General features: G+C 35.1%; 2 protein-coding genes across 4 annotated transcripts; one reads left to right on the top strand and one right to left on the bottom strand.

Annotated features, from left to right (window-relative positions):
* Positions 1-2,626: 2,626 nt before the first annotated feature.
* On the bottom strand, positions 2,627-26,750 carry LOC136026579 (uncharacterized). 3 transcript variants are annotated; one of them, XM_065703286.1, is made up of 4 exons: positions 26,630-26,749; positions 16,147-16,409; positions 12,290-13,236; positions 2,627-2,865 (listed from the first exon to the last, which is right to left on the bottom strand). In XM_065703286.1, the coding sequence occupies exons 3-4, from the start codon at positions 13,221-13,223 to the stop codon at positions 2,654-2,656; spliced, it is 1,146 nt and encodes a 381-aa protein (XP_065559358.1). In that variant the 5' UTR covers positions 13,224-13,236; positions 16,147-16,409; positions 26,630-26,749; the 3' UTR covers positions 2,627-2,653. The 3 variants fall into 3 exon arrangements, with proteins under 3 accessions (XP_065559358.1, XP_065559356.1, XP_065559355.1); XM_065703284.1 differs by having other exon boundaries at positions 16,161-16,409; XM_065703283.1 differs by lacking the exon at positions 16,147-16,409 and having other exon boundaries at positions 26,630-26,750.
* A 5,887-nt stretch (positions 26,751-32,637) lies between these two features.
* LOC136026578 (large ribosomal subunit protein eL37A-like) lies at positions 32,638-54,132 on the top strand. The gene is made up of 4 exons (XM_065703282.1): positions 32,638-32,712; positions 39,112-39,247; positions 45,746-45,830; positions 53,979-54,132. The coding sequence occupies exons 1-4, from the start codon at positions 32,710-32,712 to the stop codon at positions 54,091-54,093; spliced, it is 339 nt and encodes a 112-aa protein (XP_065559354.1). The 5' UTR covers positions 32,638-32,709; the 3' UTR covers positions 54,094-54,132.
* The last annotated feature ends 8,062 nt before the right edge of the window (positions 54,133-62,194 follow it).

Raw genomic sequence — 62,194 nt, 5'->3', positions numbered from 1 at the left:
ACTATTTGCAAGAAGACGAGTCAATATATATATATATATATATATATATATATATATATATATATATATATATATATATATATATATATATATATATATATATATATATATATATATATATATATATATATATATACATGTATATATATATATGTATATATATATATATATATATATATATATATATATATATATATATATATTACACACATGCATACATATACATATATATATATATATATATATATATATATATATATATATATATATATATATATATATATATATATATAATTATATATGTATATGTATATATATGTATATATATATATATGATTTTATCCAAAAAAAAATAAAATTTTCGGGTACTTTTCTGGTTTGAATTAAAAGATTAAAATTGTTGCTCAGGAACTGTATATTTATTTATGTGTTTGTGTTGTTACATTGGTGATTTCTTTTTTCATTATAATAGCTTTAGCGATTCCGAACTGAAGTAAAAAAAAAAATTGTACTTTTTTTCATGTCTTAAAAAGACACTGCTTTTACTTAAAAGAAAAGAAATTCGGCAATGATGTTTTTCTAACAACGATTTCTACTAAGCTTCAAACTTTTGGTTTTCTTTGTCAAGGTTTTTGATTTGTTGTAATCCCTTGTTAAAATATATAAAACTATTTTTGTAATTACCATTTTTTTTTTTTTGCCTTTATACAATTTAATGTATTTTCATACTCCAGTCCATTCAAAGATAAAATGATTATTAAAGCAAGTCAGATTTCTGACAACAATTGCCCCTAGCTTTTTTTTATGTTTGGCAGTTTTGTAATCCCTTGTCAAAATTTATTCAAATATTTTTGCAATTACCAGTTTTTGCTCGTTAAACTATTTAATATAAACTTCTTCATCTATAAAAATCTTCAATTTTTCAAAACAAGTATGACAAGTGTGACAACGTGACAAAAAACTAGACAGCGAAAAAAACTAACCGTTTTAAGTGACCTTATAAGGGCTGGAAACAGGCCAGTGAATTGGAGTTAAACTGTGGAATTAAGCTTTTTAACAAAACAATCGATTTGATACGGATCACAGGCTCTGTTATGATAGCAGTAATGTCTACTAGCAAAAGCAACTAGAGTGTACTAATCTATTATTGGAGATCTAAGTTTTTGAGCATTGGAAAATTGGGGGTGAAATAGACGACAGCAACTGTTGGTTCTTAATTGAAAAATAAGATCATTAGCATTAATTAAGAACAGGACTGGGCTTATAACTGAGCCTTGCGGGGCACCAAACTCAACCTGAAATGGTGAGGTGAAGAGAGGATCCATGAAGATATTTCTACAAGACGAAACTACTGGTTTTGATTCGTAATCGCGAAATAAGATTATTAGCATAAGTTAAGAACATAGCTGGCCTTAGAACTATGTATTGTGAGGCATCAAACTCAACTTGAAATGGCGAGTAGAAAAGAGAATCCGTGAAGACATCCCTACAAGACAAATAGGAGCCACACAAAGGAGTAATATTCCCTCATATACAGTGACAAAATAATTTAGAGAGTAGAAATTTGGTGAACAAGTGAGTCGAAAGGTTTTCTGTTCAATACACTGCCGCAGCAGGAATCAGACTGAAATCAAGAGCCGAACGCCGAAAATTTAAAAGAGTAGCACACAAGTGCTTCGTTGTGTGTTTAGCTCGGAAGCCGCACTGAAATTCATAAAAAAAAATTACTTTTAAAAGTCAAGTAGACAAGTAAACAAAGCCGTTGCTAGACATAGACAGTAAATATATTGATCGGTAATTAGATCCCACCAAGGCCCACCTTTATGTAAAAAATTATTCAAGCTGGCTGCAGTGAATCGAGGTAAATTCCACTGCCGAAATACAGGTTTATCAGTACAGTAAAAGGAAATATAATAGAAAGAAAAATAAACGTGACTACCTTGATGGGTATACAATAAGGAACAGAAGACATTGAACCTTTTAACCTATTAAAAAGTCGGGTTATCTCAACCTCAGAGACTAGATCTAAGACCATAAGCTTCATACAACTCTGAAAAAGATACAATTTCAAATCAGGTTTAGAAGGAGACAAACCTGCTAAAAACACCAGAGAAATGTTAGCTTTTACATTCTTAATTAAAACTAGACATACGAATATAATTACAACTAAAAATGTAAATAATATATGAACAATGTAGTACCCATTCAAGAGAATATTCAATTACTGCTACTAACAAGTCACCACAGCACCAAGCCGCCAGAGCAACACAACTACGCATGCTCCTCCTCCGTCCCAATCCGTCCCAATCTATTCGCTCCGCTCCTCCGTCCCAATCTATTCAAAGGCTCTCTCCTTATATTGTCCAGGAAGTTCCCATTTCCTTTAAATCTTTCTTTATGACAACCTCCAATCGCAACCGCGGCCGACCACATTTTTGTTTAGCCATAAAGGAATTAATGAAACGTAAAATATAAAATAAAAGATCAAAATTGAAATTAAAAAAAATAAATGACACCAAAAAAACAGTAGGAGCCTATTGGGGATAGTGGTAAGCTATTTAATATTTGTAACATGGATTCTATGATATAGAGTGAGATTCTAGAGTATAAAAATCCACTAAAAATAGACTTAAGCTCTAACAGCAAAAGGAAATTATATAAACCGACCTGCAACTTCGTAAACTTTGGCCAATCCTTTTTTAAATTTCAGCTCTTCAGAAATGTCCATTTCTTGTATCCTTTTCAACTTAAGTATGGAGCTCCCTTGTTCTATCTGCCTAACTGAATCTTGACCAAAGTTCCCTTCAATTTTCGTAGCTTCTAGAAACAATCCAAGTCGACTCAACATTCTTGATTTATTGCTTCCTATGGGGAAAAACTAATATATCTAGAACTGAGAAGGGCTTACACTAAACCAATTTACAGAAAGGATGACTGACAGGGGGGAAATATCCTGCTGAAATTGGTCCAAAGAACCTTCTGGAAAATAATAAAACAGTGGCCTAAGAATACACTTTTTTATGTTTTCAACCCCCCTCCTTCCAAAGAAAAATCGTCAATTCCACCCTACACACCAAGGTAAATCGACCTGTGTTACCTATGCAACTGCAAGAAAGAACAAAATTATCTCCTGGGATGGCTCCAATGAACAATAAGATTATAAATTTGTAGCCAAAGATTATACCATTAGAATATTTTTCACCCATAACCTTCCCCTGAAAATATTACCTGTGTGCATAAATACTTGTGTGGACTCTTTACTCTCCAAATCCACTGACTTCATAAAACACACAATGATAAATTCCCAATTTTAAACTGAGGATTATCTCTGGTATTCAGTGCTGGTGCTGGCGGCTAGGAGCTAAAGTGAGTTTTCATTAGTAGAAGTATTGTCCGTGATGTAGCGATACTATGCTTGCCCCCTCAGGGGCAACCTAGTAAATAACAAACTCTAACCCGCATAAACCGAAAATTTAAACATATTTTAAAAATTTCATGTGGGCAAGAATCACCATTTGAAGCTGATTCAGGAATAGTAACTATTACTTAGATTTGTCTTAGTGATAAAGTTCGTTGCAAAACCAAATTTGTAGAATTTCAAAAAACACCGCGAATCCTACAAACCGGTGTTGGATCAAAACAAAATTACGCCATTGGGATGACCATAGTCAAAAACCTAATTTAAATAATTACAGTACTCCAACTTGAACAACAAGGAAAACCATGTTTTCACATGGAACGCAGTATCTCCCCTTTTTCCCTTTTTTTGGTAACTGGTAGTGAGGCGCTGAAACATCCTAAAAGTATGCCTAAGGGCTCGTTTGAAAAAAAAATTGCTACATACAGTGTCTTCTGTAATTTGCAAAATATAATGATAAAATAGAATGCAATTTTCGACAAAAACTGTATCTTTATATACAGGATGATTTAACACACATATCTTTCGAAAAGTTGCCCCTTCAGGGTATTTGAGATAACAATATTGATGCGGTTAAGGTAGGAAATAAGGTTAGTAACTGATTTAGAATTGAGTTGAGTTAATTGGGGTTGTGTTCTATCCCTACATATGTGGATCATTTTGATGGACTGTGTCGTAAGGACACAGGCAAAGGCTATGGGAGAGTATAGAATGGGGAGATAAAACCTCCTGGACTCAATCAAGATGATTTGAGTATTCTAGATGCAAATGTAAGCAAAATGAATGAGTTTTTGAGATTTGAGAGTTCAGGGTGCAAGGACAATCTTAAAAATAATGTTATTAAGAATGTCACTTCAACTAGGAAGAAATGAGGGTGGTGAGTAATTTTGGACAAGAAGAAGATCGAACAGGTGGGTAACTTCCCTTACCTGGGTAGCATAAATAGTAAAGACGGTGGATGAAGTGAACATGTAAAAAGTACAGCCCCGGGCGTAAAACACCTCAGTAAAATACATCGGGGTGTTTTTTCACAGATAAAAAAGTTTAGGAGAATATGAAGATGAGTCTGCGAATCAAGACTAGAATATTGGAAGCAACAATGATGACAGTATCAAGTATGGTTAAGAAACGTGGGAATTTCAGAATACACAGGAGGAATTGTTAGATTTTCCTCAGAGCAATTGTCCATGAGTAGTTTTCGGTACCCTTTTGACTTACGATATATTAAACAAAAAGTTTTACAAACTGTGATGCAGATTGCCAGAGATCGTACTTTTTGACGGGACGTCCCCGAATGAAGTGAGAAAAGTTCATAAAGTATAATTTAAAGGATAATAGAACTTCTTGAGAGAGGGTAAAGAGTGAATCCAAGAATAGATTTGGACAGAGGAGGAGCGTGTACAGCTGACTTAGCCTTGACCGTCTTGGTGCTGCAGTGAGTTGTTAGTAGCAGTAGCAGTGAGTAAATCACTGGATTTTTACAAATAGCTGTTTGCAGCCCCGTGCTTGAAATAACGAATCTTACCCTTAGGCTTCCTTGTTTTAAGAGGGTCGAATAAAACTTGTTTAAGCAGTGGAATAAAAAGATTTAATTTACCAAATTAAGTGAATCTAAAGTTGGTTTTCTTTGAGAGAGCCAAATAGTTTTCTATTTTGACGGATAACAAACCTAGGCTTGTGATTTTCCTAGTTATACAACTGACGAAAACAAACTGCCTGACAGAAAAAAATTAAGTATTTATTCTTGTATTAGTTTTTGAGCCTGAGATTTAGAAATAGCAAATTATTGATGGTCAAATTTTTCACCAGAAACTCGTCTAACACATATATGATCAAACAGTTCGCGGTAACGAACTGTAGTAAGGAGCGACCCGGCTCAATAGTAACCAGAACTCCAAAAAACGGAATTTTGATACTAATAGATACATAAAAAGAATCGGAGTTTTATACTGATTTTAAATAAATAAGTTTAACCAAATTTAGTCTTAGCCAAATTTAGCCTGAGAAAATTTGCCTTATTTTGGAAAATAGGGGGAAACACTCCATAAAAGTCATAGAATCTTAACGAAAATCACACCATCACATTCAGCGTGTTATAAAAAAAACTACTGTAGAAATTTCAAGCTCCTATCTATAAAAATGTGGAATTTTGTATTTTTTGCCAGAAGACCAATTACGGGTGCGTGTTTGTTCGTTTGTTTTTTTTTCCAGGTGTGATCATACCAACCCAGTGGTCCTAGAATGTCGCGAAAGGGCTCATTTTAACGAAAATTAAAAGTTCTATCCCCTTTTTAAGTGACTGAAAAATTGGAGGGCACCTAGGCCCCCTCCCACGCTCATTTTTTCCAACAGTCACCGGATCAAATTTTGAGATATCCGTTTTGTTCAGCATAGTTAAAAACCTAATAACTATGTCTTTGGGGATGACTTACGCCCCCGAAGTCCCCAGGGAAGGGGCTGCAAATTACAAACGTTGATCATTGTTTACATGTAGTATTGATTATTGGGAAGTGTTGAGACGTTTTCAGGGGATTTTTCTGATTGGAGGTCGAGGGGAGGGGGTTACGTGGGATGATCTTTCGATGGAGAATTTATCATAGGGGAAGAGAATTCCATCAAGAGGGTGAAGGATTTTCTAGCATTATTTAAAAAAAAAGTGAAAAAATAAATATGAAAAAGGTTTTTTCAACTGAAAGTAAGAAGCAGCATTCAATCTTAAAACGAACAGAAATTATGCATATGAGGGGGTTCATCTCCTCCTAAATACCTCACTCTTTATGCTATAGTATTTCTAGTAATTTCGACTATTTATTCTACGGCCTTTGTGATTTAGGGGTCATTCTTAAAGAATTGGGATAAAATTTAAGCTGTAGTGTAAAGAGCGAAGTATTGACGAAGGGACGAGCCACTCATATACGTAATAAAAATATACGAATATAGAAGTTCGTTACGTAAGTTATTTCGTAAGTTACGTCATTACTAATAAAAACATTCGTAAAAAAATGAAAAGCTCTAGTTAACTTTTTAAGTAAACAAAAAATTGGAGGGCAACTAGGCCTCCTCCCCCACCCTTTTTTCTAAAAATCGTCCAATCAAAACTTTGAGAAAGCCATTTAGAAAAAAAAAATATGCAAATTTCGTTTAATTATTCATGTGCAGAGAGCCAAAATCGAAACATGCAATAATTCAAAACGTTCAGAAATTAAATTAAAAAAAAGGTTTTTCAACTGAAAGTAAGGAGCAACATTAAAACTTAAAACGAACAGAAATTACTACGTATACGAAAGAGGCTGTTCCCTCCTCAATGCTCTGCTATTCACGCTAAAGTTTTACTTTATTGTTTTAAAAAGTAGAGTTGTGAGAAAGGGTCAAACTTTAACGTAAAGAGCGGGGCGTTAATGAGGGGACAGCCCCTTTCAAATACGAAATAATTTTTGTTTGTTTTAAGCTTTAATGTTGCTCCTTACTTTCAGTTGAAAAAACCTTCTTTTTTTATTTAATTAGATAATGGGACCGCCCAAAGTCTTTTAATTGTTATAGCGACATTAAAGGTTATTCATAAAATAAAAAGGACTTTTATTCCTGGATTCAGAATCAAGCCTTAAACTGGAGCCAAAAATATTGAGGCGGAATCGAGATTAAAATCAAAATCAGGAGTAAATGAATCAATTAGATCTTTTTCAAGAAAAATTAGACAAAAAATAAATAAAAAAAAACTTTTTCCCAATAATAATCTTCAATTCAGTCTCATTACTCCATAACTTTAAATCGGATTCGGGCACCTAATTTATCTGTTTTTATAAGACCCATTGTCCTTGAAAATATTCTGATTCCTCAAAAGGCTCCAGATCTGTGTGATCTACAAAGTTGTCTTCTCTGACAGACCAGCAGTCTTCTCCTTAGACCTGTGTGATCTACAAACCTTCTCTGATCTACCTCTTTGAAGATGAAGGCAATGGAAGCTGAAGTCTATGTAGTCTGAAGGCTATGGAGGTTCTTTCTGAAGGCTATGGAATCAGAAGGTCTCCAAATACAGACCAGACGCCTTGTCCTCTGTGGGGAAACTGATAGGTTGTCCCAATCAGAATAAAGCGAAGAGCAGGGGAGGAGGTGTACGAACAAACTAATCTCAACTGCTGAAACATGGTTTTTAGGCTACGATTCAATGCAGCCTGACTAATCAAAAACAAAAGTAAAAGATCCCCAGAATGCAATAAATTAGCTTGCATAATTGGAAACCTTACTATCTTGGCAATTAGAGATCATTTACTAATAAAGCTTAGAAATCAGTCCAGAACCGAATTTTAATTTGAAATTCTTTTCTTCAATTTTGCAGCTGGTTCAATTCACAAACATTTAAGGAAGGGGAAAATGTATTTTTTTCAATATCTAGGGTGGCAAATTCGTCGTTCTTTCAATCTTTTCAATGAAAATACAAAAAAATGGACTTTCCAAATTACCACAAAAAGAACATTTTTAAGAATTTAGAGGGGGAATCTAGGAGGACAACCCCCTAGTTTCAATTGACATCACTCCTTTTTGACTGAAGATGATCAACTTCAACTCCTGGGACCACAAAATTACTTTTTCGTCTTTAGATCAAAGAGAAAAAAGAGACTTATAACTACAAACTACTTATAACTTATAACCTACTTATAAGAGGAACTGAAGTGTTTCTGATATAGGTTTAACACGGATTAAAAGCAACAAGCGACCAGCAAATCACTGCCTAGTATAACTTGTGCAACAAGCTATGTAAAGCTTACTTCACTTGGTATTAATAAATACATAAAATTAAAAATAACTATAAACATTTAAGAAAACTTGTGTTTTAATTCATCAAGAATTGATGTAAATTAAATACATTAGGCTCTTGTAAACAAAAAAAAAAAAATAAAATAAAAAAAAAACAGCGGAGCATTGCCTTCCATAAATAGAAACCCACAAGACAAAATGTAAGCCAACTTGCAAAATTTTAATTCAAACTAATTTTTTTTTTTTTTTTAGTTAAATCAGAGTTCTGATTAAAATTAAGATCTTTTGAATCTTGAAAAGGAAATTTTTGTTTGAATTTTTTTTCTCAAGTAATTAGTTTCCTCAAGATTGTTTTGTCTTTCTACTTCTCATGGTTGGGGAAAGTAGTTGGGGATATCTTATCATGCAGCACATAAAAAAAACTTTCTCACATTTAGCGCTATAATCCACGTAGCGAAGGTACCGATCTCTTAATCCTTTGCGGCTGGGAGTGCTCTGCGTAGTTGGGGGCAAATCATCTGACACTTCCCATGTTTTTCTCCCAAATTTCCCTATTCCCCATTTGAAGACGGATTGTCTCTGGTTGAGCTTACAGTGTCGCGCCACTGACCACATTTCTAACCAAATAATTGTCAACACCAGGAATCGGTCAATTGCCCTGAAGGACACAGGATTGCAAGTCCAATACGCCAGCACCTCGGTATATAGGTCAGTAGAAAAGTTGAACATATGCAAATGTACATGCTGCGCCTCTCTTTCTCTCTCCCCCCATCTCTCTCCGTCCCTTCCTCCATCTCTCTTTCTCTATCTATTTTTGCAGCTCATACTCTTCGTACCTTCCTCATCCATTTCTCATACTCTTTGCACATCGTAGTCTTTGCACCTTCCTGGTCAGGTTTTCCACACTCTTTGCACCTTCCTCACTAGTTCCCCACGCTCTTTGTACTTTTCTTGTCAGTTCCCCATGCTCTTTACACTTCACACTCTTTGCATCTTTCTTATTAGTTTCTCGTACTTTTAACATCACTCATCTCTGTACCTTCCTCATTTGTTTCCAATGCTCTTTGTACCTCACAAACTTCGCACCTTCCTTATCAGTTTTTCAAACTCTTTTGCACCGTTTAGTCTTTGCATCTTCCTGGTCAGCTTTCCCATACTCTACACCAGACTTTGCACCCCATACTCTTTACACCTTTCTCATCTGTTTCCATTCTTTTTGCAGTAGCTTAGCAAACAACGGCACATAAAGTATTTTCTAGCCATATAGACTTCTTGCGTCGAGAGAGTACAAGTGAAGAAATACTCATCCTTAAAAAAGGGCTATTAATAACAAGGACTGGGCCCCTGAAATAAGTTTATTTTCCCTTGCCCATCCCCTACCTTTACTTTTTGATCACTGTGGAACCAATGCGAATGAATGTGGCAAGTAGTAGCAACAGTTCCAAACTGTTGCAAAACAATAAACCGCATGCAAGATTCCCTTGGCCCTCTTCTACAGTTATGTTATATTTTAATTTTTGTTTGACAGCACATATCACCTGTGACATTCAATTTCCTATCAAATGCAAGAAGAAGCAATAAAAAATGGTAAAAGAAATGTTTGATAACAGACTAATACAAATGAACTCAAGACTTTTAACTTTGGTTTCTGTATTGAACCAAATTTTGCAGTAGGCTCCTTTAGAGCTCAGGTGGGAGGGAATCACCCCCCCCCCCAACTAAAGACCTTTTCTCTAAAGTTCAATATATATAAAAAATATAGGCCAAAATAAGGTATAGGTCAACAAAATGGGGGTGGAAGGAAATAGCGTTCTTCTTTTTTATTGCCTCCCTCCGACCTTCCATGGAAAAGTGCTTGACCCCGCTCGACAAAGAAAAATTTCAATTTGGGCTTTTATTTTATAATTAAAAACAAAAATGATAATTACAAGTATTTTAATGAGACAGTCGGAAATAACAATTTTTTTTTTAACTTATTACTATGAAGGTCCAAATATTTCGGTTTCAGATCCAGAAGTCGTTATAGACAGAAACCAAAAGGAAGAAGCAAAGAAAAACAGAACAAGATAATACTAAGTTAAACAAACACATACAAAGAAAAGGAAAAGTAAAAACAAAACACAAACGATGAAACTCAAAAAACAAAAGGAACTCTCAAAACTAAGTTAAACCAAGACATGTAATGAAAAGGAAAAGGAGAAAACAAAATACAAACGATGAAACTCGCATTTTCATAATGTTCAATATTATAATTATTACCAATGTATGAAGGTAGTAAAACGACAATGATGAATAATTTATATAATCTTTCTGATGAAAAAAAATATAACAAAACAAACAAGGTAAGAAGACAACAAAACATGCCATAGCTGTTTGTTTGACTGATATAAATATGCCAAAACAAAAGTCTTGTTTATTTCAAAAATTTTACATTTACCCTACGTTAGTTATAAATCAATACTAATACTAGTAACTCAATGTGGCTCCCAGACACCTGAGGCAAACACAGCTAAGCACGTTCCTCCTCCATCACAATTCGTTCACAGCCTCCCTTTTAACACCCTCCCAAAAAGTTTCAATTTCCATTAAGGCCTTCCTTATGAACTCATCCTACCCCATTGGTTAAGACCTGCTTTTCGTTTGGCCCTAGATGGTTGGCCGAAAAGGATGATCTTTGACAATCTGTCTTCATCTGCTGATACAAGTTTCTGAAACACCTAACAAGTCCAGTTGAAAACATCTCAATTTGTCAGACAAAATGTCAGTACTAGGCCATAGTTGTTTTTAACGTTGTAACATTCGAAGTTGTGATTTTCATATTATTTAAAACATTGAAATTATTATGGCCCCAGGAAAAGCAATGGTCAGAGAACTGGTGGAGGACAGGGACTAAAAGATTTTCTCAAACTTCGATACAGATTAAGAGAACATTATTGTATCTGATAAATAGCACATTGACTCTTTCTAATGTCCTGCTTTGTCGCTTTGGAGCCTTACCGAAATGGTGATAATTATCATATTGAACACTATTAATACAAATCTTTTATTGTTAGGGATTTGCTTCGTTATTTTTCCCTTTTCGTTATTTGCTTCTTCTTAATTTAGTATTGTGTGTTCTTTTTTTCTTTTTCTTCCTTTTTTTCATAGAAAAAGGCTTTTGGGTGTGAAACAGAAATATTCAGACCCTTATTATTAGTGCCAGCGTACTGAACTTCGCTCGGTGAAGTAAATTTTAGAGATAAAAACAGCATCAGTTGTATTCTACCGCAAAAGAATTCCCCTTCTCCAGAAATGCAATTACCCAGCACCCTGATTCACAGAAGACAAAACCTTCAGTAATTTACCTAGATTTAGTTGTATTGAGATCCATTTTTTTTTCAATTCGTGAATTGGTCCCCTTGAACTATGCAAAGAAAAAAAAAACAAAGTGAAAACTTTGTCCAAATGATATATTAGCTTTGAACATCTTGATAACGTTCATTTAACCTGTCCATTTTTAAGATTCAATTGACCTGCAAGATGGCTAATTAATGAAATAATCACTGCATAAGAATTTGATACAAATATATCATTTGATACATCAAACACAACACGAAATTAACCCAGTTGAAAACTTTTAAGAGGTAATGACGTGATTGGTATTCAATCACCCTTGCCCAACTTCATTTTTGGGTTTTTTTGGTCGTTTTGCTGTAATTTCAATTAGCAGACGATTTGAGCGAAATATATTAATCGCGCTAGGTGAAAAGAATTTTTCCAAAACTGTGATCTATCTTGATAGCTTCTTCATACCGAAAAATGTTTCATAAAAAAAAAGCCAACTTTCATATAAAATTTTTTGCTGTTTTTGAGAAAAATAAATATATATAAAAACAACAATTACTCAATTAAAGATAGAAAATATTTTTTTACTGTTCCACTGTCTTATCAAAATATTATGTTTTTTTTTTCTTTTTATACAATTTGAATCTTATTTTAATTATACATAGAAGAGCAGTGTAGTCTGTAGAAATATTTATTTGATCTTTATGTTAAATACTATGGAAGTTTAAGATATGTAGGGTTCTCTGATAAAAACTTCCCAAAAGCCTATAAATACAAAGTAGTTGACCTTACCTAAATTGTTAATTTCACGAAAACGTCCTTCATTACATAGAATGGTCAAGAGTTTATGATTGTAGAACTTAAGAATTGCTAAAGATAGCAGCATATTACCCAGCAGTAACACACCTAAATCTTCCTTTCTCACTTCATTGCAAATCCTCAATGACAGTTTCTCCATAATATTTCTGGGGACATTATCATGAAAGCTCAAAATCCACAACAGCCTATCAACATCTTTAATTCTTAAACTTTCTATTTCAGAAAGTTTGTCCAGTTTTTCAGTAATTAATCCAATGGCTTCATCACTTAATGGATTAATATAATATTCCGAGTCAACAAGCCATGCAACAAAATGGCACAAATCAGTTAAGCTCATATACAAACAGTTTTCATTCACTTTCATATGTATTAGATCCAGACAGTCCCTGTCATAGTATTTAGACAACCGTAAAAACTTCACTACTGGGATATACTCCATCTTCAAATTATTTTTTTCAATGCCAAGTCTCAATTTCTCTGAAATTTTTTCAAAAAGAATATAATTGTTTACTTTCAAACTAGAAGTAAATGCAGTATTGCACATAATACTGACATCCTTTAAAGATAAATTAGATATATCCTCCAACATTTCTAATCGTTGTTTATAAGCCTCCAATAATTTTTTATCATATGCTTTGTAGACTAAGTATGATAGATAAGGCAATTCATCAGCAGAAGAATTTTTTATTAAAAAACTAAGTTCTTGATCTTTTTTTAGTACTACAAGACGATTTTCAAACATTAACTCTTTCACCCTTTGCTGAACGGATTGATGCCTACTTTTTGACTGAAGATACTGTCTATACTTCCTCAATACAGTATTCGATTCAGGAACTGTGGATAGATTTTTCCAAAGCCAATCCTGGATAATTATTTTTGAGGCTCTCTTTCTAAATATTGAATTCATTCTTCTAAAAAACCTGAAAAGAATAAACTTTCAATAGCATCAAGAACACGTGTAATTTTGTTATTCAGTTGGAAAGCATAGAGTGTCTCAGTGCTTACTATAGTTTGATTAGTAGACAGTGGTGTCAATTCAGGAATTTAGGGAGAGCATACTTCAAAATCTAGGGAGGGGATTAGCGTTTTTCATTTTTCCCATGAAATACAAAAAAAGTATTTTTCAATACAAATATCCCAACAAAGGGCGCAAATACCCCCTCCTCCACGTCACCGTTAGTAGGCAAGGTAAAAAAAAATCTGGCAGAACTAAGCTATAATAACCACAATTTTCCAATGAGCGTTGGGGGGGGAGATTTAAATACGACAAGTGGAGTAGGGTTTGGATGCTCTCCAATCACTGTTGAGCATCCCCTGAACATGTCCTGGAAGTTTCAGCTTGATCCGGTCAACCATCCCTGAGATACTGCCTTTTAACAGCCATAATGCATATAGTGTGTTTTGATTTTGTCTAATATCTCCCCCAAATTTGCCAAAAGTAGTTGCAAGCAGTTGCAGTCACATTGCGAGTAGTCACAGGTGCAGTCATAGTCGCGACAGTTGCAGTCGCATGTTGTTGTAGCTGAAGCCACAAGTAGTCTCAATTTTACATAGTTGCGATTGCAAGTAATCTTAGTCGAAGTCACAGCAACAGTCACAAGTAGTCTTAGTTATAGCTACAGTGCATGTTATGTGAATAGTTTTAAATATGTATAGTCAAAGAAAAAAAGAACTTGAACTTGAAGTGGCCTAAAAGCTTTAAGTTAATACCCATATCTGTTGCTAAGCATATATGCCTAGCATATTGCATATATGCCTTTTTCATACCCTGGATGTACACAAGGTCTTTTGATTTAGTCCGACATACCCCTCCACATTCCCTGAAATTTCACCTCAATTATCTTAGTTTTGTAAGACAAACCCAGGATCAAACATCTCTCATTATAAATGATAAATCCAGCATGTAAAAATGGCAAATTGAAGAATTTACGTTACTTGCCCTGGAGGCTGTTGGGGGTATAGCACACCTGGAAGCATAATTGTTAGATCTTTTGACTGTTTTAACGAAATGGTTTTTAGTTTCTATCAGTGTTGAGAGGAGCATCTAACTGGAAAAAGGGGAGGGCTGACTGCGCTCTGGCCACTCTTCATTATCCCCTGTAACATATCTTGAAGGTTTCAACTTAATATCCTCAGCCATTCATTGGATTTTGCTGATGCTTAGATTTTCTGCTTTGTAACCAGCCTGTATATAGTGTGTTTTGATCTTGTTTGAAACCCTCCCAACGTTTCCTGAAAGTTTCATTTCAATACCTTAAACCTCTTTTGGAGACCCAGGGTCAAACATGCTACATTTTCCAATAACCAACCATAAATATAAACAATGGGCAGTTTGCACAACTCAAAACCTTTGCCCCACAGGCTATGCGGGAATATGTCATTTCTGGGGGCACAGTTATTTAACCTTTAGACTATTTTGAAGAGCACGGCTATCTTCAAATTTTTTATTGGATGTCTTTGGGGGGACTGCAGCCAAAAACGGCATGGAAGGAAGTGGGATGCCCCCTGGCCACTTTTCAACATTCCCCTCAATTTGCCCGGAAAAATTAACTATGCACATCCTCAGCTGTTCTCAATATATCGTATATACACTTTTTGATAAAATGGATTCTCACAGTCCCTTTGGATTAGTTGTAAATGCCCCTCAACATTCCCCAAAGTTTTGCATTAATGCCCTTAGCTTTTCTTGGACACAACCAGAATCAAACATCCCCCTTTTTCCTAATGATAAACCCGTCATGTAAACAATAGCCAGGGCTGTTATGGGCATAGCATTACTTGTGGACTATTTTTAACAAAGTGTGTTTTTTTTACCATTGTTGAGGAGAGAGCCATCTAAAAAGAGTGACAGGAGTTACCATTAAGTAACTCTTTAATATCCTCCCAAACATACCCTGAATGTTTCAACTTAATTCTTTCAACTGTTCCTTAGCTATTGTTGAGACGCTCATTTGACAACCAGCATGCACATAGTGCGTTTTGATTGTATTCAACATCCCTCTCAACGTTTCCTTAAAGTTTAACCTAAACACCCTAAGCCTTTTTGTGGATCCAAGATCAAACATTCCCTTTTTCCTGATAAAAACTTTATATGTCAACAATGGGCCCCTTACATAACTTACAACCTTTACTCTGGAGGTTTTGGGATGAAGCACCAACCCCAGAGGCATAATCATTTGACCTTTGGAGTATTTTGAACAAAATCGCTATCTCAAAGTTTTAATCGGATGTTTTTGAGGGAAAGAGGGCATGGGAGAGGGTGGTTGCCCTCTGATCACTTTGACTCTAAAAAAACACAAGAACTTTCAATATCCAATGAAATAGGCCCCTTCTGAAGTTTATACAACCACTTCTTACATATGAATTGGCTTTGGGGGGGGGGGGGAGAATAACAACACATTGGAGCCTTATGGCTTTTTATTATTATTTTTACTATGAGCATTGGTAGGGCATTACCTCTGACAGTCAACACCTGAGCGTTGGCTCTGATTCAATTTTATCACTTCATGGAAACAGCCAGCTGGAGGCAGTTGGAGAGGAGAATGACCTGGGGGTCATTGTTGACCAAAAGTTGAAGTTTTAGTGTCCTATACAAGCTAAAGTTCCAAAAGCAAACCGAACCCATGGCCTCATAAAACGAACACTCTCCATCAGAAAGCCATGCATGATAATGAGGCTTAACACCATGGATCTCCCTTAACTGGAATTTGGCATGGCCCTAGCTATAAGATAATGTGATAAGCTTCCAGCTATAAGATAATGTGAATGTTCAGGAAAGTGTTCAAAGAAAAGGAACAAAGCTTATTCCAACGCTACAAGACAAAACTTACAAATAACGTCTCACCTCACTCAACTGCCTTTTTTAGCACACTGAAGGAAAAAAAGAGACATAATAACGACTCGTAAGCTGCTGGAAAGTGACCTATGAAGTCATGTCTTCTCTCCTGCCTATTAACTACCACAAGAGGACAAACTAGAAAGCTCCAGGTCCCCATTGCACCAGGTGACAGCACCAACACTTCTTCTCTGTCCATTCTGTCCTGCTCTGGAACAGCTTGTCCACAGCCACCGTCCAGTTTCAAATCCTAGAAGCCTTTAAGAAAGGATTTGATCAAGACAAGGTCAATGCTGAATGGAGGTTGTCAGGCTAAGAGGCTAAACTGGGTTGTCAAGTCACAGCCAGAAAACGCCCCCAGCAAGATTTTTCTACAACATCTTCAACATCACTTTATCTTGCTGGATATGTGATTTAAGGTAACTTAAGCTGAGGTAAAGGAATTTGTAACTTGGCTGGTTTCACATCAATTTTATTGAACAAACATCAATTTCTAATTTGTCTCTCATTCACAATGGAAAAAAAAACATGCAATATTGGCAGCATTCAAAGCAGTGGAGTTAACAGATTTTTAAAGTGAAAGTAACTGATGATTGCCAGTTATGAAATCAGTATAAAACAGTTCACGGTAACAAACTGTAAGTAAGGAGCAACTCAGCTCAATAGTAACCGAAACTTTACAAAACAGAAAAACAAAAGAACTGAATTATTCTGCTGATTCCAAATATATAAGATTCCTCAAGTTTAGTGTTACCCATCAAAAGTTGCAAACCCGAGAAAATTTGCCTGATTTTTAAAAAAGGGGAAAAAAACCCTAAAAGTCAAGGAATCTTGATGATAACCATACCATCAGATTCAGCATATCTGAGAACCATACTGTAGAAGTTTTAATCTCCTACACAGAAATGTGGAATTTTTTATTTTTGCCAGAAGAAAGATAATGGATGTGTTATTTGTTTTTCCCAGGGGTAATTGTATCAAAGTAACTGTCTAAGAAGATTGGAAGAGGGTGCATTTGAATGGAAATTGGAAGTTCTAGTGCCCTTTTAAATGACTGAAAAGATTGGTGGACAACTAACCCCTCCCATGCCCCTTTTTCCCCAAAATCAGACTGATGAAAATTTGGAGATACTCATTTTGTTCAGCATAGCTGAAAAAAACCAATAACTATGCCTATAGGGGTAACATGACCCCCACAGCCCATTGGAAAAGGTCTGTAAGCTATGAAATTTGCCCATTGCTTGTGGATAGTGTTTTGTTATTTGGAAGTATACAGATATTTTTCGGGGGGGGGGGGGGGGTGTGTGCTTGGGGCAGGTTTCCATAGGGAGAATTTTCCTTGGGCAGGGAAATTTTCAAGGGTGAGCTTTCCAGGAGAAATTTTACACTGGAAGGATTTGACAGAGTTCAAATACAATATTCTTTTCATTTGTTGTATTTTGCCTTTGCCAACTCAATTTTGCATGTGGAGATGTTCCAGGGGATATTTTCAACAGGTTAGGATTTCAGGGGAAAAAATTTCCAAGAAAACAGGGATTTCTGGAGTGATCAGAAAAATGATTAGAGAAAGTATTTTTCAAATCAAAGCATGCTGAGGTAATTTTTTCAGGCTAAATTGTCCACAAGAAATATTACACAGGGGATTTTCAGTGAGGATGAAATTTTACAGGGAGGGGTGTATTTTACTTAGGAGGAACTTCCCACAGAGGAGTTTACAATGAGGGGAGATAATTTTTATTAAGGCAAGCCATATTTACTGGCATTGTTTGAAAAATGATCAAAAGTTAAATTAAAAAACAGGTTTTTTCAACTGAGAGTAAGGAGCAAAAATAAAACACAAAACGAACAGAAATTATTCTGTATATGAAGAGGTTGTCCCCCTCCTCAATACCTTGCTCTTTAAACTGAAGTTTGAATGATTGTCTCAAATTTTAAGAGCAACTCCTCAAACACTAAGGCCATTTAATTAGAGTAGGAAGCTTTTTTAAAAGTGCTCAAAACTTTAACACAAAGAGCAAGATATTGAGGAGGGGGCAACACCTTCATATATGGAATAATTCCAGTTTATTTTGAGTTTTAATATTACTCCTTTCTTTCAGTTGAAAAAACTTGTTTTTTTAATTTTAATTATATTCTGAATCAAAGTCTGTGTTTTAATTTTAGCTCTACAGGCAAAACAACAAGGAACAAGATGTCAATTAAAAGGTTAAAAATGGATTTTGCAAGGATATTGATTAGTATATTTGGAAAGAGTGTCAAAAGGTGCATTAAGTGGTTTGTTCATCTTTTAGCAACCAAATTAATCAAGATTGGTAACAGTATAGGAGAGCAGTTATACTGAAAGAAACAATATAAAAATATAATAACATAAATAACATAAGAACATGATAAAATAAATAGAACAAAAATATAATAGCAAAAGAGTAATACCACTCAATTCACTAATTGGTGTACTTTCTAAAGAACTAGAACATTTGTTACTCAGATAATGCAACCTTTCTCCCCCCCTCCTAGTGGTTCTAGATACAGCCTTAGGCTATATACAAAACTAAAAGAAAACAGTGGAAATCTTACTTTACAATATGCATCATGTTTCTATTAATCATATTTTCATGTTTCCTTCCAGTATTATACACATTTCTAAATACCATGTTCATCCAACTGTTCTCCTGGTCTATATTAACCACTAATTTAGGAAAACAGTTTTTCCCTTTCTCCTTCTATCTCCTTTCTTTTTTTTTCTTTTTTTTTTTGTGTTTGTGCTGTTACATTGATGATTTCTGTTTTCATTACAATACAACCTCATACTCGATATTCACACAGATCTCTCCAGACCTGGTCCAGATGTTGTTTACCATGTAAATAACACAATACAACATCATACTTGACATTCACACTGATCACTTCAAGATCTCAAATCCAGATGGTCAACAACAATCATCCATAGTGTTGTCATCTTCTGGAACAACTAGGGCAATATCAAGATGATCTGACTGCTTGGCTTTCCACAAGGATCTTCTTGGGTTTCTTTTCTTCCTTTTTTTGCAACCGTTAACGTGCCAAAAACCGGAAAAACACACAAGTAACTACTTCTGTTAATGACCAGAAAATCATCATAAGTCCATGAAGTTTCAAAATCACTTGTTTTTTTTTCGGTTTTGGCTTTGCTTCTGGTAGGCTTCTTCAAAAGTTCATTTAACTGCATTTGGTTATTCTTCTGCATAAGTACCATAGTGCTTCCAACAGCTGCCAATTCCCTTTTCAGTTTGGTATGTAGCAAAAGTGACCTATTCAACATGGTTCACACAAGCCAAATTTCAATAAGGTTTTTCTTCTCAATGCCTATTTTCCATCAATTTCTGGCTTCTTCCAACATCTTGTCAGTAGCTTGGTCATTTTACCCACTAGCTCCCTTTTTTCTTGTAATGACTTTTCAATTGCATCTATATTTTGCTGGCTAGAAGAAAGTTTAGAAGGCATTTGCTTTTCTTTTTCTGCGAGCTTCTTTTGTTCTTCACTCTCTTTTCTGCCTCTTTCTGGTTCTCAAGATAAATTTCGAAACTCTTTTGTGTAGATTGTACAAGCTTCATCATGGCTTCAGTTAAATGGATGCTTTGGGCTCTCCCACCAAATATCTACAGAACACCCATTGCAAGCAGACCATCGACTGATCACTCATTGATGCCCTCTGTTCACTGAAGATCTTTCTGGACAATGAAAAACCTCTCTCAGCACTGGCTGAACTGTGCAAAACAACCAGTAAGTTTTTGATCAGCATCACCTAATTTGAGTATTTTCCATCCACAATTACTCTGTTCCATTTTTCATCAACCTTATTTGGCTTTTAGGGAAACTCACCTTTTTGCAATAGTTTAAACTCATCTAAGAGTAGATGCGTTTTCAAAAGGATAGGAAGGTTTTGAGCAACAGACAGTAAATCGTGGACAGTATTTGGCTTAAATATCTGTGCAGGGTGTAGGAAACACAAACTTTCCAAAAATAACACAGATTCACTGTTTACAGCTTGATTCAAAACATATGTGGCAGCTGAAGTGAATGTTTCTCGATATGCTACAGGAAATATCACTTTGGCAATTTGTTGGCTACTACAAGACTGTTCTCCATCACTTATCAGAGTGTCAACTAGAGGCAAGAGCTTCTTCCATCTTCAAATGGTGTCATATCCAAGACAACCATTAGTTCTGACAGAGGCAAGAACTTCTTCCATCTTCAAATGGTTTCATATCCAAGTCAACCATCAGTTCTCAAGCTCCTTTAGGTCTTAAAATGTGCCCAGCAAGCATCAAAACAAGATCCTTCAAATCTATATACACTTAATGGATCAGTCGTTCTTCATGCTGGAACTTCTGAATAAAATATGTGAAAAGTTCAGAGTTGTCTATCAGGAACTGACATCTGCTTTCAACGTCAACTGTTTGAGCAGTTTTGCTATATCTTTGTACATACAGCATTTCATCAGGGAGACATTCTAATTAGGAACAAAGAAGGTAAAATATTCAACTAGGGCTGGCCATTGCTCTATTGTTCTAGTGACAGCAGAAGCAATTGATAACAAACAGATTGGTAAACATTTCATAAAATTCAACTTAGGAATACCAGTTTTCTCTTGTATCCAACAGCTCCATCTGCTCCAGATATGGCACCCTTGTGTCATATAGCATACAATCCAATGATCCACTAAGGTCATAGGCATAAAAAGGGATACACATCAATGTTATTGATTTGGAAGGGGGGGGGGATTTTAACCTCTAATGAAGCATTTTCAGGCATGTCAATTCTAGTAATGTACTTTTTGAGCTGATGCCATTTTTGAGGGGTTTAAAACATTTTTTTTTGTCAAAATTCCAAAAGAAAAATTTTGAGACTATAAATTACTGTTGAATCAAAAACAAATAAGAGCTACCACCCCTGGATTTCTTTAAGTTGAGTATTTCTAGCAGTGATTTTTTCAACATTTTTACTTTTGGTTATTGGCTATCTCTACTAGGTTGTAGTAGCTGCAATAATTATATAAGTATTAGGTATGTATGGGTATAAATCAATACCTACTTTGATGAAGTTATTAGTTCATTAATATATATATATATATATATTATATATATATATATATATATATATATATATATATATATATATATACATATATATATATATACATACATATATATATATATATATATATATATATATATATATATATATATATATATATATATATATATATATATATATATATATATATCAAAAGCAACAAAAATGAAAAAGCTTGGCAGCTTAAGTGACTTGAGAGGCAAAGGGCATCAAACCTTTTCATCCATCCTTATATAAAAAAAAATGTGATTCTGGAGTCTTAACATAATTCTACAGTCTTCAGAACAATAAGGTTACTAAAGAAACAAAAATACTTCTTTCCAGAAGTGTTCAATTGGCTAAATCCTACAAAAAGGGACTTTTAGAGACTTGAGAGCTGTTTTAGGGACTTTTGGGGACCTTCTCCAGTACCAGGGACTTTTATTGACCTCATGGCAGCACTGTATAATTAAATTTCTAATTTTATACTATTTCAATAATTTCTTAGACCACACTGCTTTTCTATTTACAAAAAAAAAAAAAAAAAAAAACAGGTTTAAGTTAAATAAAGCAGTGATAGAGAATAAAAAACAAATGACACATCAATTGAAAAAAAAATCTAAATATTTCAACTCCACATCCAGGAGCCCCTATCAAGGGAAAAAAAGAAAAGAAAAAGAATATGTAAAGTCATCTTCAGAAAAAGACAAAAAAACAGGCACTACATCAGAAAAAAGACAAAACAAATATTGCAGCACTGTAACACAGAAATAACACCAAAAATGCCTACAGATATTATGAGCATGTATTATTCTGCTGTAGATTCAGATCAGCAAATGAGATCTATTAAAAATACAATACTATAATTATTTAAAGAATTCACAAAAGAAAGCAAGATTACCATCCCTGATTAAATTTACAGGTCAAAAACATTTGAAATATTTAGGTGGTGACATGTCAACAAAACTTACCTTTTGCCAAATATAGTTTCAGATTTTACCCCACCCCACCCAACCACAAAAAAGGTCCTCCTGAATAAAATTCCCTCTTAATTCACAATATGCAGAATGATCCTATCTCTGCTTCTTTCCTTGTATTTTCAGTTTTTCTATCACATTTCTAAACATTTGTGTTTATTCTCTAAGTCTTGAAAAGAATTTATAAACAAATGCCAAAATGACACCTAACCTAACTTATCATTGTTTGTCTATTAAAATCTTTTTGTGGGAAATAATTAGATGACACTGATGGTGTTTAATTATATATATAGAGCATTCAAAAGTAGAAAAATATGATCAAACCCATGCTTATTTTTCAGCAATTTGTAAAACAAAAATTGTACAACAGTGAAAGAAGTAAAGATAAAGGTCACTGTAATATGTGTTAATATTCTGCATATTATCATATCAAGCATATCAAGCATATTATCAGATTATTCTGCATATTATCAAGTAAGAATTGTTTTCATAACATGTTTCCTTATTTATGGCTAGGGTCCTAGGTTTATACTGAAATTGTTTTGAAAATTGTATAATAATAAAAGTGACTGGAAGCAGGCCAACATCAAACCCATCTTCAAGAAAGGGAGAAAGGACCAAGCTTGTAATTATTGCCCTTTAAGTCTTACTTCTGTTGTATGTATGGCCCTTGAGAGCATCATAAATAGCACACTGGTCTCTCACCTTGAAGAAATCAGTCACTTTTAAAAAGTCAGCATGGTTTCCATAAAGGTTGCTCAATCAATACAAACTTCATTGAATCATATGACTTTGTCACCAGACTCTTAGGTGATTGTCTTCTGGTGGATTTCATGTTGCATGATCAAGCAAAAGGCTTTGATAAAGTACAGCATCAATTTCTTCTCCTGGTGCATGAGAATTTAGTTGCCTGGATTGAATCCTTTCTTACTTTCCAGTAATTGGATACATTTGGGGGAAATCTCCATTACAAAATCAACCAATATGCTAGCAACTGCCCAATCAAACATACAGGGGCTAGAAACATCTATGAACAGTCTGTGCAGGAAGGATTAGTTGACCTTGGATTATTTTGAACTTTACAGCCCCCCCCCCCACCCTATGGAAAGTATCCCCAGCGAAAAGTACCCCATCTTGGAAAATACCCTTCCACCCCTGTTGAAAATGCCCTGCGGTAATATTATTTTTATTTTAGACTAGGGCACATTTTATAGAAGGAATCATCATAGAAAATTTAAAAATGATTCATTTGATTCTAAATTGAGAGGGCTAGTGCTCTTTTTAATAGTCGAAAGTGATCAGAGGGCAAGTGTTCATTTGGTCATTTGATTCTAAATTGAGAGGGCTAATGCTCTTTTAATAGTCAAAAGTGATCAGAGGGCAAGTAGCTCCCCACTCCCATCTTTTCCCAGAAATCATAGAGTAGTAGTTTATGATGCCACTGTAAGACTATTTATTCTGATGAAAGTCTTGTCATTAGTGAAGTTCAACAAGACACAATCCTGGGGCCCACATTGCTCAAAATATATATTAACAACTGTACAACCCACCTGAAAAATCCACTGACACTATATGCTGACAATTGCAAGCTCTTAGGACAGGCCCAAATTAGCCCCAATCCCTTGATGATGCAAGGATATTTAGATCAACTATCTAGATGGTCATCTGAGTAGGGTTTACAGTTCAACATGTCAAAATGCGAAAAGACCTGCATCTTGGACACAACAAACCTAGACAACCTTACTATACAGGAGATGATCTACTTGAGGCTGTAAGTGAAGAGAAGGACCTGGGGGTGATGACAAACTCAAGTTTCACAGCCACACACAAGTTCAAGTTGCCAAAGCAAACCAAGCTCTAGGGCTCATAAAAGAATGTTAACCACCAGGAGGCCCTGTGTGGTTACATAACTGTACAAAGCTATTGTAAATCCACACCTGGAATTTGGAATGATCCTAGCATCTCCCCATTACAAAATGGACATTAAAGCACTTGAGAGCATCCAAAGGTGAGTAACAAAGCTCATACCAGCTTTGGAAGACAAGCTATATGAGGAATGCCTTGTATACCTCAAACTCCCCAACCTAGTCTATAGAAGGAACAGAGGAGATGCAATTACCACTCACAAACTAATAGAAAACAACATCTCAAGTCAAGTATTCTGATCATCCCTTGCAAGTACAACAAGAGGTCACACAAAGAAGCTGCAAGTTCCCCATTGCCATCAATGTGAGCACTAGCAATTTTTCTCTGTGTGTGCTGTCCCTTACTGTAATAGACTCTCCAATGCCACTATCCAGTCCCAAACCAAAAATGTGTTCAAGAAAGTAGTCAATCAAGACTGGGTCAATGCAGAATGTAGACTAACCTGGGATGCCAGACCATAGTCATGTCACACCACCAGCAAGATGTTTCACAGGAGGCTCATCATCACCTTATCTTGCTAGACATGCAATTTAAGGAATAATGGAAGGAAACATGTTAATATGATAGGTAAAATTCTAGTTTAGTAACTTTTCAATATCTTAGAAAGGAATTAGGTTAGGAAAGTATAACTTTCAGGGATAGGAAAGTATTTTGGAGTACCAAACTCTACTCTTTTTCCCTCTAGAGAACAGTGACCTTTGATAACTTTAAAAATCTATATGTGTTGAAGTAAAAGCTTATAAAACAGGATCTTCTGCCTAAATGAAGTACTGTTTCAGCTTCACAACTTTGCTCAGTCCTGATTTATAAGGTTTCAAAGACCTACATTTAGATCTATAATATGAAGATCTGCAAACAAAATTTAGAAAGAACCCATGAATATTGCTTAAAATTCTAATCAAATAACAAGAATTTCATTTTAGAACTAAAACCAAAGAAAACAACACTAATAACTGAAAATTAAGGTAAAACACTGTTTTGTCAAAATTTCAATAGGTATGGACTTGTTAAGTAGGCTAGGCAAATTTCTAAGATTTAAAATCAGAAGAGGATTAACATGGAAACTTGGCAATACCTTCCCAATGCATGTTTTGATCCTCAATTCAAATTCTAGTTAATTGACTTCTTGCTATCTTGGAAGGGGTTTAGGTTAGGAAAATGAAACTTTCAGGGATGTGTCTACATGACAGGTCTATACCTATTGAAATTTTGACAGAACAATATTTTACCTTAATTTTTAGTTACTATATGCTTTTTATCTGCCTTTAGTTCTGAAAATGCAATTCCTGTTATTTGAGTAGAATTTTGAGCCATATCAAGTTTTTTTGCTATTTCAGAAAGGGTTCAGGTTAGGAAAATGAAACTTTCAGGGATGGGTCTACAGGCTAAAGTATGTCCCAGGAAGGTATTTTGAAGTACCTACCTCAACTCCTTCTCCCACTAGAGGGCCCTGACCTTGGATGACCTTTAAAAATATGTGTGTTATAAAAGTGAATCCTTGTAAAATAGATCTTCTGCTTAATTGAAGTACAACAAAATTGTTTTCAGCTTCATAACTTTGCTCAATCCCATATTATAAGGTTTTAAAGATATGCAAATACATTTCCTAAATTTTGAGAAAAAAAACATTGATAGGGCTCAAAATTCTACTCAAATAACAGGAATTATATTTTCAGAACTAAAGGCTGAGGAAAAGCAGCTAGTAACTGAAAATTAAGGTAAAATATTGTTCTGTCTAAATTTCAATAGGTGTAGACCTGTCATGTAGGCAAATTTCAGGGCCCTCTAGAGGGAGAAGGAGTGGGGGTGGGTACTTTAAAATACCTTCCTGGGATATACTTTAGCCTGTAGACCCATTCCTGAAAGTTTCATTTGCCTAGCCTAAACCCTTTCCAAGATAGCAAGAAGTCAATTAACACCTAGTAGCTTTTTCTCTGCTTTTAGTTCTGAAAATGCAATTCCTGTTATTTGAGTAGAATTCTGATCCATATCAATGGGTTTTTTTCAAAATTCAGGAAATGTATTTGCAGATCTCTAAAACCTTTAAAATGGAATTGGGCAAAGTTATGAAGCTGAAAACAACTTTGTTGTACTTCAATCAAGCTGAAGATCTATTTTGAAAGGTTTCACTTTTATAACACACATACTTTAAAGGTCATCAGAGGTCAGGGCCCTCTAGAGGGAGAAGGAGTGGAGATACCTAGTTGTTTCAAAATACCTTCCCATGACATACTTTAGTCTGTAGATTTATCCCTTAAAGTTTCATTTTCCTAACCTAAGCCATTTTCGAGATAGCAAGAAGTCAATAAACTAGAATTTTATCGTAGATTTAAATTTTATGGCTTAGGGATACATTCCCTAGCCTATGTTTCTTAGTCTGCATTGCTTGGGGACCCGTTTTCATGGCTTCTCATGGAACAAAAACAAACTCAGATTATAAAGAATGTAAGGAAATAATTTTTAATCATATAAGACGTTCCTTACCTCTTAAGTTCTAGTTCACAAGCTATTTAATGATTATATAAGTGACAAAGTCATCGAAGAGAATGTTCAAATTTTGAAATACTTGGCGTGCTTCCCAGTGTTGCCGCTCCGCGTGGAAGAATCTTACTAAATTTAAGAGGAAAAATTTACTAAATCGCATCTGTTTTTACTACATGCTCCGGAAAATTTCTTGTACGTGCGGCTACCGCCGCCGGCACACCGTCTAGCATAAATGTTTACTATAAGAGGATAATCAGTAGGATTTTCATTCTTTTCTCTTTCTCTTGATTTTTTTTCCTTTTTCACTATCTATTTCTATTTTTTTCGTTTGCATTCAAATAAACCTACTGCTGTCACTTGCCACTCATTTTTTTTTTTTAATTAAAACTACAGATATTCCTGCAAAGGCTGACAAAATCGATTCGCTGATGTTATGGGAAGCGGAACAGTTCTTTCTCCTAAGAAACGTGGACCTACTTTTGATTGGTTGAGGGTAGGAGCAGTTCTTCATAGTACAGACCCAAATTCCACCTTGAAGGGTATCTTTTTTATAACTCCTTCATAAATCCGTTACTAGACTATTTTCGTTAGATTGGGGTTGGTCACGACAGTCGGAGAAGGAGAAACAACAATTTGCTTCGAATTTTCACCAGTCGGTAATATACTTTAAAAAAAGTTTGGAAGAATATAAAGATAAGTCTGCAAACCAAGATTAGAATATTGGAAGCTACAGTGATGACAGTGGTCAAATACGGCTCTGAAGCATGGGTACTCCGAAAAGCGGACAATATTTTCCAGAGAAATTGCCTACGGATTGTACTGGATACCCGGCTGACTGACCATATTTCAAAGAGTAGGTTGTACGAAAAATGTGGTTCAATCCTGCTTTTTAGGGCTATAATGAAAGAAAGGTTGAGGTTGCTAAGCCACCATCTGTGGATGAAGGATGACAGATTGCCGAAGATTGTCCTTTTTGCTAACCGTCTGGGGCTACACGAAAATCAGGTGGTCCTCGCCCAGGTTGGGAGGATGTTATAAATAAAGTTTAAAAGAAAATGGGAACTTCCTGGGAGGATGTAAAGAGGGACGCCTTCAATAGATTAGATTGGAGGAGGAACGTGCGTAGCTATGTTGGCATCATGTGGCTTGGTGCTGCAGTGAGTTAGTAGTAGTAGTAGTAGCAGTAGTAGTAGTAGTAGTTTTAGTTCGAACTAGAATTTTACTAGATTAATTAAAGAAATTTTCCGACAAAACAAGTTTTTAGAGAAAAGTAAAGAACTTAATTAAACCAAAAATAAGCAAAAATGGAATCAAATTATCTACCAAGTGTAAAACTACCATAAATCAGAAATTCTTAGAAATTCTTCAAACTTAAAACGACCAGAAATTCTAGTAAATAACCAAGTCAAATTCAAAACAAGCAGAAATTCATATGAGTATGGTTCAAAACCCCCTATGCGTTCCCATGATCAAAACATAATTTTCAATTAACTGAAGATAATTTAAATATTTTCAATCTTATAACTTTAATAAATCAAATATAATTAACGTTTTAAGGAATAGATATCAGTATATTCGCATTAAACGGATAAGTGCAAATTCGTTTTGTATTTTTTTTTTTTTTTTTTCAGTAGAGTACAAATTATGCTCTGGCATCAGTAAACTATAGGGGTCTCGAGCCCTACTCGTGTTATTTTCTGCTCGTTTTGAGTTTGAGGTTATTTATCATACTTTTTGTACTATTTGGGGTTTAATTTATTTTCGATGTTTATTCGTGGTAGTATTACGCTTGGTAGATTATTTGATTTCATTTTTACTAATTTGTGGTTCAGTGAAATTCATTAGTTTCCATTAAAAAAAAACTTGTTTTGTCGAAAAAGTATTTTTAATTAATTCAGTAAAAATCTGGTTTGACCTGAAAAAATTACTATAAGAGTATTTTTTTTTACCATTCGACTAAAAAATATTTGCTGTTTCCAATTCAGAAAGTGTGCTGTTCTGGCTCTTTTTTTTAATTTTAGTTTTTTAAGGTTGAAGTTGAGGCCAAATTTCTTATTATAAAGAACGTCATTCTGAAAAGACAATTCTGAATTTAGGAAGTGGTTTGATTTGGTATCCTACACAAATCAAGGTAGTACAGTAGCTTAAATAGAGGATAAGGTAGTCTCTCAGGAAAATATGAGATACTTGAAATCCCGATGATTTCAAAAATTGTATCGTCCACGAGTTACAAAGGATTTTTACATTTCCGATTCTTTGTCTGAAAAGTCTGCTTTCTAACTGACTGTCAAATAAGATTTTGCTTGGCAGATGTTTAATGTTTGCTATTTCACCCCTTTTCTTCTAATCAATTACAATTCAAGTTTTTCTATTTTCAGACAGCCAATTCTAGTCTAAAGGACGATTTTTTTAATCGTTCTTGTAAAAAGTTCTTATAAAAATACAAAGAGTGTTGACCTGCACTTGCAATTCTGAGCCAAGTAAAATGAATCCCAGAGCAAGGGCTCATAATATTTTACAGAGCATTTAAAACTTTTTGCTCATTTTGTTTAAGCAGAATAATTATCAACAAGATTCACAAGAAGGAGAACGGCCTTGGTGTTTGTAAAGTAAAGGTCGGTGAGGCACTGGTGGTACTTTGTCAAAAGCGAAATGATCACTGGTATGAGGGAGTTCACCATCGGATACTAACAGTGAATTTGGACTTGAATTCAATAGACTTTGCATAACATAAAAGATGTTACTGAAACTTTGCATCCGGTAGGAGCCTGCTTTTGAAACACCCAGGGTCGACTGACGGACTCAAATAAATGAGAGGTAGGATAACAAAATAAATCAAGATCAAGTATTTGATGAGGTAGTTATTTGTTGATCGCTCGGGTCCTGAACACCTTGCTAGCAGCATAAAAGTATGATATTGCCCTGACAGTGGATTTTGATTAGTAAAATAGTTGCTGCAGTTCAGCATGATTTAAACTTTTCGTTCAACATTTTTCAGTTTCTTAGAAGGATATATTGAAGTCAAGAAGCAAGAGTCATCCCTTCAAGCGTGTGCAACCAAGCTTGAGCCCCTCAAAGCGTCAATGTCGCGGATATAACAGTACCTATGCATATATGAATGCTTTTGACTCACTGCAGTCTTCAATTGTGGCAGAAGGATTAGGTAACCGAGGCCTTCACCTCTGCACTGTTGAAAGATGTTTCGACTCTTCACATGTTCTAGCCATTGCCTGTTGGCGAAGTCTTACAGAATATATTTTCAGAAAATGCTTCACCTGAAAGAAATAAATCCTCACATACTCAACATTTTCAAAAATAACATTTTGTAATAAGGCGCTTGACAGACTCTGGGTTCATCTTTTCACCACCTGCTTATAGAACATTTGTTGATGCGCTCTCCAAGAACTAGTACATTTCTGACATGTAGACACGGCGTGAGGAGTTTCAGTTACTAATATGGCTTTTACTGGCTCTTACTCTGGCTACTGTCAGCTTTGCACACTAAGAACTTACCGGTGTTTCATTTTAGACTACTGAGCAGCATAAGGACATTGGAGTGACAAAACAGAACGTGAATTTCAAGATGTTGTTAAAAGTTCTTCGATTATGTAATGTGAATATATGGGTACACTTTCGTAGCAGTACACTCAACCTCAAATTCAACGTAAAAAAAATAAAAATCAAATTTATGGAAGAGATAGAGTGGCAGATTTTGTACTCGGAATCATCACATACTTGTTAGTTGGGTAGTAAAAAAATTGTATTGCAATTTGTTTCAAAATTTTGGCTTTTTTCATTCGTTTCCTAGACTAGTTGTAGTGCTGACTTTGTGAAAAGACATACGTATCCCATATACAGTGCCCCTCCCATTTTTTTTTACTCTTTCGGTGAGATTAAATGGTCGTAGAAACTTGGCAAGTAGCTCATTTTACTTAAAATTATAAGGCCTTGCATCTTATTGAAAGGTCATAAATAAATGGGCTGCAATCTTCTCCTTCCTCTTGTCTTCTTTTTACCTCCTTAATCCCAGGACTCCGATTAGGATTATGAGATCGTCATTTCACTAAAAACTGACATAGGTTCTAAAAATATCCATCCGGAGAGGAGTAGACACCCGAGGCTCCCCAAGAAAATATGGGTACAGATGGCACTAACTTTAATTTATTTGTTTGGCCCCTTTTTCAACTTTAGCTCATACCATGCTTTTGCGAATATGATGCTCATGACGGCCGCTTCCCATGGGTGACAACTAGTAAACTTATCATGCAAACATTATTTTGTTCTTTTGTTGTACAATATGGTTCGAATATTGGTGGCAACAACATCCCTCCTAACACAGACTATGACTCTAGCCTATGACTCCAGCCTATTTTTGTATGAATTATGGCCATGATTTATCAAAAATGTAATTTTTGCCTTAGAAGACCGAAAGTCTTAGCATGCAACATGATTTTCCGAGTTATTGTTTAACTTCTTTAAATCATTCCTAAGAAATCCCTCTAAAACATTTCGTGTAGAGTCGCAAGGATTTATTAGTATGGACTGTGATATTTTACACTTTAAAATAAAATAATTTTTTATTCCAACTATAATCATAGGGGAGTTAAATAATATTCAAGGCTTAAAATTGCAATTTCTAAGGCTGATTTTTGCTCCTGGTGAATTTAATCGAATCAAACTTTGGGTATGCCTATGAACGCATTTTGACCCTACTCTATGGTAGTTAACTATGATTAATTTGTATAAAGTTATGTCAGCCATAGTTTTAACTGTAGTTCTGATAAGGTTCGAGCTTCAAAAGTTTGCTTTTTTGTCAGTATAGAAATTGTCAGATTGTCTGCCATATAATTTTCAGATAGGTTTAAATAGACAATTTTTTAAAAACTGTATATTATTATCGCTATTGTTGTGGGGTGAACCCAAACAAATCAAAGCGTTGGCTTCAAAGCCTAATCGCCTCCACGCCTTATTTAAAAAGATATGTTGGCTGGTTGAACCCAAACGGAGCTGTGCTCTTCCACATTAACCATATACTTTACTAACTGTCGGAACCATTTGGCCTTTTAATTTCAACAGTCATCTTGCAAATTTAGTGTGAAAGCAAACCAATTCTTTCAATTTTGCCAAGGTTTTCCCCCAAATTCCTGATTCCTGCTTTAGCTCCATTTATAATTCTTATCTCTGTCCTTTTTAGTCGCATTATATGCCTAGTCAACAAAAGATTCAACTGTAGGAGCTCTTCCTTAATTCATTGTATCCCCCCCGTTCTTATTGCAGTTTTGTTGATTTTAATGTTGTCCATTTCATCACTATTGGTTTTCAGCAGTCATGAGAAATGATAATGAAAGGCCATTACTAGTGTCCAGAAAAAAGGCAATAAAGTTGCCTTTAGTGATGTCCAGTCTCGGCTGCTTCACCTACTATTCCATTACTTAGATTTCTACTCACCCTATAATGTTCTGGGACCCAAATTAGATTCTTTTGCTTCATTTTCTTCTACTTCCTTTGATTGCTCTTTTGTTCAGTCTTTCATGGTAATTCAGTTCACATCATCTCCAACTTAATATATCCCAATAACCTTAAGATACATTGGGTTATGGGTAAAAACACAAGTTTTTCTACCTGGGCACTTCTTTTGATATTGATGAGCTATTTACAATTTGTTTTTTTTTATGTTCTGGGTTGTCGCTTAAAACTGCAAACAGTTTAAAATCATGCAATTTTTTTTTACTTTTTATTATAGTATATTTCCGACAAAGACAGTCCCTTAGTAAGGCGATATTACTTCACGTAGATAACTTACTTCACATGCTGATGATGAACACTGTATATGTGTTCGAAATATCCAGTTAAATAATTTTTATATCTATTCACTGTCAATTAAAAGGTTTCATCCCTATTTTGAACTGTTTTACTTTCAAGATTGCTTCTGAAACAGATACGCCTAGGAAGTAGAATTTTAATCCAAAAGCAGAAATATTGTAATTTCCCTTTGCCTGAATATTTGGACCTTAGATTTCGATTTCTCTTAGAATGCAACACTGTCTATTATCCTTGAAGAAAGGATTTGAGAATTAAAAATGGTAGGAAGAAATTAAACTTAGGATTATCGTATTTAATCGTTTTAACATGTATTGTAATGTCTATTTCAGGTTTGTCATTCATCACAGACCAAGATATTTCAGTTATTAATGTGTCATGCAAACCTGTTTCTGCCTGTCACCCCAAATATTTATGTGCTTGAAAGTTAACAAGTGGTTTTTCTTTTCATTGAACCTTGGAGGTCCTATTAAATCCCTCTTAATTGAGTGCAAACATCGGTATATTTGAGATTCCATTAGTGATACATGGGAACATACTACCAAATTCTTTTTTTTGTGGTGTCACTTGTGGCTTAGCATACATATCGCTTAAGATCTGATTATAGCTGGATTTACTTCTCTTTTAACAGCCCTTAAAAACTTAAGCCGGTGGATCAGCAAGTCAAAGGAGAAATTCTTGGTCAATGTTCCTATTACCTGAATGATTGTTTAGGGTCATGAAACTATTGTTAATAGATGCATTTTGACTTTTTGAACATCTTTTCTCTCTTGCAAAATTTCTGCAAACTTACCATTATGGAGTTATTATATATTTGCACATTGGGGGGGTAGGGGTAAAGCATAGCATATATTAAATACACAAACTAGGCTAACCATTGCTGTATTTGGTATATGCTATGCTTTACCCCCCCCCCCCCCCCCCAATGTAGGTGGGTACTTTAAAATACCTTCCCAGGATATACTTTTGCCTGTTGACCCATCTCCAGAAGTTTCATTTTCCTAACCTAACCTCTTTTCAAGATAGCAAGGAGTCACTAAACTAAAATTTTACTGTAATGATAAGATGCTAGTTTAGGAGCTACTTTGGTAAATGTATCACAGTTCCTATAATTGACTTATCAATAAAGTGAACATAACACTTGATGCCTTTTTTATAATAATTAAACAAAAAAAACAAGTTTTTTTAAATGAAAGGAAGGAACAAGATTAAAACTTAAAACAAACAGAAATTACTCCATATATGAAAAGGGCTTTTCCTCCTCAATGCCCTGCTCTTTATGCTAAAGTATCTCTTAACTCTACATTTCAAAACAGTAAAAAACTTTAGCATAAAGAGTGGGGTGTTGAGGAGGAAAAGCCCCTTTCATATACAGAGTAATTTCTGTTCATTTTAAATTTTAATCTTGCTCCTTACTTTCATTTAAAAAACTTGTTTTTTTGTTTAATTTCTGGATGTTTTTGAATTAATGCATGTTTTGATCTTGGCTCTCTGCACATAAATAATTAAAACAAAATTTGCACATCAATTTTGAGGGCTAAATGGCTTTTTCATAGTTTTAATTAGAAGATTTTGAGAAAAAAGGAGCAAGGGAGGAGGCCTAGTTGCCCTCCAATTTTTGATTACTGAAAAAGGCAACTATAACTTTTAATTTTTACAAATGTTTTCATAGGTAAAAAATATACATAACTTATGAATTAACTTACATAGTAAACTTCTATATTCATATGTTTTTATTGCCTGTATGAGGGGCCTCACCCCTTGTCAATACCCCACTCTTTACACTAAAGCTTAAATTTTGTCCCAATTCCTTAAGAATGACCCCTGAATCACAAAGGCCATAGAATAAATAGTTGAAATTAATAAAGTTACTTTAGTGTAAAGAGTGAGGTATTAGGAGGAGGTGAGCCCCTCATATGCATAATAGTTTCTGTTTGTTTTAAGTTTTAATGCTGCTCCTCACTTTCAGTAGAAAAACTTTTCATATTTATTTTTCATTGTTTTTTAAATAATGCTAGAAAATCCTGTGCTGCCTCTATTGAAAGTCTCTTCCCCCATGAGAAGTTCCTCCATGGAAAGATCCTCCCATGTAACCCCCCCCCCCCCTTCAACTCTCCCCCAAACCAAAAAAATCACCCTGAAAACGTCTGTACACTTCCCAGTAACCATTACTATATGTAAAAACAGGTCAAAGTTTGTAACTTGCAGCCCCTCCCATGGGGACTGCAGGGGAGTAAGTCGTCCCCAAAGACATAGTTATTAGGTTTTTCAACTATGGTGAATAAAATGGATATCTCAGAATTTTGATCTGGTGACTGGGAAAATGAGTGTGGGAGGGGTCATAGGTGCCCTCCAATTTTCTGGGTCACTTAAAAGGGCACTAGGAGTTTTAATTCCCATTAGAATGAGCCCTTTTGTTACATTCTAGGACCACTGAGTCAATACAATCACCCCTGGGAAAAAAAACTAATAAACATGTATCCATGATTTGTCTTCTGGCAAAAAATGTGAAATTCCACATTTTTGTAGATAGGGGCTTGAAACTTATACCAAAGGATTATCTAATATGCTGAATCTGATGGTGTGATTTTCGTTAAGATTGTATGACTTTTAGTGGGTGTTTCCCCCTATTTTCTAAAATGATGCAAATTTTCTCAGGCTTGTAACTTTTGATGGGTATGACTAATCTTGATGAAACTTATATATTTAAAATCAGCATTAAAATGCGATTCTTTTGATGTAACTATTGGTATCAAAATTCCATTTTTTAAAGTTTCAGTTACTATTGAGCTGGGTCACTCCTTACTACAGTTTGTTACCACAAACTGTTTGATTTATCACTAAAGGGGTCTTAATTATTATGAGATCTTTTTCTAACGTGAAAAAAGGTATAACAATTTTTCAAATAGCTCCTTTTATTGGTAGGAAAACGTTTTCAAGTGGCAAAAGGCCTTCAAGTGTTTTTCTTAATTTAAATATGGATATCTAAAACTTAAAAAAATCCATATGAGCTTGTCTTTAATGATTGCAAAAAAAAAGAGGAAAAAAATACTTTATTTAAATTTATATAAATGTATAATTTAATAAAGTTACATTTGTATATTTATAGAATCACAATCCTTACTTTCAGTTGAAGATACTTGTTTTTTTTTATTATTTAATTTGCCAGTAAGAATGGTGACTGGTTTTGACTAATTTTCAGTGTAAGGAAAAATAGGCTAACAACTCTTTTTCTGTTAATTTTAGTTGAACAACTCACCAGCAATCTCAGCAAAATTATTATACAATTAAATAGATTATGTGGCTGATTACAGTTTTTGAAAACTTTTTTACTGAAAACTAGTTTTTTTTAACTGAAAGTAAGGAGCAACATTAAAACTTAAAACGAACAGAAATTACTCCATATATGAAATGGGTTGTCCCCTCTGCAATCCCTTGCTGTTTACGCCAAATTGTTTTAAAAAGCAGAATTGTGGCAGAGTCAAACTTTAGTGTAAAGAGCAATGGATTGCAGAGGGGGCAACCCATTTCATATATGGAGTAATTTCTGTTCATTTTAAGTTTTAATGTTGCTCCTAACTTTCAGTTAAAAAACTAGTTTTTTTTTATGTAATTTCTGAACGTTTTTGAATTAATGCATGTTTGATTTTGGCTCTTGATCTTTGGCTTACACATAAATTATTAAAATGAAATTTGTATATTAATTTCTATTTTGGCTAAATGGCTTTCTCTTAGTTTTGATCAGACGATTTTGAGAAATAAGGGGTGGGGAAAGCCCAGTTGCCCTGCAATTTTTTGGTTACATAAAAAGGCAACTATAAATTTTTATTTTTAACAAATGTTTTTATTTGTAAAAAATATACATAACTTAAGAATTAGCTTACAGAATAAACTCTTATATTCTTAAATTTTTATTATGTATATGAGGGGGTTTGTACCCTCATTAATACCTTGCTCTTTGCACTAAATCGTAAGTTTTGTCCCAATTCTTTAAGAATGACCCCTGAATCCAAAAGGCTGTAGAATAAATAGTTGAAATTACTAAAAAATACTATAGCATAAAGAGCAAGGTATTTATCTCCTCCTAAATACCTAATGACTAAATAAGTAATGACTCCAATTAGCCAAGTTGAATAACTCTAAAAATGCTAATCCTTGAATCAGTTACAAAACAAAATAAATACTACAAGTACTTTTTGTGTTTTAATCTGTCTTGGTTTCCTCCCAAAATTGCTTAAGGCCATGATTAAGTGAACTGATGTAACTCAAAAATCCCATGTTAAAATTGAAAACTTATATACAAAAAGTGCTCAAGTATTCATTGGTGGAAGATACCACTTTCATAATCAGGCTGTAGCTTCTTGAAGATTCTACAAAATGTTTGCTAGGATTTTGCTCTATTTCCTCTAATTGCTTAGAAATCATAGAAAATTTACTGATTTACTGATATGCTGATTTACATAATTTGTAACAATTTACTGATTAGACTCAAGCTTCAAATGTGTGTCCAACATCAGGCTACACATTCAGTCCATTTTTAGTTCATTTAAAATATACAGTATTGTTTATGAATAAAACAGTCAAGCTAAACACATTGTTATTAAGAAAATACAGATAAATTCAATAGTAAAACAATTCAACTTGTTGGTTGCATAATAGAGATATTATGGTGACTTAACTGTTGAAATGATGATTAGCTGTCTGAGTACTGGGTATCATAACCTATATATAGCTTCTCAATATATTTTCAGTAGCAAGACTTTTCTTCCTGGTGCCTATTCACATTTAAAGTAATAATAAGAAAAGAAACTTTTGAAAAGACAGTGGCTATGTATAGTTTTGACTTTACATTTGTCCATTGGGGGAGTGGGGTTGAGTGATTAAGTGAAACAATGTATTCTCATCATTGAAATAAGCTATTACTGCTTTTAAGCAGTTTTAGGAATTCTGGTACTGTAACCATTTTCTACTGACAAATTTTTAATGAATAAGGTGCCAGTTTAAAGGTTCCTTGTATTGCCCAAAATAAAATTTGCAAACAACGTGATTAGTACATTTTTAAAAAACATAAAAAATGCATTAAGTAAGGTTTTAATATTCTACCTTGCTAAGTCAGAAAAAACTCAAAATTCACCAAAAAGAACCCAACTCACTAGTAGATTTTTGATGGCATAACAAAGCATATTTCATAAAAAGTCTCTGAAATTTAATGCTACATATAAATATTTAAAATGATAGAACACAAGGAAAATCAACTTCAGTTGTCCATATTATTCCAAATATAACAAAAATATAGGCTTGTGAAAGCAAGTAGATAACTAGAATTTCCAACACATATAAAGCAAGAATTTTGTTAAAAAAAAGTCTTATCCCCAAAACTGTTTGCAGACAAGAATATTGCCCTTAGCTACAGCAAATTTTTGCAGAGGTGGTTTGCTATAGAAGCTACATTGAGTGACCCTAAGGTTCAGGGACACAACAAAAATATAAGAGGGGACAATTTTTTTTTTAATGCAAAAAGAACTACTAGTAATAAATTACTACAATATGAAGCCTCCTGAGGTCAATACACCACACTGATCTATTCAAAGCTTCATTCTTTACACCCTCCTATGATGTTATAATTTCCTTCAAGTCCTTCCTTAAGAGTGTTGTCCTTTGAGGGAACCCCTGAGGAATGGTCCACATATCCCCATTGAGAGACAACTTGCTTATTGTTTGGCCCCAATGGATGGCCAAGAGGTATAATTTTTAGCTATATGCCATCTTTGATCTATAAAAAATGGGATATATTCCAAATGGAAATTTAATTTGATACCTTTTTACTTTAAATTTAATACAAGTTTAACAACTGCAAACCTGTAATATTTTATTAACTAACTGCATGATATATATTATAATAATTGTTAATGCACTAAACATTCTTGTTAAGTGTATTCACAAAACTTTAATATGGAAACAAATGCTATGTTAGTTTTTCATTAATCAAGAAGTTAGTTTGCTCTTACCTGGAACAAAAAATTAATATTTTCTAAATTATTGACTTCTTGTCAAAGCTGGAATGTGCTCATGGTCTGGCCCTCTAACCTTTTCTTTCATCATAGCTCTAGAAACTAGCATCAAAACATATTTTTGAGTTTTGATATTCTTTCATTGTTCAATATATATTTTTTGTGGCTTAATATATATCTATATGTGTATATATATATATATATATATATATATATATATTATTTTTATTTTTTAATTGTTTGATATACTTGGGATTTTCTATTGGATTTTTTTTACTACTAATAGTAATTGGGGAGGGAGGGATAATAAAAGTGGTATTCTAGAGTCTGGTTCTTCAAGTAAAATGTCAAAGACTACATGCATGACACATTCTGGAAAGGGACAAAGAACATTTTAACAAAATATAAAGATGTTGCTTGTCAAAGAAATAGGGTTAAATCTTGGTGTTCTAGAAGTCTTGGAAGGTTTCATTTTGATCTTCATATTATGATTATATTAATCATAATAATGATTATATTATTATATTATCATTGTAATTTATTGTTAAATTAATTTGCCTACTTGGTGTATAATATACCTAGCTGTTTAAGAAGAATATCTGCATGATGGCTGCTGATGTGTTCTAATAATTACTTGGGCATTCTTTTTAGACCAAAGGTACATCCAGCTTTGGTAAAAGGCATAACAAAACCCACACTCTTTGCCGAAGATGTGGTAGATCAGCCTATCATATTCAGAAGTCAAGATGTGCCCAGTGTGGATACCCTGATGCAAAAAGGAGGAAGTGTATGTTGTTATTTATTCTCTATATGTTTAGTTTTATCATTATTCTACTATTATTTTCACATTTTAGGTGAGATTGGCTTATTCTTTAAAATGATGCTGTTTCATGTAGTTTTGGTTTCTTTGATAAAAAAAATATTTCTAGATAATCTTTCATTTATTTGAAAGATAAGCTGTTAAACCAGATTCAATGAGACTTTCAGGGATTTTTGGGCAAGGCAGTATTTTAATGATTTGTGTTCAGGAGAGGGAGGGGTATTTACGTTTGGGAGGGAGAGGGTTGCAATTTTTTCATAAAACATCATGAATGTGTTTGCATTCATACTTTTTTTTTTACAGTTGAACAATTATTTGGGGGGAGGGGGTTGAATTTAATCTCTCCCCCCCCCCCTTAGATACAGTCTTGTCATAAGGATTTGATATTTAAGTTGAAACCTTCATTTGCTTTTTACATAGACATAGACATTTTTTTTTATTTTCATCCAAAATATATAGATTAAACAAAGAATTTACCATTAACAGCCACTCTTAAGACAAAAGAGTCCTGACTGTGGCCGCAATTCTAACCACCATGAATCTGCTAAATCACTACTTTAATGTATCCAAGAATGATCTTTCTTTGTTATTATTATATAGTTTTTTTTAGTGTCAGTTCGTTTTTGATCCCAGCTTGTTGCTAAAGTGCCTATGCTACCTGTTTAAAAAATTGTCACAATTATAAATAAACGCATCAATCAGCAATCAGAGAAATTTTTTATGTTTATTATTTCATTTATGACTAATCTAGGGCATCTGAACTTATCTCTTATGTCATTAATATCCAATAGTTTACAGTGAGATATTAGATTATTTAGAAGGATTCTTTAGAGATAAATAATTTCTGAGACTACAGTAGCTATGCATGAAAAAAAAAGAAATGACAATAAGCTTATCCTTCAAAGTAAACTGTTAAAGTGCTTCCAATATTATAATAGTTCCATCAGTCAATAGCCTGGCTGACATAACCTCCTCACAGGCGTGGTTTCAGGGGGGACAGAGAGGACACTTGCCCTGGGCACAGACATTTTAGGGGCACAAAATTTCAAATAAGTAATCTAATGGCTATGAATGTTTTGTGTTTTTTGAAATGATATTTTTATTAAAATGAAGTAGAATGTACAGTTTGCAGTAATTATAAGCTAAATTAAGAAAAGTCAGACTTAGTAAAAGGAAACTTTTATTAATAAGTGAAACTTTTGTCAAAATTTGACCTGGAAATTTTTGGGAGACAACGGGAGGGCCTGATGTAAAGAGAGACTGAGCTGGCACTGCCTGCACAAAGAGTATTGAACTCAAAATGCACACCTTGATCAACCAGCTCCTGAAATCGAAAGAGCTACTGCAAGATATATAATCAAAAACAAGCCATCTCAAGATTAACAACTGGCAATTACCTTAAATTACCTTAAATCGCATTTGCCAGCGAGATAAGGTGGTAGATCCTCCTGTAGTTCTCGCTGGTGGTGAGTGATGTAATTATGTTGGCTTAGCTTCCCAGTCCAGCCTCCACTCGGCCCTCTCCCAGTCCCTGTCGACTCCAGCCTTGAAGGAGTGGGGAGTCTCAGCTTGGATGGTAGACTCGGATAGGCTATTCCAGAGGGGGACCACCCGAATGGAAAAGAAACCACGTCGTTCCCTTCTCCGACATCCAGGCAGGTGAAGCTTAAGACTGTGACCTCTTGAATTGTTAGCCAAAGAGGGGGTGAAGATCTGGTTCAGGTGACCGGATTTGAAAATTTTGCGTGCCATGATCACATCTCCTCTATATCTTCGATAGGTGAGGGTTGGAAGTCTCAGAGATCCTAGGCGATCCTGGTAAGGGACATTATTTAAGCCACGGACCAGTTTGGTTGCCCTCCTTTGGACACTTTCAAGGGCTCTTGTGTCCATTTTATTTTGGGGAAAGGCCAATGTCAAGCCAAACTCAAGGTGGGGACGGACAAGGGATTTATAAAGTTTTATAACCACACATGACTTTCTGGTTACAAAGGAGCACTTAATGAGTCCGAGAGCTCGATTAGCTTTTGCAACCTGAGCCTGAGTGTGGCTGTGGAATTTTAAATCTTTGTCCACAATGACGCCTAAGTCTCTTTCCTCGGCAACTGCTTCCAACTGATCACACCCTATATGGTAGGGATGGTGGGGGTTATTGTGCCCTAAGTGCAGTACCTTGCATTTTGTTGCATTGAATTGTAGGGCCCAAGTTGATGACCAAGAGGATAGCCTGTCAAGGTCCAGCTGAATGCAGGCTCTTTCTTCTTCAGTTTCAGCAGGCCCAATGAGCTTACAGTCGTCAGCATATAATTTTAGAAGGTTGCATAGATAAGTTGTACAGTCGTTAATATATATGCTGAACAACGTTGGCCCAAGGATGGTTCCCTGTGGGACGCCGCTTATAACCGCGGAAGTGGAGGAGAAAACTGGATCGCCATTATCAGTGTAGATCATGACACGTTGAGATCTGCCAGTTAGGAATGCTCCAATCCAATCAATCACATCCTCATGCACCTGATAAGCTTTAAGCTTCAGCAACAGGTATGAATGTTCAACTTTGTCAAAGGCTTTGGCTTGGTCGAGTAAGATAATGTCTACCGGTTTACCCATATCCAAAATTTTAGTTGCATGATCATATGACTGAATAAAGTTGGTGTCGATTGACCTGCCCCTGCGAAATCCATGTTGTCTATCGCTAATAAGTGTATTTTCTTCTAAATAATTTATAAGAGCATGGTTAATGATACCTTCCATGATCTTGCAAATGGCTGAGGTTAGGCTTATTGGTCGATAATTTCCTGGGTCATCCTTGTCACCTTTCTTAAAAATTGGTATAATATTTGCTGTTCTCCAATCATTTGGTACTGACTTTTTGGCCAGGGACATGTTGAATATTCTGGAAAGGGGGAGGGAAATGTGAGCAGCAGATTCTATCAAAAGCCGAGGGTGGAGATTATCAGGTCCAGCAGCTTTGTTGGAGTTTAAACTTCTTAGTATTTTAAATACATCTTCTTGAGCAATGATTACAGGGGACATTGGGTTATGTACTGTTACAGGAGGTATGGTTGGGAGTGTAATGTCAGGTGGCCTAGAGGTGAAGTTTGTGCAAAAGTTGGCGTTCATGCAATCAGCGATTTCTTTCGGGTCAGTAGTACTGGAGCCATCTGATTTTTTTAGCCTGTTGGTGCGTCGACGGGAAGGGTTGTTAGCTGTAACATAGCGCCAGAACTTTTTTGGGTTTTTCTTTGACTCATTTGCAATAGATTCTTCATGGTCCTGGATAACTTTTCTTGTCATGTTTCTCAGCTTGTTTCGGAGCATGGCGAATTTGTTATGATGGTTGTCACACTTGCATTTTAGGTATTTATTCCATGCTCTATTTTTCTTTCTGATAATTTTCTTAATATTCCTGGGAAGGTATGGAAGAGTCTTTGGTTTATCTGACCAATAAACCTTTGTATGCTTCCTACATGCACCTAGTAAAGTAGACTTAAAACGATTCCAACTAGATTCAATGTCCGTCTCATCTGATAATCCCTCATCCCAATTTATATTAGCTAGTTCTTCACGGATTAAAGCATAATTGGTAAAAGTTCTCTTAAGTTTATCGTCACGACTATGGTTAATATTAATGTCATTCATTATACATATGTGGTCACTTGCACCAATAGCTGGGAGGTAACAAGTGGAAGTAATCCTCTCAGGGTCATTTGTAATAAGGAGGTCAAGTAATGATGGTTGTTGTGAATGTCTAAATCTAGTGGGTTGCATTATTATCTGAGTTAGGAAGTTGTCAGCAAGGGTTTGGGTGGTTGTGTAGGAGGGGTTATTAGGGGGTGAGTACCCAATACCATCAAACCAACGAACTTCTGGCATATTAAAATCACCATAAAGCACAAGTGATGAATTTAGATTACATAAGATCTGTATTACGTTAGAAACTGCTTGGTGAGATACTAGTTGGTTTGGAGCTGATGGGCTACGGTAAAGCACACCAATATTCACAATTTCAAATCCAATTAGAAGTCTAACTAATACATGTTCCACCCAAGTATTAGTAGGTTGAGAAATAGAAAAATCAATTTTATCTACCTTAATTCCAAGCCTAGTGTAGATAGCCACTCCTCTTCGACACAAGTTACTATCTAGGTTGCTCAGGAGTAAGTATCCATGGATTTGAATATGTGTGTCATCCAATTTGGTCAAAGAGTTCTTAGGACACGCCTCACAAACACAGAAAACATCTACATCCTTTTCATAAAGTAACACTTTTAGTTCTGAGAGTTTTGGCACTAAAGAATCAATGTTTGTATATAATATTCTTAGTTGTGTCCGTTTTCTTTGGCCGACTGGGCTGTTGCTAGTTCCGGCTTTTGAACTCTGATATGGATTTTCGTTGCCCGAACTAGCGGTGACGTAGTTGGTCTCAGACGAATCAGATGCAGCACTTGATGGAGAGACAGAGCTCAAAACCGAAGCCGCGGAAACAAAGGTTGAACTTATAGAAGTCTTTCTGGCTAGGCTTGATGCATTATTTACACTATTTACAAGGGATATGGGTAAGTCTAGTGAACCATCGAGCGAGGGGGGGAAGGACTCCCTCCCCCCGGGGGATCACGTTTTTTGACACGATGGCGCCATCACGGATGACAAGGTTTTTTTCACCGGCTGCTGCACGCCTCTTTATCTCTTCAATTAGTTCTTTCCTTCTCTGGCGGTCTTCATTGGATGCATCAGCAAAGAATGAGATACTCCCCCTCCTCTCTCTTGAGGCCTTCAATATATCCATTTTTATTTTGTAATCATTTATAGAAAAAAGGATTGGGTTGGGTCTGTCTATGGTACTTGCATTCTTACCATTAGGTAGACGTTTCAAGTTAGTAATAGCCCCGACATTAATTGAGTATTCATCTTTTAAGTAAGTTGAGATGAACTGAGCATCGTTGGTTTGCAGAGGAACGCCATAGGCAATCAGATTAAGTCGTCTTCTGTTTCTGTCTTGCTCTTGTCTCACTATTTTGCGGACGTCTGTTTCGAGACGGGTGGTTATAGAGTTTTCCACAAGTTTCTGCACATCATCTATGGAAACCTTTGATTGTATAGCCGTCTCAAGCGTTTCCACCTGAGCCCTCACAGCATCCAAAGAAGTCTGCATATCAGATCTGAAACCAGCAAACATGTCACGCATTTCACTACAATGGGATTCGAGAGTGCTTTTCACTATATTTGGAACATCAGGCTTACTGGAACCTGTTTTACATAATGGGCATGTCCAAATACTTCCAAGTCTTTCATTCATTTTGCAGAAAATGTTGTATTCGGCTGTACTCATTCCTAGACATGTTGCACAGAGCCATTTATCACATTCATCACACTGAATGGCTGGCGAGGACTCACTCAGAACACGATCTCCTTGTAATATTTCAATATATCTTATATAAAGAGACAATAAGAAAAGGACTAAACAGTTTTCTCTGAAAACTAGATTTAATGCGTAACAGAAGAAAAAAAAAATACAGCAATGCCACTTTTTCCATGTATTTTTAAACTGATAAAATTAAATCAGAAAAAAAAGAAAAAAAGTTTGCTGCTGGAGTTTTACTATATACCCAAGCACGACCAACAACAGTCTTCCTACAGATGAATGTCTATTACAAGAAGAGAAAACTTCAAATATTTCGGCTTAAACGTTAAGCTCAGGTTTCCTTAAAGCAGGAAAAAGAATATAAAAAAAAAACATTGACAAATTGAATTCCCAATTGAAATTTAAATATACCATTCACTAGCAGGTTTTTTATTCAGTTGTCTTTTCAGTTTTGGGATAAGGGGCTCTTCCATTTTAGCTTTTGCTTTTAAGTTTTGTCTTTGTATATTGTCCTGTTGCCTTTTTTGTGCACTAAGGGCAGATGAGTAGAGGTCTTGGCCAAAATATTAACATTTTCTCTTTTTTCAGTGGCCTTACTTTACATTGTTTTCTCATTATCTACAAGGATTGATACAGAAAATCCTAGATAAAAATTGCACTTGTTTTTAAGGCAATATGCTTGTTTTTACTTGTTTGTTGTGCTTAATGTAACACCAATAAATGGCTGTATTCCAGAAGATAATTATCATTGATTATAATTATATGTTTGTAATGACCTTAACTTTAATAATGCTTAACTACAAATTCTACCCCATATGTACTCATAGTAAGCAAATGTTAATATTTATTAAAAAAATTTCCTGCACTTGTAATACAAAGAATTGACTATATCGTTTTATTAACTGGTGCTCTGGAACAAATAATAATAATTAATTGTCGTTGATTATAATTGCCTTCTGGAACGCAGTCTAAGATTTTGTAGTTGACCATGATTATCAATATTGTAATATTCTAAATCATATTAATTATAATTAATAATGTTAATATTGTAAAAAGCTTAAGAGGTATTTAGGTTTTGTTTAGTTTCATATCTTGTTTTACAGATAACTGGAGTGAAAAAGCAAAGAGGAGGAAGGCCCAGGGAACTGGCAGACTTCGTCACATTCGCGAGATGTTGAGACGTGCCAGGTAAGATGTATTGATTTACTTCTTTGTTTTTATCGTTTTGATGGTAAGTTGATAATTGAATAATGCTATGTAAAAAGTAAGCAGCTATTATTTGAAAGGAGGGAATTTCCTTTTGAAATATCAGTTATTAAATTTGAATTCTTTGTTGTCTTTGGTATGAACAATTGAAATATTTGGAAACAAAACATATATTAAAAATATTGCTTTTCAATGGGCAATGGACCTTGATTTTGAAAAATACCTTTTTTTTGAAATATTTATCCATACCTTTTTTTTAAATATCTATCTAAAGATACCTTTTATGGTATTTGAATGGGAAAAACGACGGAATTGGCTTAACCTTGATTTTCGTGAATTGCCACATGTATTACATGATATATTGCAACACAGTCAAATAATAAAAAAAAGTGAATAAACAGAAGTTTAAACTAGCCAAAACAATTACGTAACGCTACCAAACAATTGGCACATATCCCAACTGGCGCAATAACGTCCTGGGTTGTACTTAAAGACTATGATTAGGTTGATCTGTAAATTCCTGATTGACTTGATGAGAAAGTTGATTACCGTTGTTCTACAGGTGGTCTCGGATACTTAAAGAACCAAATTCAGCATCGTTTCCATTAGCTTTAGCAAATAGAAATGTCACTATGTCCTATTTCTCGCGGTCCTGTCGAAATCTGTGTGTGTAATTTTCAAGAAAACGCGAAAAAAGTAAAAAAGATCTCATTTCAACTTGGCTAGGATGATGGCGTGAAGATGCAATTTCCTTTAGATCCTTTATTGTAATGAGTGTTGGGCGATAATTTGATTAGCGGATGTATCGATATTTTTACTTCCGATATTTGGTATATCAATATCTGATATATCCACGCTGTCAGTTTCTTTACTCTGATTAACTCATGGATTAGAAAACTGTAAATAAAGAGCATTTTTCATATTTTTTTTTTCATATTTCGACTTAAATAAAATCAAACAATGAAAATAAACTTAAACACCAACGCACACATCAATTTTTCTTAAAAAAAAAATTCTAAATATTGCTTACAATATCGATATTTATGTCTTGATAGTCAGTCCGATGTATCGATATTGAAAAACGCCCAATAATAATTGTGACACCTTCCCGTCCCATCAAGGAGGCACACTCGTGCCTCTTTAAAGAGGCGAACCACGACAATGTTAAGCGATCTTCGGTTCCAGTGGTCGCAGAGGGATGGGGAGGGATACATTTCGTGTCCCGAGCTCCAACTAAGAAACCTGCCAAATTTCATCCCCTTCCGACTTTTCCTTCATGGGGAAAATCTGGCCGAAAGTTTCGACCCACCAACCCCCCCCCCCCCTTTAACGTTGTTCGATCGGGCTGAAATTCGCAAGTTAAGGTCCCCTAGGGCCCAGGAGCTTATCCGCGAAATTTCAGCTCGATCCGATAACTCCTTCCCTGTTTTCCAGAAACCACGCATAGCCACATAATGTTCATGTTCTTTTTTTTCGCCACGCCTACAGGTCACAGTTGACATCGGATCTGGGTGTACGGAGACTCATTCGACGCGGAATTCTCCGAGTAATTTTCCTGAAAAGTTTCGTCGGGAAATCTTAACCCCCCGATTTTCTAGCTTAGAAAAACCTGCCCGGTTAGCTCAGTCGGTAGAGCGTGGGACTTTTAATCCTAGGGTCAAGGGTTCAAGTCCCTTATCGGGCGGTTTTTTTTTTTTCACAAAATATGAAAAAAACTTCGCTTTCTTAAAGGGTTAAAGAGGCTGCGTCCCAAAGTCGAACCTTAAAACGTACAGGAATTAGGAGAGGCAGTCCTAATTCCTGTACGAGGAGTACATGAATTATTAAATTACATCCACCATGGATTGTAGAAAAACGTACAGAAATAATATGAAAAAAACTTCGTTTTCTTAAAGAGTTGAAGAGGCTGCGTCCCAAAGTCGAACCTTAAAACGTACAGGAATTAGGAGAGGCAGTTGGGGGGCTGCCGCCCCCCAAACCCCCCGCTCTTTAAGACTCTTTTGTACAGGTTTTTTGTTTTGTTAATTAAAAGAGGGCCTTTCCGAAGCCAAGAGCGGGGGGTTAGGGGGGCGGCAGCCCCCCCCCCCCCAACAAAAAAGCTGTACAAAAGAGTCTTCAAAAGCGGGGGGTTTGGGGGGTGGCAGCCCCCCAACTGCCTCTCCTAATTCCTGTACGTTTTAAGGTTCGACTTTGGGACGCAGCCTCTAACTCTTTAAGAAAACGAAGTTTTTTTCATATTTTTGACAAGGGATCACCGGCTTTCAGATATCACATACACCAGATAACGGAAAGCAGACAGTCCCTCGATATAGGTGTAAATGACTCTTATTTTGTATAGAAGTTATTTGTTTCATTTAGATTTGGTGTAATGTTGAGGTCTTCGCATATTTGGATTAAACTCTTTTTTTTTACAATTGAATTCTAAATTGCCAGCTGTAGGCTAAGATAGTGGAATATAGGCATTAAGTGTAAGGGCTATTGTGCCATTTGGTTCATAATGAATAGTTATTGAGCTTTGCTGTGTGCCGTCAGAGATTCTGGTACCACGCTGTCTATTTTTATTAATTCAAACGTCTAATCTCTAAAAGGTTTATTATTTATTTTCTTGTTAATATTTTCAGCGATTTTCAAGGAGTTCTCAATCTAGCTTTATCAAAAGAAATTAGTAGCAGCGGTTTATCTAATGTTATGCACATTCTCGTTCCAGCAATACTTGTGTATTGTCTGGTCCTTTATAATGTGCTAAAGAAATAAAGTAGAATTCGCTAACACCTTTGACTTTATTGAAGGAGTTTGACAGTATTCTACTTAACATCCTTGCTCTTATATGTCTAGCAATTCCTTCAGGAATGAGGTGGTATTGACAGAAAATATTTATAACTTTATTTAGGCATGACAAAATTTGAAATTTTTTTTTTGGTCAAGATTTATAAATAAAACTCACCTCCGCTTCTCTCAGTGACAAAAAATTTATTAAAAAAAAAAAAATTACTTTCAACCTTAGAAGTCACCTACACCCCTTTTTGAAAAGATCAAAATAGCAGCCTGGCCAACACACTTCAAACCATCATATACTATTAAAAAACATCCATAAAAATATAAATCGCCTTTCATGTAATAAAGGTGTCCTCTCACCACAGGAAGCTCTTCTCACGGTGGCCTTTCTTACCATTTCAAATCTTTTCCAGATGGCGGCCCGTTACGTTTCTCCCACAAAAAAATTCCTTCGAGCCACTTTCGAAGTTCATACGACCACCCCTTATATATGTCACTTTACAAATAATATCTATTCATTGCCTCAGCATTTAGTCTGCAAACAGTTGTAGCTTCTAACTTATGTTTTTATTTTTTTTTTGGTAACTTCTTTCTTTTTAAAGCATCAGCTTTCTTTTCAAATGACATCTAGGGTCAAACATTTCTTCAACCTTTTTGCACTCACCCGTTCCTACCCGCTTTTGTGCGGGAAAGGACCCGTTAGGGTGCCAGATAAATAAGATAGTTGCGAGTTCCTTCAAGCTCTATCTTGTAAGGAGTGTTTTAAACTATCTTTACAAACGCTGTGGTCTGTATGCTTAAGAGTTCAATAGATCCAAGTTTAAAAAGTCAAAATCTGAACTTCTGAAATTAGATACTGTCAAATTGAATTATTTTTGTTTAAAACAAAAATAATTCACAAAACTGTCAACGCAGCGTCAATTCTGGCCTTGGGCCTGAACTTGGATGTAAGCTAGCCTAAATTTATGCACATTCTCGTTTCAACATTACCGAAGTATTAGTTGATCTTTTCTATTGTGCTAAAGAAAGAAAGTAGAATTCGCTAACACCTTTGACTGTTTCAAAGGAGTTTGACAGTAATCTACTTGACATTTTTACGAGTGTAATGTCTAGGTGACTTTTTTCCTTTGGATGGGGAGAGGGTGACTAGTCCATGCTTTTCAAGTATCACCAAGGGTTAAATATTATAAAAAAAATTGTTCTCATCTGTTCTTACCCACTTTTTGTGCGAGAAAGGACCCGTTTGTGTGCAAGAAGATTAGGATAAGATTGCTGTGAGTTCCTTCATGTCCTATCTTGAAAGGGGTGTTTTGAGCTGTCTTCATAAACATTGTAGCTTATGGGAGAATTTGATCTTTAAATTCCTTGCTTTGAAGTCAAATTAGTTTTGCCCAAATATAAAATTTAAAGGGCAGTCTAGTGTCAAAACATAAAATGACGGAACTCTTTTTTTGTCATGATGCAAACAAGCAAAATTCTATAAAGTTCTATAAATATAAGGGTAAACCCCCTTTCAATCGTATGATTTAGCAGGTTATATAACGTGACTGCACTGCCGATATTTTGTAAATTGCACCTTTCTGGAGATTTTATATATGACTCCGCGCAACTGTGTGTTTATATAGGCTGTGATCTTGGACAAAAAAAGCAGGTATCAAACTAAAATAAAACTACATGACATATTTACGTTCATATTTAGGAATTGTAAAACTTTACAAAAGTGGGAACTAAACTTTGTTCATATATCGAATGTAGTAAGACGATCAGCTGCAGTTTTAAACAGGTGTTGTTGTTTAGCAAAAGGGTATAGGTCTGAGAGAACAATGAACCCAAACCTCCATAGATATAATTAACTAAATTCTTTCCTATTGGTCAGACTCGAGGGATGCCATGGCAACAAAATTCTGGGTAGGGGCGTCTAAAGTCAATGTAGTTATCGAGGAGGGTGAGGAAAAGACTGTGTGCCTTGGAAGCCTTCAGATTTTCTCTGCTTTTGTTGTGGAGCTACACTGCTTCTTTTGTAAGTTTTCCTGCTTTGTTGATACATTGCCACAGTGCTGTATAGATACAAAGAAGGGGTGGGGGATGGACCTCGTACCTTGAAAGAACTTTCAGCGGTAGAAGTTCCAGATTTTGTTGTGGAGCAACACTGCTTTTTTGTAGGCTTTGCCATCTTCTTTATCCATAGCCATTGGGCTATGTAGATCCGGAGGAGGGGTGGGGAAATGTCCTCGCACATTGAAAGAACTCCCAATGAATGAAATTCAAAATTTCTCCTGCTTCCGTTGTGGTGCTACACTGCTTCTTTTCGTCAGTTGGGTATCAAAAGGTAACTCCATACAGATTACGGAATTATGGAGATATGACGTTTTGATACTTGACTGACGTTTTGTAGGTTTTCCTTTATTGATTCACAGCCAAATTCGCTTCTATTTATGTTGTTTTTTGTTTGCGCCATCAGAGACCTGTTGCTCGGACGAAGTAAAATATGAAAATTCAAAGCCTTTTCCGAAAATAATGAGGGTGAAATGGAGAATAGAAGTGTATCTTAGATTTATAATATGGCAATGAATTTCTAGACAAAAATAATATCTACCCTACTCGATATTATGACAGGAACGAAACGGTCCTAGCTTTGAAAGCTCCTTAATCGAGATCGGAAACAGAAGCTAACCAAATTTTCTCATGTGAAGGAGACTTGAAATCCGTCTGTGGAAGTACAATTCGATCCCTGTCGTAAGCCAGCCTAAGTTTATGCACATTCTCGTTTCAACGATACTGATGTGTTAGTGGAACTTTTATGTTGTGCTAAAGAAAGAAAATAGAATTCGCAAACACCTTTGACTGTTTCAAAGGAGTTTGACAGTAATCTGCTTGACATTTTTACTAGTGTAATGTCTAGGTAACTTCCCCCCTCTTCATAAGGGAGGGAGGATATGATTGTCAAGGTAAGCCAGGGGTTAAATATCATATCAACCTTTATGCACTCACCCGTTCCTACCTGCTTTTTGTGTGGGAAAGGACCCGTTAGGGTGCTAAATAAATAAGATAGTTGCGAGTTCCTTCAGGTTCTATCTTGAAAGGGGTGTTTTAAGCTATCTTCACAAACACTGCTGCTTAAGGTCTCTTCTAAAGGAGTTAAGTATTAGAGAAGATTCAGTTCAGAAGCTTCAAAATCAGATGCTGTGAAATTAGTAAAACGAACTTGTTCCCCACTAAGGAGTGTAAAGAAGAAACGAAACTGTTTTAGCTCTAAAAATAAACTTGGGGATCGTGTATTGTTGGTTTAGTATGAAACATGAAATAGTCTCTCCGAGATCTCTGAGGAAAGTTCTTTATCCATTCTAGATCTTTATGAAATTGTTCTAGAAATGTCATAATGAAAACCCAAAATTTTCATTAGAAAAGGGCTAAGAACTTGACTGAAATAATTCCAACTGCATTCTGAGTCGTAGGTGATTGAAAAGGAAGCGCTTTCCTAGATTCCTGTTATTTTTACCAGATGATAAATTAAAAAAAGAGATAATCGCTAGACTGAAATATAACCAGCTGCAATCTGAGTCATTGCTGGGTGGAGAGGAAGGGGTTTCTAGATTCTTGTAGAAAAACTCACAGTGAACGAAATTCAGAGTTTCTCCTGCTTCCGTTGTGGTGCTACACTGCTTCTTTTCGTCAGTCGGGTATCAAAAGGTCGTATCTCCATAATTGTAAATTTTCAGAAGAGCAAAGAAAAAACCTCACAATTTTTTTATTTCCCTTGTAATTCTGGTTTCTAGAAGTTGTTGTCGCATCTCAACCAATCTTGATGAAACGTAAAAATTTAGTTACAAAGTTTTGTGTTTAGGGTTTCCAGACTCACTCTAACTTCTGCGGAGTAGGGGGGGAATGAAATTTTGTAATCGTGGCATCTAGCAAAATGACGTCCAAGTTTCACCTCTTAAGGAACAAGACCCCATTAGAGAGCTAGGTGAATAAGATAGTTGCGAGTTCTTTCGAAGAAACGAAACTGAACCATCTTAGTTTTGAAATTTCTTTGGTTTGGATTCGAAACTGAAGAAAACGAAATGTCTCATATGAAGATGGCATTTTTGTCGGGGGACTTGAAATACGTTCGTAGAAGTTAAGATATAACCCCTGTCAAGAGAAAATGCATTATTGGATTACTGTATTAGTACCGATGCAGTACTGGATCTTATATTGTGCCAAAGAAAAAAAAGAATTCGCTAAAGGAGTTCAGCGGTAATCTTTTTAACATTTGTACAGGTGTAACGTATGGTATATATATATATATATATATATATATATATATATATATATATATCCACCTTCTTTAAGATTTACATAGAAGTAAAATATTTAATTGAGAAGTAAGGATTTAGTGGCTTCATGTGTGAAATCTTAATTGTAGTTGTTCTGTGATTCCCTTCCGATTTACGCAGAAAAATTTCAAATGGAATTCAAAGAAATAAACTTTTAAAATACAATAAGAGAAAATTAATTCATTAAAATTAGTTAATAAGAGAGAATATTATCCAACCTTGAAAATTTCGTCAACTGCGGGCCTCCGTGAATTTTATGTATTGTGGGTTATTTTTGGATTGCTGCAGGATATTCAACCACGCTGTTTTAGTGATTTAATGTGCGTTAGGTTTTTTGTTCATTTACGCGGTACAAGAGGTAGTGTTGATTTAAGTGTACCTAGAGGCATTTCTTCCCGTCCATGTTTTTCTGTTTTAAATAGAGGTAAACGAAAATGGAATAGTTTGACGAGTAATATAAGATGTATTGGAGACTCCTTCATATTCGAAAAGCCATTAAAGAACTGCTTTTTGTAGATTAAGAGCTTTGATTCACTCATTTATTTTATTTATTGTGGGGGTTATGATGATATGGTAGTTCCCAGAGGAAAAGTGAAGTAATAAAGTTTTTTGACTAAAATCCAGAAAACTCAAACAGCTTTGTCTGGCTTTATTTAATTTATATTTATTTAAAATGGGTATAACAGATTATGACCTTAGACTAATAACTTAATTTTCATATTCCAAATTGTAACAGAAAATCGGAAGAGAATTTGGGTGCAGATACATCGGAAGAGAAAATGTGCAGGCTTCTTTTGAAGGGATAATTTGGTCGATTTTGACTTTATTTTATTCTTAGAGACAGGTAGACGGTAAAACTATTATGTTCTTTCTGTTCTTCTGTTGCAGTCCTATTCTTGTTTTTAATAGCTTTTATTGCGCTAATGATATCACAGCGCCTCCAATTTTCTTAAGCCCCTCCCCACACACGCACAAAATAGTTTCTTTTGTCGATTAATGTGTCAATTGTTCTTAATTAAAAACAAATTTCTTTTAGAGCTGGTTTCAAGGAAGGTCCGCGTGTCACCCGTGAAGAGAAACAAGCCAGGATTGCTAAGAAAGCGGCACGAGTGGCGAAGAAACAAGAAAAGGCTGTAACTCAGGCTTCATAGACTGTTTTGCCTTTTTTGCAAATAAAAAAAGTGGCTGAATTTCTTCAAAATTTTAAATTATTGATAGGCTATGTATCATGAGCTCAAAGGCTGACAGAATTAGGATTTGCTTTTGGAGGAGGGTTGTGAAGTTGCTAGTGCTTTTGAATCTATTTTAATGAATGGAAACCTATCACATGAAAGGATCCTAAAATGAGATAAATAAAAAAAAAGTTTTTTTACTGAAAGTAAGGAGCGACATTAAAACTTAAAACGAACAGAAATTACTCCGTATTTGAAGGAGGCTGTTCCCTCCTCAACGCCCCGCTCTTTACGCTAAAGTTTGACTCTTTCTCTCAACTCTACTTTTTAAAACAGTAAAACAGGCTCTAAAAATGTTCTCGTAACTTATACTTAAAATTAGCATTAAAATGCAATTCTTTTGATGTAACTATTAGTATCAAAATTCCGTTTTTCAGAGTTTCGGTTACTGTTGAACCGGGTCGCTCTTTACTACAGTTCGTTACCACGATCTGTTTGATTGTGTAACTGGTAGATTTATTTCAATTATTCGCCTCTCCCTATTTCCTTACCATCATTAGCCGTGGCAGAAGAAGTTTTTACAAGAAAGGTAATCTACGATCGATTCGTGAAGTCCGGCTTTACGAAATGTGTCTCAGTGATCCAACTCTTAATCTTTATTAATGTTATTGTAGTCTCCTTCTGTATTACGTAAATTTCTTAAGACAACTGGTGAATCTAACCTTAAAGGGACAATAACTATAATGACTAATTGGTGAAACTGTAACAAACAGAATTAACTATGAATAAAGGAATAAAACTTTGAGAATTTGTTTAATAATTGGCTAGGTCAGTAAATAGAGTTCATTCCATGAATTCCTTTTATTTTTTGGAAAACACATCCAAGATTTAAAACCGACAATCCAGGTTCGACTTCTACTAACAACTCACTGCAGCACCAAACCGCCTGAGGCCAGAAGCTGCGCACGCTCCTCCATCCCAATCTATTCAAAGCCTCCCTCTCTACACTCTCCCAGGGAGTACTCATCTCTCTTTAAATTTTTCCTTGCGACATCGTCCCACCCCGTTCGGGGGTCGACGAGGACAATCTATCATCTCCTGAACGTGCCCTAGCCATCTCTACATTTCTCTCATCATAACACTAGAAAGTGGGATTAAACTACATTATTCGTACAGCTTATTGTTTGGGTACTGCCATATTTAAGAAACTCAAACCCACACTATCAGCACCTGGGACCTTGTTATTTTTTAATCCTTTCGGTACTGTCATTTATTCTTCCTTCACATCCAAAGTGTCACAAACTTATTCGTTCTTTTCTATCCCACACTATCAGCACCTGGGGCCTTGTTATTTTTTAATCCTTTCAGTACTGTCATTAATTCTTCCTTCACATCCAATGTGTCACAAACTTTTGTTCCTTTCTCTATCATTAACTGCAACTCTATCGAAAGTCTATGACATTCTCCAAATTTTCTGCCCATATCTCTTTAATTCTTTCCTTATCACTAATTGTGGCTCTGTTCCTATCTTTTACTGAGAAAAGTTAAGATTGACTTTTCCCTCTCAACATATTAACATGATTTTACAATATTTTACTCTTATACCGTCTGGCTGCATCTTCCAGATCTTCTGCAATTTTATTCATGGCCTCCACATCACACCTTAGTTCATGTTGTAATACTTTCTTCACTTTATTTACATTTCTCATATTTTCATATGTTCTATTGCTCAACATTTTCTTGTTCAAGCCCCTTCTCTCTGCTAAACACAAAGCATTTTCACTAATATTTCTAGCTGCGTTCCTAACTTTCTTCCCCAAAACACCATCAGCGACTTCACAAACTATTATCCATCCATCTTCCATATCGTCAAATTTTCAAATCTTCAGTTTAGTATTCAACTGTTTCTGGAAAGTGTTTTCTAAAATTCTCATCCTGGAGTCTACCAACATCATAGCTTCCTGGAAGGTAGTTACCCTTCCTAAATTTCAGCTTTAAATTAACCTTAGGCATTACTAGATGGCAATCTTTACTTTTAACATCAATAATAGCACTCTTATTTCTTTAAGATCCTATTATCTTTTATAGATCCTGTCAGTCTTCGGTTTACAATAAACATTAAAAGGGTTACTGTTTTGCCATTATGGGAATACCATGTTAACTAATGAGCCATTTTATGACCAAATACTGCATTGGTTATAACTAGATTGCAATAGCTATTTTGTCCTGTTTTAGTTTTTCGCTTGTTTGTATTATGTTCTCAAATTTATTTTACTGATACAAAAATGGCGTATTCAAGAATTACAAAATAGTGTTTTAAATCATAACTTGAAATTGTACCCTTTCAAGGAACAAGGCTAGAGTTGAAACAGTGGTATAACTAGTTGATTTTAGCGAAGCGTCGAAGTTCTATAAATTGCGGTTTCACTTTTCTCATTCAGTAGGATACCAGTCTTCGGATGAACATGATATTTTCTACTATACAGTACAAGAAATTAAAAAAATATACATAAAAAGTATGTTATTTCTTGTATTTGTCTCTTAAATACTTGTCATAGACAAGCAAACTTCCTTAAAAATTGATATTGTGCTTCAAAGGGTCTAAGTTTACAGGAAACCGTAGTTGGGAACTGTATTTTTGTTTTCATTTTGTGATAAATGTTCTCGGCTTGATGTGCCAACAAAACACCCCAGGGGGCTATTGCCTCCTTCCTTAGTTACGCCACTGAGGCGAAAGAAGTCAGATATTTGAGTGGAGGTCGAGTTTTCAAAATGGTAGGCTACTGGAAAATGCTTCAAATTTTGTTAAAAATCCTAAAATTAACTTTTCTTAAGAAAAACATGACGTCATCTTCTGATGATGACTTTGATGCTCCAAGCACAATTTCAAAGCTCTCTCTCTGGGTACCTTACGGGAATAAAGAAAGTATCTGGTGTAACTTCTGCAAGGTGTCTCTAAAGGCTAAGGGAGCCTCTACCGTGATGTTTACCATCTTAACAGGTTTCATACAACTAATATGCAGAAAGATAAAGTATATGTCATTGGTGCAGCAAATAACAAACCCAAACCAGCTCAAAAAAAAATATCAAGTCAGGCTGCTTCCCTAAAGAAAGCTCCAAATAGCAAAATAAAAATGACACAGAGGCCAATAGATTAACGACATCTGGAAGAAGGAGAGCAGGCATACAATCACTCTTTATTTTTAGTTGATCAAAACAAGTTGCTCTGCAGACAAATTGCAACTTTCCGTGTTTGATAAGCCAGATTTGAAACGGCTCATTTAAAAAATAAAAGGCACCATCCATTGTCACATAAGTCTTAGTGACAAAAAAAGATAAGTTAAACTGAAGGCTGCCACTCAGGCTAGCTTGACTGCTGTTCTGCAAAAGGATCTGACTTTATACAGATCACTGCCTATTACTCCAGGGAGATGAAAAACGAGCAGAAGTTGCAACACTGTGTTTCATATTTCAAGAGGCTCAAGCATTCTCATTCAGCTACTAACATTCGTTCAGTAATCCAAGCTGTAATTAGTAAGTTTTCACTGAAATATAAGATTTTTCGCGTTATGACTGATTCTTGAAACAATATCACCAAAGCCTGTGGGCTAGGAGCACTTCCCTGAACTTTGTGTTTTGCACAAAGACAAGGAAAAGACTATGTTGCTTCCAATACCGGAAAAGGAAAGCTCAGAAGGACAAGTTTATTTAGGAACAAAAAGGGTCATTTTTAGAGTATTTATGCCAACGAATAAATCGAAAAACAAAACACAGCGGATCAAGAGAAAGTGGGACCGGGACCCTCATCAGGAACAGATTATCCACTTGAAAATAGTAGTAATAATTATGATGTTGAAGAGAACGCAAGTGAAATTTGAACAGAGGAAGGTAATGATGAAAGTTTAAATACTGAAGAAAATCTGAATGTGTGTAGAAACTCAGAATCAGCTCTTGATTTTAATGGCAACCCAGGTACTTGGCCTGACAGGTGCAATGACGCTCTTCGGGTATCTATTGTTCACCATGGTCCTTATCAGGAAAAGGATATTGATTTACCACTCGATATCGGCCATAGGGGGTTTTCAAAAAATCATTTCATAAGGCCACTAGCCAATAGTGAATTTGTCAGTCGTACGTGGTTACTATACTCAAAATATATGATTTTGTTTTCTACTTTTGTTTTAAACTGTTCTTTAAATCAATTTCACCGCCGAGATTATCTTCAAAAGTAACCAATGATTAGAAAAATATAGCTAAAATTCTGAACAATCACATTGTCTTCATTTATCATTTTCTCTCGCTCTTTGATTTCTGTCCACTTGAAACTTAGCCAGTGACATCTTTGAAGAAGTTTGCTTGGAATCCATTGATGATGTCAAAGATGTCAAGCCATGTTCTTTACGCCAAAGTTTGGCTGTTCGTCCCAATTTTTTAAGAACTACTCCTGAAACACGAGGGCCGTTTAATTATAATAAAAAGCTTTCTTAAATGTGCTAAGAACTTTGGTGTGAAGGGTAAGGTAATGAGGAGGGGGGAAGCCTTTTATATGCGGAATAATTTCTGTTTGTCATGAGTTTTAGTGTTCCTCCTTACTTTATTTGAAAAAAAAATGTTTTTTTTTTTATTCAATCGTTCAAGGAGAAATTCTTTGTCTATTTTTCAGAGCAATGAAAATCTTTCCGGTAATCTCTTTCTTTTTTCATTAATCTGCGTGAATACAGTAGCGTAAATTTATGTACATCCTGGGGGCAAAGACTTAATCTTTCTTATATTCACTCCTTTGAAATAGTGGCAGATCCAGGGTTTATGGAGGGGGGGGGGGTAATAAATAAATGGTACTTGTGTATTATTCAGAACACACTCAATAAGTGAAGTAGGTTCCTTCATGAAACCAACTACGATGCAGGTACATTTTAATTAAATATTTATATAGAAAGGTGGTTAGGTTAGGTTAAGTTAGGTATTTGATATAATGCCCCCCCCCCCCCTAATGTGCAAATATAGCCCAAACTTTTGATAAAGTTAATGAAATAAAACAAAATATGATGAAAATATAATACTTTATTAGGAAATTTGTAGAATTACAACTTAGAATTATTTACACAGAACCTAATCCCCCCTCCCCTAATGTGCAAATATATAGCCCAAACTTTTGATAAAGCAAATGAAATAAAACAGAGGGTGATGAAAATATAATACTTTATTAGGAAAATAACTTCACTTATTGAGTGTGTTCTGAATAATACACAAGTACCTAATAAATTTAGTATTCTTGGATTAAGTAGTTATGTTAATTTATAGTTTAGGGTGTGACTGCCCCTTCTCCTTTGGGATGGACCGCGGAAATGTCCCTACACAATCAAAAGCATGCCCACTTGTATTCCTAAGACAAAAGTTTGAAATGGTAACAATTTCTATAAAAGAGCAAGTATATGTGGTTGGGGAAATTATTTTCTGCAGCAACGCAACAGAAGTTTTCGAAATAAGTTATCAAAGAGTGTAATTGTCTTTGTATTTGCTTCTCTTTTAAAATTTGTTTAAGAGAAGAGAATACTCAAAGAAATTATTACGGAGCGAAGGATCTAAGTCTCTTTGAAATTCAGAATTTGAGAAATTATATTTTGTTTATTTGCTTAAGTATGAATTCGGTGGATGGCCTAGAACAGTATTTTCTAGCGCCAAGTGCCGTAAAAATATGCAGTGTACCTCTAAAACATGTATTTGTCTTTTGATTTGTCTCTCACATATATTTTAGGAAATAATTAATTTCAAAGGGCTTTTTAACCCGTGAGGCAACAAGAATTTGGAATCGACAGCAAGAAGTGTCTTTTTTCCATTGTTTTTTTTTTCTTTCATACTTTTGTTGAACATGGCTTCCGAACGTCAGATTGGGCCTTCCCAAAGAAACTATGGGCTCTACTTAAAAACTAATGAGTTTGAGACTGCATGAATTGATTTCGACAACTATTTTATTGTCGAAATGTCTTAACTAACTAGAATGCATTTCCGGGAAGTTCAAGGAGAGGCTGTATAAACATAATGGCGCATTTTCGAAAAAAGGGACAGGAAAATGGAAGTAAATAAACATAAAGAATAAAAGAATGGTGATGTTTGTGTGCATAGACAGTTTTTCGCCCCTTTATTAGAAAAACTGTTTATGTTTGTGTGTGTAAAGAGTGCTGCAATAGTACTACGCTTCCCCAATGTGTTACTACCATATAAAAGTGCTACCCGTGGGAAGTGCCAAACCTGACGAGAAGTCAATGAGAGACTATAATTTAATATTTTCTGATTCCAGAACCAATCATTTTTCGGAGTCAATACGGAGAAATATTTTTGGAACTACCAGATATCGATCTAGAGCATTTTAGCATGCTTCCTACAAGTGTATCAGGCTAACCGACATTTTCGATCGCCACTTAATTCAGACAAAAGCAGTATGCCCGGCCAATACTCGAGAAAAGTGCATGTTTTTAAGTGAAGCTTTAAGACTTGACCAATTGATGCTCTTAAGAACTTTATGATAATAAGTAGTGAATGTAAGTCAAGTATTACAGATAATTGAGAAATCTGTAACTAAACCTTTTAAACTTTTTTTTTCCCATTGGTGCCAATGCGAGGGAAGAGATTATTCTCACCGTTTTATTTGAAGCTCCCTTTTAGTTTTAATTGTAGGTAGATTAACTCTAAAAGAAATCATATTCAGTGCAAGTCTTAACACGACTTAATTTATTAATTTCGTTACAAATAGTTGTGATACCTGAAATGTAGTGACACCTCCTAAACTTATCCTGTTCTCTGTGGCTTCAATAGGAGAAGAAAGATTTAACACCCTAAATGTTTTCACCTGTCTCTGATATTTGAAAGAGACCTTTTTATACTGTCATTGAAAAAACATTTTTTGGTATTTATCATATTGAAAATACCCTTTTCGATAACTTCACTGAAAAAAAATATACAAAAATAACAAGGATACCGTTCTAGATTTGGATAAATATATTTGTTCCTCCCCTCCTACATTGTCATGAAGTGACGCCATTGCCTGTTCCTCCTCCTCAAACATTTTCTACCAAGATGTAACAAACATATATTTTTTATATTATTAGAGCTCTATTTTTAATATTAGCGTAAACAATAAATTATTTTTTAGACTTTCTATGAGTTGAAATGCACAATTTATTGTTTAATGTAACCTGCTCAAACAAACAAAACTTAGACACAATAGGAAAATTTTCTCAAGAAAGTAAAATTCGATTCAATGAATATTTCGCTGTGAATCGATTCAATATATATATAAACTTACACTAAAGTGCGAACTTCAAACATAATTTTTTTTTACTTTTTAAAACAGCCTACGCATCCTTAATTCAACGAACTTCAACCAGGACAAATAAATAATGCGATTGGACATGATAAATTAATTCAAACGAAATAAAATAATTAAATACAAGCTTTTCAAAGCCGATCTTGCTTTTTTGGCAGCTAGCCTTAAAGACCTTGTGTATCAGTTTCTTCATAACCAGCTTTCATTAAGCTTTTTTCAAAATTTTAAAAGCCAATAATTCAAAAGTGAAGAACATATCATTTAGTCATTAAGAGTTGCAGCAATAAGAGCCAAAAAACTTTTACTAGAAAAGTCACTTAGTTTATATATAAATCTAAAACGCTACTACAATTGCTTTGACAACACTGTCAATGGCGTTTTCGTATGATTTTCTGCCATCTTCCTCTTCAGTTACATTTTTGCAACTGAAGTGGTAAGTTATCTGTGAATCAGCTCTTACTTTTGCACGAGGATTTGTCAGCCGGCAAGATGGACCCTACAAATACTAATATTGACTCTAATATATCATCGTCAAATGAAGGATCTCATTTTTTTGAAGGAGTTGAGAAGCTGCTAGAAGTTTGGTTTAGTAAAAAGGACAAGAAAACTAGAAACTGTGACCTAAGAAAAATCCCCAGGTTTGTTATTAGACTGCTGTTGTGCATGTAGGCTAGGCAACTTTTGGTTGGGATTCTACAGGCACTATTCATAGGGAGTAACCAACTCCCTATGTCTCCCTAAAGTCTAGAGTAGGAG

Source organism: Artemia franciscana, chromosome 4 (genome assembly GCF_032884065.1).
Source record: "Artemia franciscana chromosome 4, ASM3288406v1, whole genome shotgun sequence".
NCBI classification, from domain to species: domain Eukaryota; kingdom Metazoa; phylum Arthropoda; class Branchiopoda; order Anostraca; family Artemiidae; genus Artemia; species Artemia franciscana.
Note: the sequence above shows the minus strand (reverse complement) of the source record. Positions and strands in the feature narration are given on the sequence as shown.

Excerpts from the sequence above, each read along its gene's own strand:
- LOC136026579 (XM_065703283.1), bottom strand. The coding sequence starts at position 13,223 with ATGAATTCAATATTTAGAAAGAGAGCCTCAAAAATAATTATCCAGGAT. Across the intron at positions 2,866-12,289 it reads TCGTGAAATTAACAATTTAG|GAAGCAATAAATCAAGAATG; the intron begins GTAAGGTCAACT and ends TTTTCCCCATAG.
- LOC136026578 (XM_065703282.1), top strand. Across the intron at positions 39,248-45,745 it reads TGATGCAAAAAGGAGGAAGT|ATAACTGGAGTGAAAAAGCA; the intron begins GTATGTTGTTAT and ends CTTGTTTTACAG. Across the intron at positions 45,831-53,978 it reads GAGATGTTGAGACGTGCCAG|AGCTGGTTTCAAGGAAGGTC; the intron begins GTAAGATGTATT and ends AATTTCTTTTAG.